Here is a 54,742-nt window from a genome sequence, read left to right as displayed (position 1 = left end):
GAACTACTGGGAGAAACACTAACATATCCTCTTAAAGCTGCATGTTAGTACAGCAGCATTTGATGTTGCATCGGTTTGTTAGACGCAGAAAGTATTTATTTGACATCCTGCACATTCCTTTGTGTCAAACTGTATTTTTATGAAAACTAGCATAATTTTCTATTCAACATCTTACAAGGAAACCCAGTGGGCCAGATCAGTTCTGCCTGACTGGTCCTACGGGCCACTCTAGGTGTTGGGCTTAATGATGAGTGCTGCCCTGTGTCATCCCTGAGGGATAGAAACAATGTGAGGCCTGCACAATAACATCTTCCTCATTGTGCTGATTTGTTATGCTAGAAGCAGATCTGTTACATCATGTGTCCACAGGCAGCCACATTGGATGTCTTCAGCTCTGGAACAGGAACCTGCTTCCTTCTCTAAATGGACATTTTTGTTGTTTTAGCAGTAGAAGTACAGAGTTTAGTGATGATTTTAGATAAATAAGCAACTTAGCATCCAACATAGTCAACTAATGACAATTATCACAATTATTTTGGATGATTTCTTGGCTAAATTAAAGGTCTGTTCATCAAATACACATGCTTTTCTACAAATTGCAAATTCAAACATGCCTAGGAACATGGAAGTCACCACTTCACACTATGACACTTTTTGATTGTTTGAGATATGAGGGTACTAACTGTTGCAGTTCTGCAAGTAGAATATTTGCCTCGGTCGTCCTGGAGATTCTCCTTTTCATGATGCTCCATAGGAGAAGATCTGGACTGAAGGCAGGTCAGTCAAGCAGTTTGTGTCTATGAAGCCAGGCTAATATAGCATTAGCAGGATGAGGCCTGGCCTTGTCCTGCTGAGATATCCACCGACTTCCTGGGAGAAAGTGTTGCTTTGATTTTGGCATATGTCTCTCTAAAATCCTAATATATAAGTTTGGGTTGATTGTACAATTACACATATGTCATTTACCCAACGGTGGTGGCCACTTTGAATTCATTCGTCTTATGGATCTTACAAATTGAAATATATATTTATTTTGTGTTACCTTTCCTTATCATTGGAGTAATACAGAAGTAAAAATCAGGAGATCATGAGATTCACACCTTGGCCAAATATGAGCAGATTGTGATCATATTGCTAAAGTATGATTGGTGCAAACATTTGATTTCTAAGTGAAACTGGGCTACTTCAAACCAGGTACAAGAACATAGACAAAACAGACAAAACAGTCATTCATGTGATGTAACTGAAATGTTGAAAGTTCTGACAAAGTATTTTTGTGTTTACATAAGAGGCCATCACTCATCATAAGAGGTTGCTTAAGAAATTAGGCAAGAAATTGGATTTTCACAGCACTGAAATACAACAATGGAGACAACAGCATTTTGTCTCTCCAGGAAAAATGTGACTCCAGAAAAGCTAGACGGACCTGAACGTGATCAGATTTCCTTGGGACTATTAAAAAAGTTCCAATTTGGCACTTGGAAACACGACTTAGAATCAGTACACGTGTGTGTGTGTATACAAAAGCACACATTCACAGGAACACATAACATGTTAAATGTGTAAAGACAGGGTTACATCTGGGCTTTGTACCGTTGGCCCTCAGTTGCTGTGAGTGTTCTACATGTCCTCCGAGTGGGAGGCAAGAGCCCAAGGCAAAGTGCCAACCATGTGTTACATGATGAGGAAAGCTTTGTATATACGTCAGTCTCGTCTGGCAGGGGCAACTTGGCACGACTGAGCATGTGGGACAATTTTAAACTGTATGGATTAGCTGTAAAACCTTACAAATTGCAGTGTACGTTTGTACAAAGAATCACTCAATAAAATGTAAGAGTAAAATGATCTGATCTTGTTAAATACAAGGTCTTTGAAACAGACAGGAAACCAGCCAACCAAAGTCTCGACTTCAGTTTCGGTTTCAGCACTACATTATATAGCAGCCCTTCCCAAGGCCTAACGTCTTAACGAAACTACTCCTACTGGGAACGAGCTGAGGTTTAGATTTAAATGTCACTGATAAGTGTATAGTACCTAAAGCTACAACATGAAATATTCTACAATATTTAATTTAATGTTAAAAGGTGCAGTGGAGTCCACGTGTGACACAGACTCATTCAACAGCACTGCAGCAGAGATATTTGGTTTTAAACATTTTGGAGTGAGACTCAGCCTTTTGACCAGTCAGAGAACAGCAATTCCTGTTGAAGTTTCTTTGAGGAAGACACTGAACCCCAACTTAGTTGCTCCCGGTGAGTGTTGCAGTTCTCCCATTGGTGAGTGTGTGTGTGTGATTGTGAGTGCAGTGTGAGAGGCAGTGTAAAGCTCTTTGAGTACCAATAGGTAGAAAAGTGCTATATAAATTATGTGCAGATCATTTACTTGGCTGTAATAATGTGATGGCAGAAGAAGCAGGATGCTTGTGAAAGTAATTTAAACCCTGTCTTCCTTCTCTGCTCTGCACTCATGGCCAAATAGTTGAGCATGTCGGACTCTCAGATATGGACTATTAGGAAAATTGTCTCACAATTCCACCATTATAACTCTAACCTTTGTGGGTAGGGAATAAGTTCAACTAGCTCTTTGTTTTATACCTTTTTAAAGCCTTTGTCACCACTGGGTCCCAGTGGCAGAGTAGCCCACATGTCCCACCGAAAACTGTTCGGAGAGCTAATTGGTTTGGAGCAAAGTGAAATTAATCTGCACAGGTCCGGCTATGATATGACACAATATGATCTGAGATGATACAACGTTTTGCATAGTTTTTTGCATTTTGCATCAGTTCTTTGTTAATTCTGATGTGCTGGCTCTTTGATAGTGTCAGTGGATTATTTTTCTTTCCTCAGAGAGGATACCAAGGCAGTTGGTGCAGAAATTAAGCATTCATGCCTGGACGCCATCTGGCCCTGACCCTGTTTCAGCTGGCAGCCAGTGTCTTTGAGTGCGTAGGGAAGAGCAATAAGGGTGCTGAAAGGTTACATCTTTTGGGGGTTTCTTGAGTTGATTTGATTGGGTAATGTGTGCCAAAAAATGATGTAGAAGTTAAAAATGCATTGCAAACAAAATTTAAACAAGTAAATCTGATCAGAAGAAACATTCTCTAAATGTCCAAATTAAAATGATCTGATTCTTTTCCTCAAATCATCTCTGGAACTAGTTGTGGTTGTGGCAGTGGAACCACCTTGTGGCATTTTCCCAGGATTTATCTTATGGGATCCAGAGCCCTGGTGAGGCCCATGGGAGTGGATGCTGTGGGCTGTCTGCAGGATTTCACTGAAAACAAAGCTAACACCATCTGCCCCAGCAGCTAATCAGTGTTCCAAAACTTCCTGCAGTCTGTAGACTTAGTGCTTTCCCGCATTTTTTTTTTTTTCATTTTTTTGGGGGGTTAGTTGAAAGAAGAGACATACAGGAAGTGTGTTGCTTTTTCCCCTTGTACAAGGTGCTATTGTCCCTACAGAAGTGCATTTGTAGCTGATGACAACCGCTTCAGCTTTAGCATGAAAGTGCAAAGGCAATCTGCAACTCTTTATCAGGGTGAAGCTTTCTAGATGTTTACCTTCTCTATTTCTTCTGTGGTAGGGGGAGTTGTAATGAGCCAGGGGAGTAATGAAGATACAATGGGAAGTCAACACACTTAAGAGAATGTGCAACAAAATGACAAAAAAGCTTAAAACATTCATTTTCAACACAAAAGTGGATATGCAGGCATCAGCATTGACTTTGATAACATTTGTTAGTCCCTGACTGTCCCTTTCTTCTCGCCATATAAGGTAGTTTTTTTTAAAGATGGCAGCAACAGCAGGGGGCATGTGCTGCTTTCATGGTTTCCCCGCAGAGACAGTTGGACAGCTGAATCAGGATCACACCAATTCTACTGTTAAGTCCTTTCTTCATTCTCATATGGGAGGGTATGCAAATGAAGATTAATGTTAATGCATAAATTCACAGAACAGCAGAGGTGGCACTTTGATTCCTTAACAATGCTACACATAGTTTTTCTTCATGAATTTGTTGATGTACAATCAGTAATGAGTGACAGACCTATTGACCTACTGATTGACAGTGGCCTCGATCAGCTTTTTCTTGCAATGTGTTCAGCTTTCAAGCTCATTATCTACTGTTTGTTGGTTCAGGTTGCAGTGGCAGCCGGTTTAGGATGGTGGTCCAGGTGCACCACTCCCCCAGATTCTTCTGGGTGATTTAGTAGCATTCCCTGGCAGGATGACTTACATAATTGTTTTTGTGCTACAGATTGGACCTTGAACGAAACAGTGTTGAGTCAGGAAAAGGTTATATTTTGGCATTTTGTATGTTCTGGAAGGTTCATCATGTCGTGTTGTCCCAGCTCAGAGGGGCATCGATCAGAAAACACTTGTTCAGTGGAGTTTTTTGTTTTATTGGAAATTGTTACATAAGGAGTTTAAAATTCTAAGTAAAAAAAAATCATATACATAAAAATACATGTTTCTCCTTATCATCATCAGTATATGTAATGTATACAGAACAGCCATAACATTATGACCACCCGTCCAATATGTAGGGCCCTTTTGTCTATCTTTTGTCTAAATCCTATGCTCTGTGTGTTCTGACACCTGTCTGTTCAAAGCAGTTTTTTAGTTATGGGTCAGACAACATATGCCGGCCTTCGATCCCCACATGAATCAGTGAGCCTTTGCCACCCATGACCCTGTGGCAATTTCTTGGTTTTCCTTTTTTAGACCAATTTCTGTAGATCCTGAACACTGCAGATTATGAACAGTTACTCTAACCGAGTTGTCTAACAACACAATTTGGCCTCTCATCAAAGTTGCTCAAATCCTTACATTTGCCCACGTTTTATGCTCTAAACACATCAACTTCAGGGACAAAATGTTAACTCGTTGCCCAACATGTCCCAGCCACTTCCACATGTTTCAGTAACGAAATACTCAATGTTATTCACTCCAACTGTCAGTGGTCATAATGTACTGATGAGGGCTTTTCTTTCTTTCTTTGTCCTTTTGGCTTGTCCTGTGGGTTCAGCGTTGCCACAGCGGATCACTTTTGTTCGGATGTTGATTTGGCAGAGTTTGTGCACCGGATGCCCTTCCTGACGTAACCCTCCGCAATTTCTACTGGGCTTGAGATCAGCGATGCAAGGCGTGGGATGTGGATGGGCTGTTGGGGCTTCAGTGTCTTGCCCAGGGACACTTCGACATGTGGTCAGGAAGGGCGGGGGCGCGAACCTCCAACCCTTATGAACTGAAAAAGGGCAAAAGGTAAAAATTGCTCTGCATGGATGTTTGAAAGAGAAGACTTGAAATACTGTCTAAAGTTGATCCTAATATTTAATCATAGCATATTAGTATACAATTAAAGGGGTCAGCATCGATCTCTGTTCCAGTTTATTATAAGTCACGATGGTGTGTAGCTTGGATTTGTCACAGTGCCATCTTGCTCAGATTTATTTTGCATTTTGTCCTGCCGAGAATTTCTAATATAGATGTAATGAATCATCAACAGCAGCAGCAGCAGCAGCAGCAGCAGCAGCAGCAGGAGTATGGATGAGATAGCAGTCGGCACCATCTGGATTTTTGGCCGATTCCTTGATGTAACATCGCTGAATAGAAAAACATGAACTGAAAGAATTACATCCAAAACATCAAACAGTATCTCACAAGGATTGCAGACAGAAGCAGTAATGGCAATTTTTTACTACATAATTCCATAATTTAATGAAGATATTTTATGCCGATATGTTGAAATGCAGAAAATTAAAGCACTTAGAATATAGGACTGATAGAAATGTCTGCCTTGTACAGTAGAGCTTTTGAACCCAATCTCTTATCACTCAGTTACTGTAAGTGTTTGAAGGTAAATGCCCATAAATCACAATAAACAGTGGAAGATTACGGTACATGGATACGAAACAAACTCAACTTTCCTCCAAAGTCTAATATAATGATAATGTCCCAACCACAGATTCTGCAATTAAATTGAGCAAAAGCTCTAGTTTTTCTCCTCAATATGTAAAATCATACATACATCTTAAATACATTTGCCTAATAAAGACATTGTAATTCCACAGCAAGCAAGTTTCTCTACACCTCCATGCAGTGTTTGGAACACACAGAGATTTCAGAAGACTTAACAAACTCTGCTTCGTTATGAAAGACCTTTTGTTCTCCCAATTCTTTGCTCTTAATTGACTGTGGCAGCTTGGATGTGGACGGCGGTTTCTCCACTTGTTCATAGTGGTTTCCACTTCCATGACAGCTTAGTCTGGGGCGGGTGAATAAAAGTCAGCAGGACCATCAAATGAGGGCTCAGACATGACTTCTTTGCCGTCTACACAGCGAGAGCAGCCAATTTCCCAGAGGAATGCTTCTAATGGGTCAGATAATCAACCTCTGAGTCTCCAGACACCCTCCCCTTTGTGTCTATTGTAAATCTCCCCTGCTAACATTCTGTTTCCCATTCACTACTTTTTGGAAGTGTTCAGATATGTCCACAAGACAAAATATCTGACGGTGATGCTTGAGGGACCAACCCCATTTTATACTTTTACCCCTGTATCACCTCAAAGCACAGATGCGTGGGATTTTTCTTTAAACCCTTATATGTTATCACCAGGTCACAAATGTGACTTCTTTTGTTTTCGTTCCGAACCAAACTGAAGTAAAATGAGATATTCTGATTGTTAACATTTTGAAAGCCAAAATAACAAAGTAAATGGAATATGGATTTCTTGTCCATGTTACCAATGGTTTGTAAGCCATGCTGGGTAATTTTTCTTGGGTCTTGGTTTCATGTCTGTCTCTAAATAGCTAAAACACACTAGAAAGCCGTAGCCCCCAGTGACACAGATATTAGTTTACTGACCAGCAGCTAAGACGTTTCACTATTCAAAATTACAATAGCAATTCCCGGTTCACAATCAGTTGAAAACTCCTGCGTTTCATTAAGTCCTGCACTGCAAAAAAGGAACCGCAAGCAAAGAGAAATTGTTTCTAATTTCTTTTAAAGACAAACATCTTGTCAGGGGTGTTGGGCATTAGAAATAAAATCTAATTTAAAGAAAACTTATCTAGGGGTGGAGCCAGAAAGGTGCCAATCTGTGGCACTGGCCACAACCAAAACCAAAATCTGATTGGCATAGCAGGTGCCCCATGTCAGAGTGACAGGGTGGTAAATACAGGCTAACCTTTAACACAAGAAGAACTGACCAAACCTGAGGCTGAAATGAATGAATTTCCTTTTGGCTTATCCTGTGAGTTCAGGGTCACCACAGCGGATCAGTGTCCGCATGTCGATTTTCCCCAATTTCTACCAGGCTTGGACCACCACTGCTGGGGAGGGGAATGGTGACTGTTGTTAGGGGTTCAGTGTCTTGCCCAGAGACACTTTGACATATAGCCAGGGCCGGGGATTGAACCACTGACCCTGTGGTCCGTGGACACCCCTTTATTATTATGTACATTATTTTGTGCCTTTACATTTTTTTATCAGTTGCAACCAGGAAGATTGGCCTTAAAGACAGGGTTCTTTACCTCCCCCCAACTATTTGTTTTGACTTTTTGGACTTAAATATAGTATAATCTATTAAATAAATGACATAATGAGAATAAATGATTTGCCATTTCTTACACTGATCATTTAATAAAGACATTGTTAACAATATACTGTTCATTATATCTAAAAATATAAATTTGAAAGCTTTAAACAGAAACTTTTTCCTCATTAATTTTACATTAAGAAACACCTTTTGCTCAATTAAGAGACTAGTCCATTGATTTTAAATGACTTGGTTCCCATTGTTGTTCCTTTTTTCTAGTTTAAAAAGCCCTCTAAGGTCTTTTAGTGGTTAGATTTTTTATGCTAGTTTTAAGATTTTTTATAGAAATGTAGACTATATTTAAGCATACTTTTCTAAGTTATAGAGCTCTTTTGCAGTGTGTCTGTGTGTGTGTGTGTGTTACTTTCAAGCCAAAAAATAAGTAAATAAGTAAATTAGTGGATGTGACTACTAATGTATTGTCTAACACTATACTGTAATATAACTAACATATTGCTTATTACTCATTACATTTTTCTTTTTTTGGCTATCAGAGGGCTACAGCTATCCGTCATGGCTGCAGAGGCCTTCTCTTTGCTGGGTTGCATCTCCCCAAGCTTCCATTGTGGTGGTGTTTCTGTTTTTATTTTGAGAAAGAATCTTACCACTACCATGTTACAGTAATGTTCTTATCATCATGTTTCATCCCGATAAAATCAAAGTAATGGGAATATGTCCAGCTGTTGAATGTACTACTGCTCACTGTAAAGTGTGCAAGCACAACGATGGTCATTATGAAATATTGGATTTTAAAGTTGTTTGGAGGGAGTAAATATAATATCATTATTGAAATTGGTAATTTTTTGAACTACTCGTTAGGCAGTACTAGTCACACGTCACAGATTAAATAGGTTGTTTTACCTCAAAACGTGGCCCAATGTCCATCCAGATTGTCACTATCCACTGTCTTTGAAGTTAGGGGTCCTTTGGAAGTCCGTCAAATGTGTGAATCTGGTCTTCTACCTAATGCAGTCTAACAGTTTCTCCCTGCTTTGCCTGGAATCTTTATTTGTGGATTTTGCATTGGGCTTCTCTTTTGCACTACTTCACAGTAAATCAGCCATTCAACAACTGTCCCCGCAGTGTTGGACCATTCCTAAGAGCAAAGTCTGAGTGGTTTCCTGAAGAGCAGCTTACTACAGCCAAAGACAGCTGGTCTCAACAGAGTCTTTACTTTTAGGGTATAAAATCATCACGTGTATCAGATTACATAAACCTTGGTATTAGAGGTCGAAACGCTTCTCTGTGCTTTTTGGAGACAATATTCATTCAACTATGCGTGAAGGAAAATAAATGTTGAATGCTGAATCATCCAAGAAAAGCGGAAGGGGATTCTGTCAGACAAAACAGATCAACAGATAACATTTTCTCAGCATAGACACAAAATCATCACTTTCTCTGGACATTGAAAGACTGCGGTGTGTCTTGGCAGGATAAGTCAGACGTTTGATTGATCGTCTTTCTGTTTGGATCCAGGCAGTGGACCATGTCTTTGTGGCTGTTGGTAGATTGAAAAATGAAAGTTTGAGTCTGGAGCTCTGTGTGGTCCTGCAGCTCCAAAGCCTCCTCTCTGGCAGCCTCCTCCTGCCTTGAGCACACCCACATTCACCTTCCCAGAGTTCTTTCTATGGGTGAGAATGCATAGTTTAACTTACCCATAATCAACCATGTGTTGCCTATTTTATGTTGGATTTATTTAATGTCCATCATCAGCAACACACACAGCAACAGGAAGATAATAAAAACATTATGCATGTGGTTCAAATCGTCTTTACCTAAACTAGGCTTCTTAATCCACAGCTAGGTGCAAAAGATTTTTTCACCAATATAATATTAATTGCTCATCTTTTCAAATTTAATGTTTTACATATCACGTAATGGGGAGCGGGCAGAACAGCGACGACAATGTGAGTACGGTTGTAGGTTTAGCATTAACCTGTGAATGATTTATGTTTTTACTCCTTCATAGCAGGTTGTACAACTCTGGGAATGTAAAACAGCAGTCTTGAGATTCTCCTCTATGTTCACTCATTTTAGATACACAGGATAATGCTAATGCTAAACCCAAGTACCACACAGACGTTCTGCCCCCCCCCCCCCCCCCGTTACGTGATTGGTCAATGCATCATGAATCCTATTGGTTGGGGAGTTTTGATAGTGTTGCCACAGTTTGTCCACAAAAAAAAATCAGAATGCGAGCGCAGAGATCGAAGAGCACGAGTTTCGTAAGCGGGCAGCAGCACCAGAGTGCCAGGAGGAGGGTTTGAGGTGGAGCACAGGTAATCTGAGAGAACACAGACGCTTTGGAGTGTGAGCAGAGTAAAATTGGACTACGAGCAGGAACATTTTGGGTGTGAGGAAATCATTAAATTATGCTATCAAATTGAAAAATATGCTCTTGAATTAAGAGTTAAATCGTTCCATAATGATTTCACTTGCTGAATGTTCATATCCGCCGCTCACACAGCCTGGTTTCATCTGGTTTCATCTGAGCTATAGAAATTTAGAAATAACAGCCACCTCACCAGACCCAGCTTCCCAACCTCACTGGACATGGCAGCATCAGCCTATACATTTTAGAAAGATGTCTCCCTCCTGTCGCGGCCTCTCGGTCTTTATTCATGTCTGTGTCTTCCTGCTGGAATATTCTCCATGTGAGTGATGCAAGAACAGGGAAAACATGCAATGATGTCCACACAGAAAAATGTCCACTGCAGACCAGCCTGGTTTCCAGCAGTAAGCCAGCAGCCAACCACATCAAGAAGAGGTTGACGTGCTCTCAAGCAATAAAGACATTTTTTGTGAATCAGTGACTTGTAAGACAACAAACTTAAACTGAAAGAGAAAGAAAAGTACGGGACATTCAAAAGAGCAGCACTAAATATTCCCTAATTTAAAGGCTTGGAAATAAGGCTACTCGCTGTGCACCAGCGCCAATAATCACTGAGGGATCAAATAATGTTTGAATATAGCTGATCACTTCATGCTATGAACTGGACTCTAATGGGAGGCTCGCTTTGTCTCCCACCACGCTGTAGTTTCATAGTACATATTTTTAAAAGAACAATGTATTGTGTTCTTTGAAACTTAACTTCTTCCTGTGCGGACAGATTCTGCTGCTGCTTGCTGTCTCCCATAGGTAAATGTGAGCAGCCACAGAGACATCATGCAGTGACGAGACTTTATTGAAACCATAGAAAGCTAAACTCCAATAAAGATAAATGAAAGTTTTACATCCACCGAGCACCCCTGCCTCCACAGACATCACTCTGTAATTATAACCAGCGATGGGAGCCAATCTTGTGGGCTGCTACAGTAGGATGTTTTGTGGCAGGAAGGTTTATACCACAATCACCACCTGACCCTGCGCTATTTCATTCTACTGTTTCATCTTTGACACACACACACACACACACACCCCTTGAAGCCTTCGCACTTCCTGTAGATTTCCCTCCTATCTACCTGCTGTCTTCAGTTCAGCAGCCAAATCAATTTCACCTGTTGCTCTATCTATATTAACCCTGCTCTTGTTTCGTCTCTCTGCCAGATTGTCTTCTTCTGTCATTCCCTTAGTTGAGTCTTAAACCCGTCTATTTGTTTGTATGAAGGTTCCTGTTAAGTTTAACCCACCTACCTATACACCAACCTGACTTGTATGTGACCCAGACCTTTGCTTTAGTTTCCCCCACTAGTTCTTTCTGCCTTCCTAAAGTTTTTTGGGTTTGGATCAACAGTGGGGGATTCCAGAAAGTGAGGACTTGCTACTTAAAAAGCATCTTCTCCAATTTTCAATTTGCATTCCATGGCTTTAGTTTAGGGTGTAAGTGTACATTAATGCTTTCAAACTTCCCTAGATTTAAATGGTTCTCCACTTGTAGCTGAGAAAAATCACCCTGAGGAGTTTTTCAAATTAGGAGTTCAGATGATGTCATCTGGGGGAGCCCTGGCAAAAGAGGTTGACCATGAAACAACCATCAACCAAGCCAACAACATCTCGCACTACAGTGGAACCTGGGTCTCGCCTTGCAAATGGGCACCGTCTTCGCAGCGTGTAACGCAGACGGCCTTGACAAAGCGTCGCTTTTTAACGCCTCGGAAACGAAAAACAGGCTGAATATTCTCAAACACTTTGTCCTACTGCTTCCCTGTTTCCTGTGATGGCCTTTCCTTTTCCGGCCAGCATCACTGATTCCCGCCTTCTCACCCACTTATTGATTTACATCAAGTACTATTCACTCCATCTTATGTGTCAGTCTTTCCTTGGGTCGAGTAAAAAAAACAATTCTTAGTTTAGTTAGTTGTGTAGTAGTTAATAATGTCCTTATACTTTGACGTGGATCAAATAATCCTTCAGCACAGCTGTAACACATCACTTACAACATTCTTGCAAGACTCAGGTGCTCACATGAGCACTGAAACAGATTTGAGGGAGCCCTTCAAGAGTAGCTTTTAATATATCCCTGGTAGAAATATCGTCTCCCCCGACGCAGCTTCAGTATCTCAGTTAGTCCTTTTAGTGGGTATGTTCCAAAGTCCCACTCTGCACAAACTTCACTCTTTTTGCTACTTTCCTGACACTGCTCCTCAAAAGCTTTGCTTGTCCACACTAAAAGGGTCTCCCCTTAAATTGGTTAACTCGGATTCATTACATACATTTTTGCACCGAACAAGGACAAATATAACAAAGAGCCCTGTGTGCCCTTGAGCAAGGAGCTTAACTCCAAACATGTTTCATGTAAACTTCATGTATCCCTCTTTTTAAAATCGTCTTCGGCTGGCACATCCATCTCTCAGACTAGCTGTTCATGTTGAGAGCGGCAGTGTCCTGTGTTTCACTTCCCGTGTGTGTTTGTGCAGAGAAACACAAACCTACTAACAACCCTTTCCAAGAATCTAAGCTTAATGATCACAGTGAACAAATGGGGGTCAACAGTTAACAGAAATGAGGAGGCTTTATTGCTGTGTAGTGGTGATGTAATCAATCATTCATACGTCCTGACTGTGCCATTGTCGCTTTCTGAGGAAAAGGAGCAGGAAACAAAGATTTATTTGTGAGCTTGTTTCACCCCAGCACTCAATTTCTACCCTCTTTGTGAGGCCACCTGCTGGTTAGAGGGGAGCATGACAGGTTAATGTGTAATGCATAACCACCTGTAGGTTGGGAACGATAGAGCAAGTCAAACAGCAGGACAGTCTGAGTCACACTGCTGCCAGCATCATGAATCAAGATGCAGTTACTGACAACAAGTGTGTGGACTCCACCACGAGGGACATATGCGCCTTTCTACACTTATTTTCACTTCCATCCATCCATTATCTGTAACCACTTATACTGGTCTGGGTTCTATCCCATCTGTCATAGGGTGATAGGTGGGGTCCATCCGTGACAGGTCTCCAGTCTGTCTTAGGGCCAACACAAAGAGACATACACAGACAGAAAACCATTCAAACTCCCAATTTAGAGTCAGTCTAATCTAAAACGGAAACCCAAGCGAGAACAGTTAGAACATGCAAACTCCTCACAGAAAGGCCACATCAGCAGGGGATTTGAACCAGAGACCTTCTAGCTATGAGCCTGCAGCACTAATCATTCCACCCTCGTGCTGCCTCTTTTTTACTTTTTCTCTGTTTCTCTTCATGGTTACCTACATATATTTGCAGTTGTTGTTTGTTGTGTTGTAAATGTAATAGCAATAATGCACAATGACAACATGAAAACAATTCAATGAAAATCATTCCCGAGTTTTTAATTTTGGGTCCTAAATAGATATAAAATGGAGAAAACATGTACAGTCGATGCTATAAAGTGATGATTAAGATCCTCTTATCTTCAACCTATTCCTTTTAGATATGAGCTTTAGATTCTACCCCTTTTACAGCACCTGGGTAAATGACAACTTTATATTCATTATGTTTCTCTTCATGACTCTGAAAATAATTAAAAGTTGTCAAAGGAGTAAACAAGCAGGAAAAGAGCATTTCACTAAACAATTTGATGTCCCCAAACACAAACACGTTACTGTGGATCTAATTCCTGCACTTTATTTTTACATCTTTAAAAACAGTAAGTGTTTTATACATTTTTAATCCATCTTCAAGTTTTTTTTTTTTCCCATATATTTACTGCTGTGACTGAAACACATCTGCTTTCCATATTTGTTCTGGCTCTAATTTTAAAGTTTCCTTTAAGATTACAATGACCCTCCCTCCTGACATCTATTTTATATATTGTCCTTAGATTCCATTATCTGCAATTTGAGAAGCATGGTTGGAAACACATGGTTTGAGGGTTCTGTATGAGAACATCTGTGGATTATTCATATTTGGTATTTCCAAACCTTTGCACCATACACAGGACAATAATGGAGCAACTGAAGGTTGAAGGTTTTGATTTCACAATATTTAGTTTATCTAAATAAGTTTATCTCAAGGTCCCTGAGAAACACTTTGTACCCTATGAATGATGTCAGCATTTTCAATTTAACTCTATATCAGAATTGAAAAGGTTATCAAACAGTGTTTACTGTACGTGCATTAAGCCTCCACTACAATTGTGGCTGTTGTGGCTTCTGAAGTCATTACTGTAGAACAGCTACTATAGGAATACCCAGCAATGATGCTGCGCTTTGGAAAGGAAACGGAGCTATGCATGGAAATACTGTGGTTACAGACTTTTTGGACGACTGCTGCAGGATATTTGGATTCTTGGTACAAAGCAAGGCATCATAAGGTGGGAGGACCAGCATCTTTAGGGGTGCACAACTAAAATGTACGTTCTTACACCACCAGCTGATGCTCCCTGTGCTCTAATTTCAAGACATTAGCCACCAAATGTCTTAAAAGGTCACTCCGATTATATTCAAAGCCATTGGGAGTGAAATTTAAAATGATACCCAGCAGTGTGTAGGCAGCCTCCCTACAAAATGAATCTGACAAGGTGAGTAAAACACCTTAATATTCCCACTGCATTCCAGGGGAAAGCTTGAATAATCTATCATACATTAGGTTGTAAACAAATTCCACTGTGAGGCATTCGCTCAAGTGAAGGGAAACAAAGAGAGAAAGTCCCCGCTGGAGCTTCGTTCACCGCAAATATCTCACTATCACTAGGCACAGACATTAAAATGACAAAACACTAACAGTGTGGAGGAGAGGGATGTAATATGGAAAACAAGATTTGTCGAGATTTGGGGACGTTTTTGCTGTCAGACACATTATGCACAGTAAGAATTATAAAAGGACGAACTAGTCTGTCACATACCTCTCACTGATCTCATGCTTGGAACAAATACTATTAACTCCGTATCCAGTTCTTCCCATTGTGGGTCTGAATCAGGCTTGTTATATGCTGGAGGAGTCGCATCTTATTGCATTTTTGTCAAGGACACCAGCACTGCCAGCTCGCGAGTGCTCATGTATAATACCTATTTGAATGCAGCTGGGTGCAAAAGTGTGTGTCCTCTTATTTTGAAATGCCAAAAAGAATAAACATACACAATATTTAATGCACAGTTAGCTACTACAAAGGTTCAGAAATAATTTGTTATTTTAAAAATTTTGTACACCACTCGGGCATAACTTTATGACCACCTGTGCAATTTACTTCCATCAAATACAGTGGCTGAATTCTTCTTTTGCAATGTTTTGCAATTTTTTTCATTTCCAAGTTGGAACTGTAAGAAAGGTGATACTGCTACTCTCTGTTTATTATTGAGGTCAGTAGTCATACTGGAAGGCTTTATAAGCAAAGGGGGTTTAAAGTTAAATATGGTGGTGGTTTTCTATATGATCGGTGTATGTCAAGGGCGACGGTACGTATGTAAAGTAATGCAAACTTAACCCCAAACTCCAAAGTACAAATTGAATGAAGATTAAATCATTCTGATCAAAAGACATTTGTACAAGCTGGTGAGACATTTTATAAAACTATGCTGATTATGTGGCTTTTTTAATTCTTTATTCTTTATTCTAAAAGTGATACAAACGTTTGTGCTTACAGTAGGGAATGCTTTTTTTATTTTTTTTTATTACCATGATCTAGAAGCCTTTCAAATTTGCCATGTATTGATATCAATAAATGTGCTTACAGTAAAATTACAGTACAGTAAAAACAAAATCCACAGTCCTTCATCTGTGCAAAAAATCATTATGAAGTATATGTGAAAATAATACACTGTAAGTTTAATCCCACAGCGTTGTTTTGTTTGTTGTACAAAGTCCCTTCTTTTTCTTACTATCCCTCCACTGAACTCAAAGAGGGTTCAGAGAATTTTAGGCTAAAAAGTCAACTTTTAAAGATGTCAACTTGATTTGATTAACTTAGACTGCGGACGCTTATACGCTTTTAAATATCTTTCCATGGTGCAGTGACTGGATGTTGTTTGGGCACCTGTCAGCTGTTTCACCACTGTCTCCGTGTGGGTTTCTTACAGTTTGAAGTACATTTGTTTCCAAACTTGAACAACAGCATCCATCCATCCATTATGGGGGGGCTGGACCCTGTCCCAGCAGTCATTGTGTGATAGGTGGGGTCCAGTCTGTCTCAGGACCAACCATTCACACCTGCAGGTCATTTAGAGTCACCAATGAACTTGAATGTAAATGAATGTAAATTGATAACTAGTAGTTCTAGTAGTGTAACTAATAGTTCTTCACCTCCTCTGGTAAAACTGTCAGCGACAAAGATCCAGCTTCCCATTATAAGTCAGGCTGCATGCTGTAGTCTCCCTCCACTGAAACAGAAGTGCCAACTATCAACACACTTCAACAGTTCTTCGTGTGGTACTGAGGCGGGTCGGTTGGTGACAGGGCCCGAGTACTTTTAAGTGACTGATGGAGACTGAGTCGCTTTGAATTTCATCAAGCTTCGCTCCGACACACTCAACTTGAACACAGAGCTAAAGTTCTATGGTCTACCAACATGTAGTTAAAGTCTGGCAACAAACCCTGAAATTCGACTGTGTTCATGCTAAATAAGCACGTAGTTATTTTGTGCCCATGCCAGAAAAAGAGCATTTTGTTTTATGAGGCCTAGGGAGTATCTCCATCATCAACTCGGTGTTTTCTTTAAATATCAGCTTTCTCTGTGAGTGGCAAGGTCAGCCAATGTGGCTTGGAAAACAATAAGACAACGGTATCGTGATTGTCCAGATGATGGATAGACATAAACAGTAGTGCTTTGAAATAGCTTACCAGTGAATAAATTTCCCATACAGCCTTGGATCCCACACAAATCCAGACCTTACATTATGCAAAATTTGCCAGTAATTGCTGACTTAGTTTAAACACCTGCACACACTATAATACGACTGTCAGATCAGATTTCCACTGTAGCTTGCTCCTTGTTTTATCCTTTTATGTCCACAGTTATGTTTCCAAAAAAAGTGTTAAAAAGTAATTTAAAAAATAAGGAACATTTAACGTTTTCTATAAAAAATTAATTGATGGAAAAATCTTCCATAAAAAATTCTTCAATGCCTTTTTTTTCTAAACAAATGATTGTTACCACCTTTAATTCTAGGTTTGATTACCTATATACCTGTGAAGAAAAATGATGATGTTGTGTTTAAAATCGTTAAAATGTTTAGCATTAAGGTTAGTGACATTTCTCTTAATAGCACTCCTGTGTTGTGTGAGGACGTGGTGTTTCCCCTACGTATATTTTGTAGACTTCTGTACAATAAAATTTCAAAGATCAATCAAATCCACATACATGATTGTTGTGTTGAGCATCTGTCAAGACTTGACACACAAAACAGTCTCAAATCCAGTGCTGCACTGCCTCAATGTACAAGTCGCTGGTTGCAGAAAAAAAAAACAGTGGACCAACAGCATCGGCAGGAAGTAAGAACCAGACGTTCTTTATTGTGGCAGAAAATGGACCATGAGACAAACATGGGTAGCAGTTGGTCTAAAGACACAGAGTTTCTGATCTTCTTCCGCAGCCACGTCTCTCTCACATTGTATCGTGCTTTTATAGACATGGTAATATGCTAATGTTCAGTGTTTATGACTTTTACTATGGATGGGCACTTTTGGTCCGTGACAAGCAGTTTTTTGTTTTTTTTTAAATTGCTGGCCTGGTCATGAGCAATAGAAAATATTATTACAATAAACATCAATGACAAAATAACAATGAATGCCCACAAACACGCACCCACATTCATGAGTTACACTAAACAGAAAGGAACAATAGATTTACTTTTTTACTTTATGTTGCAAATTAACATGGTAACTGTACTGTGGCCATGGTTATAATCCAAGTTAAGCGCATTATTAGGAAAACATTTGCTAATTGCCATTACACACAAAGACCGTCTTTAGAGACATGTGAGACAACGTTAGGATTATGGCAGAGCTGGCGTCACGTTCTAATATGTTTAGTATAGTATAGTTCATTAGTATGGCCCAAGGTTACTGGTTATTTGGTCAAACTTTAGAAAGCTCCTTCACAGTCACAGAAGATACCACGACTGTTTTTACAGACTCCTTGTTGCCGCTTTAACTCCACCAGAAACAATGCAACTCCCACTATCACAGTCTTCTGTGAAAGTGGAACCTGGAGAACAGAGCTTTCATTAACGTCTTGTTGTAAAGTTGTTTTCACTTTTGCTCCCAAGAGTCGAAGCAGCAAGACTTTACAAGCACTCGACAGTCATGGCCTCCGTTCAGCCGAACCCTTAAACAGTTCATCTGAGGTAAGACTTCTAAGAGGCAGGCAGACGGCCAGGACATCATGTTTAATGAAGCTTCCTGCACAGGTTGCTTGATCCAACAACACAGTACATCATGTGCATGAAATTAGTTTGCCATGTTGGGCCCTGTCTGTCTGTCTGTAGATAGAAAACACGTTTAAGAACACAGACACTGTATATTAATGCAAGATAACTTCGCAGTCCTTGATCCCATTCTGGAGCTACTAATTAATAACATTATTATGAGCCACATGCAATGTAAAGACAACTTTGGTTCAGTGTCATATATCATAGTTGCGTTCAAAGTTTAAATCAGGAGCCACTGACTAATGCTCACCCATAGTCACTGAGTGTCTATAGTACTGTATGTTCAGGACCTTTCAATTATAACCATTATAATGCTGAAGAGAAAAATATTACATGTACAATCAAATACTGACAGAAACATATGAGTGTTGGGAGAAGAACTAACCACAGCTGCTTGTTATGTGTGAATGTTTTTTTTTTTTTTCAATCAAAAGCTGAACTCTGATACTGCTCTGCTTTGTTCACAAAGACTAGTTTGCCCGTTGAAATCAACAGAAACATGCAGAAAAGCCAAAGTCTTTTCACCCATTTTCCACCTACACAGGTGTTTGTTCTATTGCCTGATTACTGTAGACCCCTCCTCAGGGCCTGATCTCACTGACTCTGTTATTACTGTGCCCACAGTAGTTAAGCATTGACTATAGAGAAGTAACACATTTTCCACTTTGGCTCAGCAGACTCACATTATAGTCCACAACTTTAATAAGTTTAAGTGTAAAATAACTAGTCATTAACAAACATAAAAATCTGGTGCATAAAACAAGTATGAAAACAAAATAAGATCATTTGTTTTTCACTCTGCAATGACTCCAGGCTTACTCCACTTAAACTACAATTACCATCTTGCTGTGGTTTATCCCTCTGGCAACGAGTCAGGTTATACAGACAATTCAATCATGGCATTGAATGGCGACTAATCATTCTCGGCCCCTAGTTCAGGTCACCTACTGCTTACTGATGTGTGGGCCCTTGGTAAGTATGTCAGTCTGCCAGAGTTTCATAAGGAGGGGTGGGTCACAGTTTCCAAAGTGCTGCTGGGGTGGTGGTCAGGGCTGGTGGGTGGGTGACAAAAGTCAGGCTTTGACACAAGAGACACAAGTTTGTGTTTTGTTTTGATGTGGTTACTTCAGTCAGTGTTTGTGTATGTTAAGTGACTCCCCCAATCTTTCCCCAACCATCTACCATTTTACTTTTGGCCCATAATCTAACCAGTTTGTGTCTGTTGTGTCTTAACAATATTCCATAATGTAAGTATCGCAACACACACCACAATCTTTCCTTAACCCTTACTGCTGGTCTGTGCATATGTGTAACAAAAGGATCTTACATCATTTGCAACATTATGGTGCATGATATTACATGATCCAGACCTACTGAGTCCACTAGAATGTGGAGCAGGTACCTACTGGATAAAGTGTTGATGTTGGCCATTGAACGTTGTGATAACATCCAAAGCAGGTGTGTTGTAAAGTTGCAGTTTAGTCACTAAACTGCACAAGTCCCTCAGGTCAAAAAATGTCTGTGCCAAATTAAGAGGTTAATTGTTTAAGGCGTTCCTGAGCTATCATGTTCCCAAGAATGGGGTGAATGTGAGTTTACTGTGACCTTGACACCTTTGACCTCTGAAAACCAAAGTCTAACCAGTTCATCCTGTAAATCTGACAATTTACAAGCAATTCCTTCAAGGCGTTCCTGAGACACAGCGTTCATGTTTATGGGATACACAACCAGCATAATAATACCTCAGACTTTAAACTGGACAGAGGCGTGAAAATGAATGTGTGCGTTAAGTGTCCTGATACAGGCCGCATTAAACCAGTAGCTGTAAAAATTCCTCCTCGTCCGGACTGTAGGATGCGACTGGGTTGGACAGTATTTTTTATGCTTGTCTGGACACAATGTTTTCAATCATGATATGACACCAGTGATTTTTATTCATTTAATCATCTGAGCAATTAGCCATTTCAGCGGGACTGATAGGCTCCCATACTAAGCAGTTATCACATGACACTATCTAATGGCGGGTGGTAAAAGAGTAGCGTCAGCCTCTGTCCACTCAATTAAATAATGTGACCTGTGCAATGGAAAGTGAGCTTCCCCTTTCTGAGCCCCTGGGCCCCCACCCTGTATTCTTCGTCATTTTGTGTCTTTTAACAGAGCTCTTTCAAACAAGAAACATGAGCAGAAACATTAAAGGCTCCTGCACATGGGCTTCTGCCCAGTAGGCCCACTCAGTAATCCATCCATGGTTGGAGGTCCAATCAAACCAAACTGAGCACACGTCTGCGTGTGCACAGTCAAACAAATTTCCCCTCATATAAACAACACATTGTACGAGCCACAGGTGACGAAACCACTTGAAACTGCACCAGTAGAATGCATCAGTGAAGCTGAGGACAGAAGGGGCTTTACTTAAATGTTTTCTTAGTGAGTCACGGAGTTACACGTGTGGGACTGCCATTACATCATGAGGCAGGGCTTTAGGAACAAACACATGGGGTGAGCAGTGTTCCATGGGAACTTATGGAAAGAAAATATGAACAGCATCAGCACTATTCTCTGTGGTTTTCCAAACGTACTACACATTAAGCATGAGCAGTCACAGCAATTCAAGGACGGAAAAAAAAGAACAGGCCTTCAGTGTTACTATGTATGCATAGTAATCATTTGCAGTGTCAAACCATACCATGAACAAATATACAAGCCTCGATTTAAGGACTTCAGTATTTCCATTACACACAACATGCAATCAGCTAAATGGGCTAAAATGCTGGCGAACAGAGAGGAGCTGATGAGCTGAAATCTGAGATCGCATCGGGTATTAAGGACAGGCCAGAGTACAACAAGTGATTATTAGGAGTCGTAATTAAAGATGGACTCCAGTAAACCTTTCAGACGCGTTCGATGGCCGCACACCAGATCAAAGGCACGAGCTCATTAGCACTGACACCGATATGGCCCATGGTTTCATTATGAATGTGTGCAAACAGCTTCTCAAGAAGCAGCCAAACAGGGCTTTTAATCATGTTGACAAAAAGGCCTTTTAATGCTGTAAATGATCAGAAGTCTGTAGACCAACTCCTAACTTTTACAACTTTAACAGTAAAGCAAGAGCAGTGCAAAACAATGAAGGTGGAAAATAAATTAGAAAGTCATTATAGCAGCACCTGTCAGCTGCTACTAGGTCCGGTCAGAAAAACAGAGAATCAAATCTATTGTGACAACAGAGGCATTGTTACAAGAAGAGGAAGCACTACCCACATTTGCACTGTAATTTGCTCACCAGTTTTGTCTTATGTAAATCTCTATTTATTATCACTACTAACACAGGATAGAATAATCTTTTTGTCCATGCATGTATTACTGCTCAGGAGCCATTAGTACTTCTCAGTGAACATGTGTAGCTGCTGTAGAAGCAATTCACAGGTTTAGCTTTGTAAAAAACAAAAATCATTTCAATGATAATTATGATTCATCAATTTTTTTTTTTGTTTTTTTTTTGGCAGGTTTAATGATAAATTCCATTGTACTCAAAGACAAATTTTATGAGGTGAGAGAAACAACTGTTAAGGCAATGAGACGTTAGTAAATGGATGCATATTATCTGAGCCACTTCTTTTGGAAAGTGCATTTTTGGCAGTTTGGAAAGAAATGTTTTGTTTCCATTTAACATAGTGACTGAGTGGCTGATAATTAGACTTAACTTGACTTATTTAAATGATAAAAACTACCAGTCGGAGCAGCTCAACACTCGTGTTTCTTCACCTGGATTTTAACCCAGACAACCCAGATGAAGATTAGACCCAAGTTTTAATGAACCAAAAACAATCTCTAAATAAAAATTTCCAAACGCTCCTCAGGCACTGATAAAGCTGCAGGAGCCTTTCCATGGAAAAACTACTGCTATGACTATAGCTGCAAATATTATCGAGATTATTTCGGGTCAACGCTCAGTGTAGCCAACCTTTTCTATAGACTGGAGATGGCTGGAGCAGGTTGCTTATGAACAATGGGTCAAACTACCCGTTGGCAGGTGCAAGGTCAAGACCTCCAGAAATTGCTATTTTGCAGTGATTGCCCCTGAAGGTTTTACAACATAATATAATTATTATTTTAGGTATTATTGTTATTATTGATATTATAGGTATTTTTTGTTTTTAAGATTTAAAATATTCCACTGACTTCAAAATCAAAAGCCAACTCAAAATGTTAGTTCTTTCAGAGTAAATTATGAGTTTGGTTTTCTTGGAAGACAACTAACAATTTTATCCATGTCTATAATTGCAACATCCACAGTTAACCAGAGCACATCACACCCGTGTCTCTGTCTCTTACTCTACAATAAAGATCTTAAAGGGAGTCAACAGCGTTTCGTTTAGATCCACTTACATGTCTTGTGAAGCTTTAACATCAGCGTCAAGGGTCAATATCATTATATCATATACTGTACAAGGTCTTTAGTTACTTCAGCACAGAATGTTTTAGAAGACCTTCGTACTTAAAATGGTTTAGTTATCACCACACACCCACACAACAATGAGTGTACAAAAGTAAGCATTCAGTCCATGTTTGATGAGGTTTTGATATGGTTCCAGCAGCTGTATTAATCGTATGGATCCAATGTTTTCTATAGATCTATTTTGTCGGCTTTCATACAGCGAGCGTGTAAACATCCTTTGAAGAAGCTCTAAATACCTGACTACAGCAAAACCATTTAGAAATAAAAGCCTCCAAAAAGCTCCACTGTACAGGCCCGGGACAACTTTTCAGTTGTTCCACTTTGATTTCTAGAGGATAGGATCACGGCAAAGACACATTTTTTTAGGAGTCAGGGAATGTTGCTAGATCTGCTTTTAACATACACTAGTTAAAGTGCTCAGAGTGCCATGTTTTAGGGGCTCAGTTTTGTTCACCATTTGAGACAAAACACTTACCTACACTGAAATCACATTAGGCTCTTTGTAAACATCAACTGTAGATTATCAGTGGATTTAAAGGAACAAGTGCATTAGGTACAAAAACCCATCAATGGCTGAATGATTACTATCTGATAAAAAACTAATTTAAACAAGGAATAATCAAACTTAGTGTTCGTGAAGAATCGTAGTTATTTTGTGTAGAACGAAAAATCACCGTTGGATTAGATCTTTAACTATAACCATTAACTGGGTTACATGATATTATATTTTGCATGTATCTGTAAGAACCTCTATTTCATGTACAATTAACATTTTCTTCACAGATGACATTATTACATTTCCTGAGATGAAAGAATACCTCTTTCCTGAATATATATTAAACATAAAAGCCTTTATTCTCCAATTAATTAAAATTTAAACACCTCAGGAGAGCGCTATTGTTTCAGTAAGTTTTCACTTTGAATGATTATTCCTTTTAAGCAAGTGCCAACTTATACATAAAATATAAAAAAAAAAAAGCTTGTGAACTTCCTTTGTAGTATATGTGCAAACAAGCATTGCCCTTTTCCCCTGTCATAGGTTTCAAATGAACCCAATCCTGTATGACAGCAATCACGTTAGCACGTCATCACTGCTGTCATACAAAAACTGCACAACGTAAAGTTGCCTTAGTGCCTTTAAAAGTCCCAGCTGTAGGGTCACACCCGCGAGTGTTAACCCCCAGGATTCATATCCCCTCACACAGCAGTGAATGTTGGTCCTGCAGATCCAGAGCGGAGCATCATACTGGTCACCAGAGGTGACGAGCCCTCCCCCTCCACACCCTCTGCGCCAATCAAACCCTGCTGGTGTAAGTTGAGAATGGAGTCTGCGATGATGCGGGCTGTTTTCTTCTGGTATCCTCCAGATGTTACCATGAGTATGGGGATGTCCCGTCGCCTCGCAGCCCTGAACACAATCTCATCTCTCTTTACAATGCCCTGGCAAATAAGAGTAAGGAAAAACTGTCAGTCTCTCCACAACTTTAGGTCGTAGTAGTAATTTGTGTGTGAAGCTGCAGGCTAATGTTTCTATCTGCACTCCCTGCTTCGCCCGAGGAGAAATCTGGAAGTGGTCTGATTCCCATATCTCACTGCTCCGCTATGGCGCAGTAAGCCACTCAGGGAGACACATATGTAGTAGAAGGGACTGGAAAGAAAAATCCCTGTCTAGAGATTAAGAGCATGAACAGCTTGTGTCAAAAATCGCAATTTTTATGGAGCAATTTGTAGCACGAGGGCTGATTCTAAACTTTATTTGCCATGTTACTAACATATGTTCAACCAGAAAATTAAATAGCAGTTATCAAGGCTGCATTCTTCAGGCCATTTAACAGCCTAAATCACAAAGTAACACACATCAGTACCACTAACCATTTCTGCTTATTCACCTTATTTGCTCCAATTATTTTGGGGGATTTGAAGGATCACTGGCAGAAAGTCTCTGCACACAGGAAGTAATAAATCCTCATTTGGACCAATTATAAAAATGCACAGTATGCTTTTAAATTTCCAGATAAATCAGCTTTGTGAAGCCTAATCTGATCCAGCTGTCACTTCTATATTTAGAAATGTGTTCTGCCATTAGAGCAGAGCAGATAAACATGGTCAAAATGAGGCTTTAAGAATTCTGCTTTGGAGAGAACAGCTGATGCTCTGGCTTTTTTGTCCCCAAACACGGTTCACGTAGTGCGTGGACACTAATGACAATGCCTGGTTCAGCCATCTCAAAACAAAATCCCCAGTGAACCTAGTCAAGGCCTGCTCTTGTTCAGGCGTCCAGGTGATCACACTCTGTCCACAAGGTGGCTACTGTATATAAGCTACTAAACGCTCTGAGCATTTACATAAGGAGAGTAATGAACGATCATGGTGTTTCTCCTGTTGTCCCATGCTACAGGGGCCCTACTGGCATCGATTAGATGGAAGCTCAAACGTCACACTCAAGCATGCAACCACGGGCGAAATCAAACTTGGGGTAGATCAAATTGTCCACTTTTCCATAACTCACAACAAACTGCATTGTAACTACAGATTCCTACTTTACTAACTAACGCAGTCTAATCCAGTCCTGCAATAAATTCAGTTTTTGCTGACTTAGTTCATACGTTGATTATAGGATAAGCGAGAATTATTTCATACACAGTAGGTAACAACACCTGTGGAGATATGGAGAGTCCTCCAAGAGGGTCCCCATCCAAGATGTCTGTCCCTGCATTGTAGACAATGATGTCAGGTCTGCTCTCATTCAGAGACCCTTCAGAGTGAAGTTCTACTTTCTGAAGGTACTCCGAGTCTTCAGTGCCCCAGTCCAGTTCTACTTTCCGCTTTATGGCTCCTGAAATGGATCCCAGGCATCCATTTGAGATGTACACCATACAGACATCACAAAACAGTGGCAGTTGTTTAGAGTAATATCGATTTCTATTGGCTGTTGTATTTCAAGACGGGCAGAGGAAAGTATTTCTGATGACTGAGGTTTAAGACAATAGTTGGAGAAAGTCACTGAGTTTTTCTACAGAATACCAATACATACAAAAGTGCAGTAGAGCTGTAATGAATTCTAATTTATATTTCCAATAATGTAAATGAAGGGAAAGGTTAATTAGGAGACCTTTATGTTTCAAAGTCCGGAAAGACTTAAGCTGCAAAAGCAGGAAAGAAAGATGTAAAACAATGTAAAATAAAGTTCTTGGTTATATTTCAAGTCTAGTCCTGCTAGTTTTTCATGAATCTTTAAAAGTAAAAAAAGCAGCAACAATTGGAAGCTTTGGTCTTCGAAGGTACAGGAAATGTGTCATGTGTCATTTTTATCTTAAACAAGCCAGAATGAACTATTTCACTTTCTCAAGTGGAGAGACAATTATATGTCAATTAATGTCATGAATTTAAATACTTGCACGGAGGAAGACAGCTGAAGGATCAAGAGAATTTAAAGGAAGGGCTGACATTTCCTCCAGAGTATTGTTAAAACGGGTCACATGCTCACATGGTCATTCCTGTTAGATCATCTTGGATGTACTCACAGATTTGTTTGTGTAAAAGCTACTGAGTGATAACAGAGTGAGTTGCAGCACCACATGATTAAAATGGCAATGAGGGGCTGGAAGTGGAGGAGGCAGCCTCCTCCACTCCACCCACAACCACCAACAAGGCATGAGGGAGAATGGAGAGTTTATTTTGATACTAGAAGGAATCACATGACAACAAGTACATGGTAACACATGACCTGTAAAAACATGTTTAAAGTTATTAATGATTACTAAAGAAAAATTCATGGTGAGCTCACTTACTTTTGGCATATCCATCCCCAGGATAGATGTGGCAATTATACATATCCATTATGAATACTCGCCTGTCATCCAAGAAGTCACGCTCGTGTCCATTTCCCTGCAACAGAACAGCTTCCATTTATTTTGATGCTCACTGTTTCTTTACATATTATCCAAACTTGATAAACTGAATCAAGTTATAGTTTTTTTTTTTTTTTTTTACCCTTGATAATGCCTCGTTTATGTCTAATAAGAAGCAGCTTTGTATTTTGACAGGCTACTACATCACTCAACTGTGCCATGCTCCCAAGTTCCACACAAATATTCCTCCTATCTGACACTGGGCTGACTTATAGCACCCGATAAAAGATAAATTGTCCTGTCATGTTGTGGTAGACATTAAATAAAAAAAAAATTATAATTTTCTCCATCCTTCCATTTGTCACCCAAAGTGTCTGTCTGCTTTTTTTTTTTTTTTTTTTTTTAATTTAACCTTTTATATAACCAGATAAAACCAAATGAGATCAAGATTTCATTTACTAGGGAGACCTGGCCAAGAGGTCAGCAGCACACGTCATAATACATTTATACAATTTTAAATACACATTACAAACAATTAGTTAAAATAAGGTATTGCATACAGTTTAGCATTACAAAGTGCAGTAGTTGATGACAAGGTAACAATTTAAAGACACAAGAACTGTCCAATGGACTCTCCAATGGACACAGTCGGGGCGACTGTGGCGCAGAAAGGTAGAGCGGTTGTCCACCAATCTCACAGTTGCTGGTTCAATCCCTGGCTCCTCCGGTCACATGTCGAAGTGACCTTGAGCAAGACACTGAACCCCAACTTAGTTGCTCCCGGTGAGTGTTGGCCATCGGGGTGTGTGTGTGATTGTGAGTGTGAATGGGTGAATAAGAAGCAGTGTAAAGCGCTTTGAGTGCCAATAGGTAGAAAACATTTACCATTTACTCTCGTTGTTTGGTGAAAGAACGGAAGGCTTCAAGTGAAATGAGTTTTGATATCTTTAGTTCCAGTTTGGAGATTACTCCAGGCAGAAGGGGCAGCAGAACTGAATGCTCGGTTCCCCATTTCAGTCCACAACACAATGAACAATGAGTCGATAAATGTAACTCAAACATAAAGCATAATGGCTTTTGGTTCTTTGTAGAAGAGAGCATAAATATAATGGAACCAAACCCTTATAAATCAGCATCATCCAGTGAGTATATCTTTGTATGCTCAAAGAAGGCCACTTAGCTTGTATAGTACACCTCAACAATCGAGCAAAGGTAAAAAGGTTGTCGATAAAAGACATTTACCCATTCTGAGGGAGAAGGAGGATTTGTCACGACAATAAAAGGCGAGTTTCACTCTCGATTTGTAGACCGAGTTAGCAATGTGTGGAAAGCTCCTGATCAAATATAAAGCCCAGATACTTGTAACAGAAAATGGTAAATGTTCTGCACTTATGTAGCACTTTTCTACCTATTTGCACTCAAAGCGCTGTACATTGCTTCTTATTCACCCATTCACACTCACAAGCTGCTATGCAGCTGGCCAACACTCACCGGGAGCAACTAAGTTGGGGTTCAGTGTCTTCCTCAAGGACACTTTGACATGTGACTGGAGGAGCTGGGGATTGAACCAACAACTAGTTAGGGGCGCCACAGACGCCCCCAACTATAAGCAATGAATACCAGCAAGCAATAACCACACTGTTTGAAAGATAATCTACAAACCAACAAGTGGCTTGGTCTCACATGCGAATCCGTAATGAAGACTTGATCAAAAGTGTGTGATCAACAGTATCAAATGTAAAAAATAGCAACACAATATTTTTCACAATCCGGTGCCTGAATAATATTTAAAACTTTCACATGGCAGAAACAGTGCTTTGCTGCTTTCTATCAAGAATAGCCACAGCACCAAGCCTAGTATCATTGGATGTATGGGACAAGGAGGGGTTGTTAGGTGTTGGGTGAGCATCTTGCCTGAGTGGCTGTACATTATAATGCATTGTTACATGCTTTACAAAGAAGTTGTTTCTTAATGAGTGGTTCCACCATACATTTGAGGCAAAGATTAAATGAAATATCACTGAGCCTAGCAGTTATTAAAAAAAGGGCAAGCAATGCCAGTTGGCCCGCAGGGCAAAAAAGTGGCCAAGCTGGAAACAGCCAGCAAGGCTACTTTAGATGTTGGCTTTTGTGATGATGGCACTGGAAGTATTCCCTGCAGGACCTCTACAGTTCAACCCAGCAGATGTTCCATTTTATCTATTGGTCTTGCTCACTCCCTTAATGGCCATTTCTTAATGACCGATTGGCAGTGGATATCATCAAGCTGTAAGCGATACGATGTGTTGATGTCCCACTGTTGATGTCCCACTCATTTTCGGATCTGCAGTCATTTGCTTATGCTTGTTGAGTGTCAACACAAAGGTATGAAGAGACAGAATTCAAGCTATTCCCTTCCCCACAAAAACGAATTTTACAGCATGACGTATTAATAATACTGCTGGGAAGTGGCTCATGATTAACAACTATGCACAGTGTATTTATGGTCATTCATTCTCAACATCAATTTTAATCTAGTGGTAATAACATTTCTTGTTGGATTGTAAGTGCTATTTCCATGGTGTAATAAACATCATAATTTCATGATGTACCATTATTATCTATTACCCTTAACAACCCTTAAAGGAATGATAACAGAAGGGTTTTAACACTGGTGGTGGGGACATGCAAATGTTTTGTAAAATGATGAATTATCACAAAACTGTTTCTAATGTATTTACTGTAAATGCATCTAAAATTTCAAGACTAAAACTACTTAAACGCAGACAAATGTACCCTGAGACTTCATTTACTAATATACACAACATTATACCATTCGATAATTATAACTCATGCTAGCATGTCAATGTGGGATTTTGCTTTTCTACTTGGTTAAAGTTAAGTTATTTTGCAGCGAACTGCAACAAATGATTAGTTTTATTATGGAATAATCTGATGATTATTTTCTCAAGTTATTGATTTTTTTGGGGGGTTTGTTTTGTAAAAATTGCACCTGTCACTGCTCTCAACTACTGTAAATAATTATCAAAACAGCTGGCAATTAACTGTTGGTACTTGACAGCGCAGCCAGACTAATTCTCTCTGTAACTTTAGGTTTCTCTCTCTCTTGTCAACAGGATTATTTGGAAAGTATATTTTATTAATGATGATTAAAAATGTACACATTTTCACTAGGGATTAAATTTATAATAGGATGCATGTTTTGATCTGCATGAGAGGTGGTGTTCTTCAACATGGGTAAACGTGTTTAATGTGTTTCCTCCTTGCAGCCACTGTGTCCACATGTTTGGCAAATTGAATATCTGTCCTTGAGGACAACCCCACATTTTTTTTGGAGACATTGAAAGTAATTCTGCACTCCTCATTTTAATTTCTTCTTAGACGGATGGAAATTAGTGATGTGCATGTGCATGGGACTCCCTTTTCAGAGTCTCACGGACACACAGGTGTGATTTTGCATTTGGTTTGTCAACACATGCATAAGCACATGTTTATAGGAACCATCAATTTTAATAATGGTAAACCAGTATATCCTGCATCAATTGGATCTGCGTCTTAATGTTTGTTGGGAAAAAAACTTAATTATAACCAATTCATTACTACAAGCATCCACAATTGTTTCACTAGTCACTGATAGAGATTTTCCACAACTCATCACCAGTTGGAAAGCACATCAGTCTATAATTTTCCGGAGCTAATGAATTTGGTTGAAATCTGGTCCTTGAAGGGCATCCCATATTATTCCCATAATGTTTTACAATCATTAAGTCATTAAGTATGTAACCTGTGATGTTTCTCCATATATTTATTCAAACATTTTCTTTTCTTTGTCACTACTCTATACGGAAATTAAGTGGACAGATTTTTAGAATACACCATAGAAATGAGTTAGTATACAAAAGTACAATACAGTAATAGGGGATGTTTGTATTTAGAACCTCAAATGGATGATTACTATTTGTTGTTGACTGGGGGAATGAACAGCACAGCTGACTAGGCCAAAATGTCAATTTGTCTCAGAAGATTGACGTCAGTGTTATTTTTTAGGGTTGTAATTACTACTAATTATTACTTTTAATAATTACATTAATTTTATTTATTACATATACCTCCGTGCTTTCAAAAACTTTTTTTTCCCCTTTTGTTCTGCTTCATGAAATATTTACTCAGTATCTGTATTGATCTGCTGGTTTTGTCAATAGCCACAACGTAAAAAAATAAAAGGTCTATTTTTTGTTCCCAAGGTTCCTACGCCATGGGCCTTGGGAACCTTGAGACATCATTAAGGTTTCCTTAGTCCTCATGGCTAATTGGTGTAGGATAGACATCATGATGTCAAAACTACAAAGTCAAACTATAATTTGATAATCAGAACTCCAAAAAATGAGCGAGTGAGCTTGGTGCACTAATGACCTAATTTCCAAAATATGTAAAAGCAGGATGACATAAAGTACATTAAAATATATATATATATTACATACTGTATTTTTTTGTTGTTGTTGTTCTTTGAAGGATAAAAACACTACAGGAAGCTGTTTGTATCAAGTTATGATGAGCCAAATTGCACACTGAATGTGTCCCACTTTAATGGACACAACAATGCCATCTCTGGAAATGACTGGGTACTTACTGAAAGAGCACAGAGAGCATTTGAGTTCAACTTTGAACAATCTTTCACCATAGGCCTGGCATTCAGACAAAGACTAATGCTGCTTATTTTTGTTTTAAAGTTGCTCTGTTAAACGCCATATTTGTTTTGCTAGAAGAACACGCAAGAATTTTCCTTCTCACAGGATTTGCTGCAATAGACTGATGAGAATAATACTCCCCAACAACTTGTTCTAGAAGCAAAACAGTTTAGCACTTCTAAAATGTAAGTACTTGTACTCAGCCTGGGGAAAAGTGTGTATCGGGACGTCCCAACTGTTAATTCTCATCTATAGGACAGTTTTAAAACTGTATCCGTTTCAGGGTTCTACCAAGAACCTTCCTTTAAACTTAGTTCCTCTACCTGCATTTCCACTGCAGGAAACCTACTGAAGCCACGGTGGAAATGGAAACCACAATGCACATATACCTTTACCTTAGGGGAGGTTCCTAGACTTTGGTACGAGGAACCTTATGATAAGCATTTCTTTGACTGGCTGAGTGTTGATCACATGATTGAAAGTGTTACGGGTGTGTCAGGAACTTTTCAGATAAGCAGTGGGATAGGACATGCATTTATGTAACTCCCACTTTATGCATTTCTGAATTTGCTATTATTATTGTTTTAGTGCAAGACATAATGTTTCAACTTCGGTCATCACTTTCATCACAGTTAAATTAATTTAGATATTTAAAAAAAATAGACCATAGACCATAAGTGGCACAGATGCATATAGTTGAGACCATAGGCACAAGAAAGAAAATGATTATTTTAAGTGATAATTAAATTAAATTAAATCTTTTAGTTAAGTTTGGGTTTTATAATTAATGTGCATACTCTCATCCATAATCCTAATTAAGAAAGTGAGAAGTTTGTATCTAAAACCAGTTACTTTCTTGGTCGTGAACCTGCTAACTGTGAAAAAGCTGCACTTTTTAGGTTTGGGTTGGAATTTGGTTTGACAGCAACTGCAGATCCATTTTCATTCAGCTCCAAAAAACCAAAAATATCAACATTTGAATCAAATCATCACTATTTTAATATAGATAATGCACATTTGAAAAACAGGGCAAAGAGATAGCTGACATCACTAGAGCTATCCCAGTGATAGTCTAATTATATTCAACGCCTGTGTGCAATTATCTGTTTTCCAGTTCAGATGATTTTAGCTACATTGCACTGAATAAGACAGTTGGGGCCAATCTGTCCCACAGGGAGCCTCAATGATTGGTGTCATGGTGAAAGGGCTGTTATCTTTTCATCAATGCCAGCTCCTAAGCAGCACTGCACATTGACACAGAGAAAGGTGATGTGTTGGCTCACCTGATGAGCATCCAGATCAATGATAGTAGCCCTGGAGATGCCTTCCACTCTCTCAAACAGAAACTGAAAGATAAATGAGAAAATATAGGTCATAGTTTGTCTCTGAAGTTAACACACTGACAGATTTTCACTAAGGGATTCCAAAGTGAAACTTTTCTTTTTATTATTATATTTTTCCCCCTTTTAAAATTTCTACTTAGAGCACCATTGAAACAGAAACATTTTCAATACATTGGGCAGTTTTCAATAGTTAAAACTTGTTTTCTTTAAATTTGCTTGTTTGTTTTTATCATTATTATTATTGGTTTTGTTTATTAAGAAGAATAATGAGCAGAATTTATCATTTTTCAGTCAACAGGCTGAAGAGTTGCCAGATTCCTCTGTTAAATTGTAAGGAAATGTGTGAAGAGACTATTTGTACAGCAGCTGAAATTCCAGGGGCAGGAAACACGTTAGGTCCAGTTAGATCGTGTACTTACATTGACTTGTTACTAAGTGGCATTTGCACGTATACTTACGTGCCGTTTAATGTGCCACAGCTGAACTGAGCAGTGCACTTTTCCAGGGTGGATGACAATTGCTTAATCAACAAGCTCAGGGGCAGGACAACACATAACATCATGCTTGTAAGTTAGATAAAAAGTCAACTTTAACTCGCGTTGTGTAAAAGGCTGCTGTCTGTGTCCGTGTAAAAGTCTTTTCTACCTGCGGTAAAACACTGACATTTCTACTTTCTACAAGGGTTAATTGGCTGTATTGAAGTAATGTCTCCGACAACATAAATAAATACAGGAAAGGCTTTTCTTCCAATAATGGAAAAGTATGTCATAAAAAAAATTATTTCTCCCACATAGTTTCAGATTTTTGTCACAGATGCCAACAAAGACCGGATTTTTATGTTTTAGGAGACAACAGAAAACTAAAAATATGTGTAATTGTGAGCCGAAGTATGTTGGCAATTACATCTTGAACAATCCTATCTGAAATTCAGAGATCATTAAAATTGTTAATAATAAATGAAGTTACTGTGCACAACAGCTCCCACTTAGGAGAGTATCCTGCTGCCGGAGGAAAACATTCATTCAGTGATCTGGTATGCAGATAAATCATTGGCAGACTTTACTAATCCAAATGTTAAAGACTCTGTCTTATTGGCATAGGAGTTTTTTTTTTTTTTTTTTTGTCTCTTTACCTTGTTATAAGCATGAAATTACTATGAGGTCACAGAAATTGAACTTATGAATCCTTTGCTAAAATTATCAGCCACATGTCATAAGGCTGTAAAAGCAAAACTCCAGTGAGTATTGTAAAAATGTGTTTTTCGTTTATAATGCAAACAGTTATATAGTATTATTCTAAACAAATCGAACTTCTAACTGTGTCTGACTGTTCCTACCACTTAAATACTTCCAATGAGATTCAACTATAAGGATCAATCTTACCTTGATGGCTAAAGTGATGTCGGCATAGGCACAAAAGCCTCCTCCCCTGTCGCTAGAGCAGTGGTGAAAGCCTCCTCCTGGGAAACAGAAAAGTCTGTGGCTCACTGTGAGGGCCATTACACAAGCTGAGCAGTTCACTGGACATTTAAGGAGTCTATTATTCAAAACGAACATAATTGGCAAATTAGAATAGGCTGCGTATTGCCGGTTATAAGAAAAAGAAAAAAAGGGCTGCTGATCCCTGTGGTACAACAATGGTTGTATTGACACCAGAATGGGACCATTCAATTGCTACTAAAATACCTGAAGAGCAGCTATAGACCTGGATGAAGAGAATGACTCTGAAGATACCTTTTTCAAATTAGAGTGATAACCATTCATTCAGATGAAGAGTCCCCTCTGCCCTGCAATGCTCATTTACATTTAACCATAGTGAAGAGAAGAATATTAATAAAGGCCAGTAAGGCAATGGGTAAAATATAATTATCATTTATTGTCAGTCTTTTATAAAACCTCTGCCTACTCAGTGTTAAGCCACACAGTATGCAGATGTCAGGCATAGCTGAATAGCCTATATATCTTTATTAGAATCATGTTTATTAATGCCGAACAATCCTACCTCCTGATTCACCAACACAAAGTGTAAAGTAGCTGAGTAAGCAATAGGTACAAAGTAAAATTCGGAATCGGCTGTTTTTGTTCCTTGCGTGGCACAAACCAGAAGGGAGGAATAGAGAATGACCCTGGCTTTTCAGCCGAACAACTGATGGCAGCAAGTCGGAAAAGTTACACCACCACCCCCAGCAAAGACATCGACTTTAATTTAAAGAACATTTTACTATAATAGGGTACAACCTTTTACGGGAAGACTAATCACTACAATTCAGTTGTACAGATAGAATGAGACGCTTTTATCTACTGTATGTCAAGTGTGATAATCACACATGCAAATGGATAGTGATGATGTTGGTGGCAATTTTCTCAAGATTACCATATGTTCTCTGATTGAGAAGATCTAAAAGCATTTGAGGTGTAAAGTTGACCTGCAGGTTGTGTCGGCATAATCGCAACCAATGGAGCTGAAAATCTTTACACTGTTGCTTCGAGGACTCAAAAATGTCCTGGAACAGAAATGTGAAATTGCATTTTGTCTAAATTGCATTAGACTTTAAATGTTCGGTATGTAAGATTTAAGTAGCTATAATAGGTAAATTGAATATAGCATTTACAGTTAAGCTTTCATTAGTGTGTAATTCCTTGAAAAAAATCTATATAATATCTACATAGAGAGTAAAAAGTGTCCAACTGCATGCTTTGAAGTTTTAACCTTTTATTTTATTTTTTAATAGTTAATCATTGACAATTTAATTTGGCTTTAAAAAAAAAAAAAAAAAAAAGTGTAACATTGAACAAATAGTGTTAGTGGTGGTGTTGGTGGTTCAAGACCTTTGGGCAGTTGAATGCCCAGGTGTGTTATATTTCCTTTTATGTTATTTACAAGTAGACAGATGATGTCCAAAGAGGTTATCATTAGGCTGCAAAACCAAAAGTAATCCATCACAGAAGAAGGCAGACCTGTGAGAACTTGAGTAAATTCGAGTTTAATTCAAGATTAACCCCGAGCATGAAGCTGAGAGTAAGTTTGACAGGGAACAAAACTACCCCCTTCAGAAACAACAAAAGCAGAAGAACATAGTTCAGGCAGAAAGCCATAAAGAAACACATGCAGCAAATGATGGAAGAGATCCAAAACTTCCAAGAAAAACGCCTCAAAGAGGGAAAAGTTATTTAGCATAAAAAACGAAGGATTTCAGATTATATACCAGACAGACAGCAAACATCAAAGCTGAGGACAGGGATACTCAGGACTTTGGGCTACCGAGCTGAAAGTTGATGTGTTAGAGTAGGAAAAAGAGTCTGTACCTAACTTACAGATCCACAAGCTCTAGGAAGAGGCCTGTGGCCAACAACGAGGCCACGAATGGGAAAGATTGGGCCTGTTTTTGGGGACTGACAAAGATGAAGCACAATCAGGAGTCCAACCAAGCAGCTACGAGACGTCGCTAAAATATTAACAAAATGTTTTAAAAAAATAGAAGTTCTGCATATCCAGTTTTATTTATCGGAAACATTTTTTTATATGGATAGTTCTGGTTGTTTCACATGAAGAAAGTTTTCATTTCTGTGTTACAAGCTGGCTTGACGTGGATGGAGGTCGATGGGGAAACATGACGTCTGATTCGTCCATACTGTACGTCAACCAGGATTTAGCAACATGTGAATCAAAATACGATTGCAGGTGGTGAGTTTCCTAGTTACTGGGAGTCAAATCTGACGCAACCACAGCATACTGCCACAGAATCAAGTGGTTCTGAATGTTGAATAAATTGGTGACTTTTGTAAAGTTACTGTACAGAAATGTTTAGACACAGAGTCTGTCCACAAATGGACTTCTTAACAAACTAAAGCCCTGCTCAGATCCTTTCACCATAAATCAGAAAATGTTTGACTTTTGTTAAAAGGACATTTTAAAAAGACCAAAGGTTTTCATTTGCATAAACTCTCTGCACAGTTCCGAGCTGTGGCAGAACAGAGATGCTGTGGATTCTTAATATAGCAGTGCCAAAGTACTACTGCTAACAAATCAGAGGGGACCAAGATATGTCCCATGGACAAATTAAAATGACAGATGATATCTTCTTTGGTGGTCAGCAGGTGTCACAGAGTGTTACCATGGAAACATAGGTCTTAGTTCAGAGGCAGCCTAGGGGTAAAATTGACTTTTTAAGCTTTTGTGAAAATGTTAAACCCTACAGACCAGAGCAATGTGAAATGTGGATATTGCTCTGCAGTGTTGAAAAAAAAAAAAATATATGGACAGATCGAATGCATAGCTCTGATTTTTTTCTCTTCTGTGATGACTTACATTCTACTGGAACCAAGTTAAACACTGACACTAACAAGTAACTCACTTCACCCTAATGCAAAAAAACACCAGTATATCGCAAGCTGAGTGCAGATTTATTAGTTGTGCATTTATGTGTGTGTCAAGATCACTGTAAACTCACTTACCTACATTTATGGCCCATCCTCTTTCAACAGCCAGTTTTCCTGCCTGTGGAAGACAAAATATTTCAGTTTGTCAGTTTAATATGAATAAATGAACATGTAAGTATATGAAGCTTTCTAAGTGATTTTTTACTTTGTCAAATTGTCACCTTTTACAAATAAACAAAAAGATATTTTGGAGATGATTATTTTCGATGCAATATCATCATCGGCTGTGCTAACTGGTTTGCTGACCATGATATTTCTGTGTCTGATTGACCAGCCAACATGTTCTTAGGAAATGTGATATTTTGTGATGTTGGATTAGAGATTTTCATGTGTCTTCGTGTTCTGTTATGTTCAGCAGCTATAAGGTAAAATAAATTGCAATTGACAGATTTACAGACAGACACAAAACCTTGATGATTTATGTATTGAGCTGTGGTCATTATGTGTTTCAGCTTTAGCATAAGCACTGGAAGCAGGAGAACACATCTGTCCAACACAGAAAATAACACATTTCTCTTTTTTTTTTTCCAGCCATGTACTTTGTAAAATTAGAAATCATGCCCCTTTTGACAGAAAATGTTGATACAAAAAAATTGTTTATCCCCAAAGTAATAAAATGATTCCTATAAAAACAAACTGCATTGTCCCTGAACTGCCTGAACTCCTCCTACAAAACCATTTTCTGACCAAACACAGATGACCTACACTCTGTAGGGTCCCTATAAACCTTGCAGCTTCACAGATAAAGAATCTATGCAGTGTTACTTTCATAAAACATACACACAATGGTAAAAGATAAAACATCAAACATCCCCCCAAATATCGTCCAAAGTTCAGCAGTTACAACACAGAACCAATTTGCCTGCCTCTGACACAGATGTATTGTCTCTGCCTCTGACGGCGAGGCAGCAGTAGCACAACTGGCTACAATGATGATGACTTTACTTTTATGCAAACAACACAAAATTGAAGTCAGCAAAAATGATCAAATTGTGTTCATATATGGTATGATATATCATAGTCAATAGTATAATTGGGCCAGATATAAGATTTCATTTCATAAAAGAAAAGAAAATAAGCATATTAAGCAAAATGCTAAACTCCCCCTTTAAATTGAATTTGACAATGCTGGCACATACATTTACCTGTAGAATAACTGCGTAGGGTAAAAATCCATCTTTCTTTCCCCTTGGGGAATTCTCACACAGCCCCACTAAATGTTTGCTCTTAAAAGCAATTTTCGTGATCGAGAGAGAAACACATGCTGATCATTCTAATCCTGAGCTGAATGGCTCTGCATGAGGAAGAGCTGCTCGCTCCACTTGCTCATCCTCTTAACAAACCCACTGCGAGGTTATTTGATATACCTCACAAATAAAGGCCATTGTTGGGAATGTCGTTATACAACCTTCAAACCACTGCACTGTTTTCAATGAATGATGGAAAAGACGTAATCATATCAATTATTTGTTCACTGAGACATGTTAGCAAGGTGAAAGGAAGCCCCTCACAATTTTCTAGTGTCTTTTTTTTTGTAAGTCAAATGAATGCTGTTGCTTGCGCAGTAGCAACTGCTCCTTTTAAAAAGGCTGGTCAAGTTTTTTCTCTCTCAAAATGAAAAGAGGGCTTCTCTGCAGAGTATTCCCGAACCTCAGCATGTAGTATGCTCGAAGGGAGGAGATATGAGCTTGGGAGATTGTGTGTAATCTCTATGGCTCTCTGATGGATGAGTAATGAGACACATTAGCATGTATGCACACACTCGGGCACTCAGTCTGGGGAAAAGATACATTTTACTATAGCCCTTTAATTTAATCTCCGTGACTCCATCAACCATCACTCCCAGAATGCATCTCTTAGAATGAAAAGACCTTTGGCATGATGCTACGTCTGGTAATTATATCAAGTGTCTGTATTGGAAGTGATACAATGAGCCCTGTTTGCATACTACTAATCAGCTTGTGCACATTCGAGTCTGCAGCCATACATATATGGCATTAGCTCCCAGTTTGTTTCTTATTTCTTATTCATCCTTCGTTGCATAACAAGACAGAGACAGATGCCAGTTTCTTCTCTTGCTGCTCCAAAAAGAAAGAAAAAAAAAAAAGAGCTGATGTTACAGATCAACCTGCTATGCAGCTGGACTTCAGGGCTTAGTCCTTTGCCTTCTCCTCTGCTTGTTTTACACCAAATGTCTTTTTTCAACCCCAGCAAAAAAATACTTTCCCTTACTCTTCTCTGACAATGACAAACATAGAATCCGTGACTTTCCTTATATTTGTCACTGTATACCAATGCCATACAAAAATTAAAACCAACGGTGACTTTTTATTCAATATAATGTCTATCAATGCAGAACCTGCTTTTAGCAAAATTGTTTGTGAGCTCAAACAGCTCCATAGTTGTTAAAATATTAAAAACACATTAGGGAAGATGGATTTCTCTTCCCCAGCTAGGCTGTGAAAATATTACATTATTAACCAATTTAAGTAAACAATTAAGCTGCGCTCCATTTAGCTACAGTACATAAAATATTGGATAAAATATTAAATGCTATAATTTCTGTATTCTATCAACAAAACCCAGTTGGGAAAGTTTTAACATATTTAAAGGTTGAACTAACAGTGTAACACTTTCACCAGTCTCCACGTTTGAATTTAGTATTAAATGTCATCTTGAGACAGAAGCGACATAATAAATTGCACTTGGGTTTTGCATGAGATAAAGCAGCGTATCATGGCCAACAGCCCTGCAAATATAAACTCTATAGAGCTCAACACTTGACTGCCATCAAAGTGATTCATGAGGTGGGGACTGATGCAGATTTACAATCGTGCAGCCCACCTGTTCGTTCTGCGAGGCACCAGTCAAGGGTAATGGAATCAGACCACAACAATATGTTTTTCCTGGTACAGTGACAACAGTGATGTGTTGATCTTAAGGTACTTTATTTATATAACATGTAATAATCAATATATGCGTTCAGATTATCTAAAGAAAAAAAAAATCAAATTATAAAAATGGGACTTTTATTATGTTATAACACATACATACAAAACAAATATTTCTAGCGCATAGAAATAAAGACAAGGCTTTACTGTTATTAGTCTTGGTATTTTATACCCTTTTTTAGAAAAGTTAAACATTCAAATGTAAATTAAAAAAGAAATGATTTTGAAATTATTTGATTGATTTATGACTGTTTTACGTAAAAAAAAAAAAAAAAAAAAAAAAAGGTGGGACAAGAGCATGTTTACCACTGAATTGCATCACCTCTTCTTTTAACAACGCTGTGTACGTGTTTGGGGAATGAGGTGACTAATTGTTTTAATTGTCATTCTTGCTGGATATGGGATTTCAGCTGTTCAGTAATTTAGGGCCCTCCCTTTGTTGTATGTTTCACTTTATAATGCTCCAGTTGTTTTCAGTGGGTGACAGGTCTGGACTGCAGACAGACCTCTTTAGCACCTGGACTCTTTTCCTGCTGGTGTAATATGTGCAGAATGTGATTTGACATTGTGACCTTCACTAAATATTTTGCTCCAAGCCCTGTAGATGTCGCTCATTATAAATTTAAAATGTATCCATGATGTGTGCATTAATGCAACCCTGCGCACCATCAGTCTGACTTTCGATCTGTATTGATAATAAGTAAGATGGTTCCTTTCCTCTTTAGCATGGAGGACTGAACATCCATGGTTTCCTAAAACATTTTTACATTTCTCATCAGACCAAAGGAACGATTTCCACCTCACGTCAGTCCCCGAGCTCAGGCCCAATCTGAATATTGTTTAGAAATTGTGGTTTCCTTGCATGGTAGAGTTTTTAACTTACATTTGAGGATACAGAGGCAAACTGTGCTCACTGACAATGGCTTTCAAAGGTGTTCCTGAGCTTATGCTGTGACTTCAACTGCAGAATCATGAGCCTTGAGATCATAGCCATTTAAAAATTATTGAACATTGAAAACTGAAAATTATTATCTAATATATATTTTTTAAAAAGATGCTAACAACTAATTTCATAATAGAAGAAATTAAAATAAATTTCACACTCACTCTCACTTGACAAATAATTATCAATAAATGTGTTACTAAAAATGTTAAACTGCTTCTTATTCACCCATTCACACTCACAATCACACACACACACACACACACACTCACACACCGATTGGGGATATACAGCTGGTCAACACTCACCGGGAGCAACTAAGTTGGGGTTCAGTGTCTTGGCCAAGGACACTTTGACATGTGAGCGGAGGAGCCGGGGATCAAACCACCAGCTGAGGGATTGGTGGATGACCGCTGTCCCTTCCTGCGTCACAGGTGTACTGGAGTGCATTATATTAATTAAGACATGGTTCTAATGTTTTGGCCATGTTATTTAAAATGAAAGAAACCAAATTAAGGCCTGAGAAAAAACATGTAAACTATGTGAAAACCTTTTTTTCCACAGCCTACTCAGTTAGCAATAAGTTGGCTGCTTGTACCAGCAAACTTTCAGTTGCAGAAAGTTACTAACGTTACCGTTACCGTTAAGTCACGTTGGCTACGTTCAATGAATATTTCATAAATTAGCAGCTCATAATTGACATGCAATACTAGCATTGCCACACTAGGTTTGTGACATGTCACGTGTGGCGTCACACCAATACTAGCATAGTATTACAATACTAGCATTGCCAGAATTAGTGTGGCAATGCTAGTATTGCAATTCGCCCGTCATGTTGGCGCAGTCATGTCCGAGTCAGTGCGTTGAGGGCGGGACAGGGTCACGCGCAGATCCAGGTGTAACATTTTAGACTAGTTTATTTCTCCACCTACTGTACTAAGCAAACTAACTACTCAGACCCACTTTTATTTATTGTAAAAGTTACTGATTAAAGCATTTTCAAGCGCTTTATGCAAAATGTAAGCAAATTTCAGGCCTTAAAAACACAACAAATATTTCAAGCACCCGGACAAACCCTGTACTTACGATCAAAAACAGGTTTCACATTATTTGCAAATCATTGCAGTCTCATTTTATTTACCCATTCATTTATTTTACAGAATGTCAAAACTTTTGTGGCAATGGGGTTTGTAAAAGACTTATGGGAAACTTTAATTAAAATTACTCTGTTGTTTGAACAGACTAATGACTAGGATTCCCACATTTACAAACAACAAAACATTATTTGTCTAACAGTGAAAGTGGATTGTAGGAATGTGGGAAAAATATTTGAGTATTATCAGCTACAAACATGAAGACACATGAAGAGGAAATGAGGCTCTTGAGTACTTACCATTATTGTGCCTCCCGTTTGTGTCCGCAAAGGCTTCAACACCTTCCGCTGTACCAGGAAATTAGGCAGAAACAGAAGTGGTGGGATTTCTGTTATTGTTGCCACCACCACAGACCACTACAGTAAAAAAAAAAAAAAAAAAAAAAAAAGACAATTAGAAACAGTATTCATTTCCTGTGCTGTGACTAAATAACTGATTGAGCAAACAAATCCACAAATTGACCTCAGATAAATCAGAAGCACAAAAAAGCAGAACGTAGGAGGCAGAAAACCTTTTTTTTTTTTAGCAAATTGTGGCCTCCAAGGGTTTGAGTATAAAGGTGTAGAAATGCTGACAAAAAAAAAAAAAGACATAATAACACTGTCAGTGTGTTTATGCTTGAGCGTTGACGCTTACATGAAAACAGGACGGCGCAGAATAATGCAAATTCACAGCAGAGTACTGAGGTGATGTCTCATGCCAGCCAACAATTGGCTCTGCATGCAGTAGAGTGGGGGAGAAAATATTTGAACAGGATAGAACTACTTTTATTAGCTTTACTTTTCCATATCTCCATATTTACATCACTAACGTCCTGTCAAAGAGTTAAACTTCAGCTTCCTAGATCTACAATGAAAGGAAAGGAAAAAAAAAAAAACTAAGGTTCTTAATGAAATCCTGGGGGGATTAATTAAAAGGTGCAAACATTTCTATTGACTCAAAGGAGTCTGAGAGGTGCTAGCTTCTAAATATGCTCTAAATGATTGATTTGAATGAGGACTGATTCCCAAATGGGATTATTGATCTGCATTTTGATGACAAGTCCCTGCTCTCTCATGCCACCTCCCGCATTATAATATTAGGAGGAAAAGGCAAAAGTGAAGCAGGGGAAGAAAACTACACTGTAATCGAAGTGCTATTAAACATACTGTGGAGGCAGGCTTATTTCTGTCCGGTGGTCCAAAACTTATCCCATCCGTAGATCGTTGTATGACACTGAACATTTATTTAGCTCCGCGTTCCAATTGAGCCGATAAAGTAATTCCACAGGAAAGTTTCTCAAAATAATTCACAGAACAAGTTTCACAAATCCATTCCGTAAGAAACGGTGAGAAACTGTGCTTCTCCGTAGCTACAAGCTCTACTTTCCACTACTACCTTGTTGTGCTCCCCCACCACCTTGTAGTCCACTTCCGTCCCTTAGCTCCAATAGCTGGGAACAAACATCATTTCCTTAACAACTAGTTAGGCAGACTTCAAAGACAAACATCAAAGGGGCTGCCTTCGAAGTTTGTGATGTCATCAATGATGTCAAAGGTACACTTATACATACGCATCTTAATTTCCCGAACCTTTCAAGACACAGAAATAAACTAAACAAAATCTAACACGGAGAAAACTCCTGTTGGCTCATACAAAAACTATAACTTCCTAATGTAATTAAGAGTTCGATTTATATCCTGCTTGAAACATCAGCTCCCCAGTGCCTCTAGGTTATTTATGTGACACTGAAGAAGAGTTTACAAAAGAAAATGTGAAGAGATTAAGTGCTGGGGTGAACATGTCGAGATGCCACACTGAGGCGAGCGCTCAGGTTTGGCAGTGCTGAGGGCAAACACAGCTACCTTTAATCTGTTGAGGTAGCGTTTGGTGTGAACCACCAAGAGATCCTCTTCAGTAGCTTCAAGGGCTTCCACAATGTTTCCATCCGTGATGAACTGCTCCTCTAAGACAAAGGCATTGTCTGATTAGAGTCAGGTCATACAGACATAAGATTGGAAATGTATTTCTGATGTTAAGCAACATTTTTGCAGCTCAATTTTCGAGATGCCTATGTTGTATTTTTAAAAAGAGTATTGGTACTGGTAACTAAAACGAATGCAGTCTAATTCAAAACGCCAGCAATAAATCATCCACTTAGCCATTAGTTTCAGTTGAACTTAAAACTGCTTTTGAAAGCTGTTGACCCACCTTTGATCATCCATCCAACATGAGTTTGACACTGGGTAGCAAGATAATTAATGCAATTACCTGTAACTACCTTTATATACTAAATATTCTGGTTTAAATGTGACGTCTGAATCAATAACAACGAGTTGTTAGTCCTTAGTAGTTAAATCTCTAAAAACATCAGTAAAATGCTTATCAATTTAGAACAATGTGTTGGAAGTTAAATTTGAGATTTCATCATGCTTTAACAGGCTTCACTAAATATTACAGTATATTTATATAACGTCCTATTTTTATCATGACGTGTCAACTTACAGGTCAATACACTAGCTCCCTTTAGAAAATATAATTAAAGCAGTAAGAAGCCAAAAACCGCACATGCTGAGGCATTTCTATCGTGACTCTAATGCAAGAATAGGTATGATTTTGAATTTTTGCATCACATAACAGCACGTGCCCCTCGAGTGGTTAGCACTGCCACCTCGCAGCTAGAAGTGGGTAATCACCTAGACAGGTCACCAGCCTAGGGATTAACTGGCGACCTGTCCAAGGTGTACGCCACCTCTAGCCCTTGACGGGTGGAAAAAGCCCCAGCCCCCCTTCCCCCAACTCTAAACAGGATGGATAATAGTGCAATGTTATGATTTCTTCCGTGTTCCTTCTCCTTTTTTCTCTATTTCACTGGAAAGCAAAAGGTTCCTACACCTCCTGTTTAAAAATGCTATCTTGTAACAGGGCTCTTTAAAATCTGTTACAACACAAGGTTCTTTGTGTGATTTTCTACATCTGTGGGTTAAAACTGCAGTATCATCCACTTTTTCTACAATGGGAGCAAGGGAAATTTTAGAACATCAGGTGCATTTAGACAACCTAAGCAGTAAGCTCAGTTCTATATTTGCAGTCTTAATTACTGACGGTTCTGTGAATTCATTAGGCTGCGTATGGCACTTTCTAAAGCAAACACAATAGATTGTGCAATTTGACAAGAACTTTGTGTGAAGTTGTGTTAGTTATCCAGTGACTATTTTCCTGTGGCCTTGAAACACGTGCTGTGCCTCATCTGCTGTACCTGCACAGACTCCCACAGGCCATTTTCTCTAATTATGTGTGCTGTCCTGCTCTGCCTTTCTCCTCTCCAGCAACTACACCTCACCTCTGCCTCATTTTCTACCTCACTTTGCCTTTGATTGCACTCTGAGATTCCATTCATATCAGCTCGAGGACACGTCCTGCCCATCTGCCACTTGCGTTCTCATTCTCTTACCTTTCAAGAAATGAATGACTTTCCCCCACTTCCCTGCATCAAATGGATGCAGCTTTTCAAGGCCCATGAAGGTGATGTTGTAGTCTGAGTGGTACACAATCGGTAGACATGTCCGAGGGATGCTGGCGTACAATTCAGTGCGGTGAGAGCTGAAAGAAAAATAAGAAAGGTGCTCAATGCAACACTGCTGCCTGCCTTTCACAATAAGTGATTTCCCCTGGGGATTAATATGAATAACTGAAACTGTCATGCTCTTTGTTTGTGTTGCTCACCTCCTTTTTCCTTCATTATCTTCTTTTTGAGACATGTTCTTTAGGCATTACCACATTCATCTGGGGGTAAAAAAAAAAAAACAGTAAAATTCACACACACGATTATACATCCTGATGAAATAATAAAATTAAAAAGTTGTAATGTAGCAACTTGGAGTGCAGAAATCGCACCCTGTCGATTTTACTGTGCAAAATTTTCAACAGTACGGAAAAACTACATAAAACAAGTCGCGTTTCATTTCTCGCGCATGCGCAGGGGCGTGTGTACATTTCCAAAGACGCAACAGCATAAGGAAATGTTTGCGCGGACACCCACAGCCTCCGAGGAGGTTAGAGCAGCCTCTGTGGGATAAAACGGGCTCACTTCGCCGCAGAAAACAAAAACGTTGCCAGAGCTGCTGCACGAACCAGCCTGGAACAGTGAGAGAGGACAGAAACCACCATAAGCTGATGTAACTCACCTGCTACTGTATGCGGACTAACGCATGTCACTGAGCAGCTGCAGGAATAAAAAGAATCAGTCCAGGCTGTGTGTCCGTCCTGACAGGCCTTAGCTTGGACTGTTGCTCAATAGGCAGCAAAAAGAAAACGTCTTTACTGGACACAGTTTCTTTGATTGTATCCTCATTACATCATGTTTCCTAGCTACGCAGAATACGCGCGAGGGTGATTCTGGCGTGTCGCGTCACTTACGCTCTGAGCGTAACCCGAGATTTAAAGCAGAAGACACGTGTTTGCAGCTGCGCAGGAAGCTCTTACTTTCCGTTTGACTCTGCTCTGCGTGAGGTCAGACTCGCTTTAAGATGATTCCAATTGGCCTTTAATATTAATAATAAATATGAACAATCCAGCATTAAAGAACTGAAGCTCTAAGCTGTTTCACTGCAACAAGTTTAAATAAAAGACCCCAAGAGAGGAATCTAGCGGGGTAAACAAAAGCTACTTAGAAAAAGTACTTTTTAAAAAAGTAGTAGTAGCACTTGTACAAAAGTGCAAGTACTCCACCAAAACATCGTATTAAAATAGTATGGAAATCGGTGATGTTGAGAACATATATGTTCTAGTCCAGATTGTTTAACGTTATCAAATTTTAAAAACATGGCAAAAAGAAGTATATTATAAAAAATAAGATGCAGCACAGTCGTGGAATGGTTAGCACTCTGGGCTCACGGCTAGAAGGTCCCTGGTTCAAATCCACCTGCCAGCTGTGGCCTTTCTGCATTTACTGTCTTTGCTTTCTTGGGTTTCCTCCACATACTCCGATTTCCTCGTACAGTCCAAAGACTTGCATGTTACATTAATTAGTGACTAAATTGCCTATAGGTGTGAATGTGAGTCTGTGTATGTGTCTCTGTGTTGGCACTGAGATGGACTGCAGACCTGTCCAGGGCGTACCCTGCCTGATATAGGCCACCTGCTACTCTGAACATGAAAAGATGTTAAACATAACGGATAGATGGATAATAAATAAGGACCATGATCTGTATTTCTATAGTGACTTAAAGGTGCCAATGTCAGTACTTTATGTGTTAAAAGCTGCTTCATACGTATGTACATCTAGTATCTAAAGCTGTAAAATACTGTGTATGTACTAAAGTAGCCATTACAATATTTCCATTTGAACTCTGGTGGACTAAAAGTCAACATAAAATAAAATGCCTCAAAACTGTATGTATGTACTTACTGTTATTACCTCTGATGTTTTGCATACACACACTGAAATAGGGTTCCATAAGTTGTAGTTGTCATTATTCATTAGAAAAATGTTTTAAGTTAACTCAGTTTATGTAACAAATTAATAAAACCTAACCCTGTGTATAATTTTAATACAGTGTATATAATGAATATATTTTCCATTATGACTTGATTATTCCATGCAAGCTTTGAGTGTTTTCTGTTTGTAATGCAGCACACATTTACATAGGCTTCTAAGATAGTAAGAAAGCAATAATCATAACAATTATCTTATCAATTTTATTTGCTACTCATTCATATTTCTGCCCATGTTGTTTTTTTGCTTTCCCCAGCTCAAGTGCCTGTGCGAGCTACTGTACTGTAAGTCCATTTTCCCAACTAGAGCAACAGAGTTTTAACCTCTGCCAGAATGTGCCGCAGGGTTTTAGCAAGGTAAAGAGAATCATTTTGTTCAGCAACAGACCAAATGTTCCCACAGGGATCAATAAGTTTCATCTTATTTCATCTCAGTATGTGCAATAATGTGCAGTTCCCCATAACTCCCCTGAACACAGTTGATCTATCTGTGTTATATCAGAGCAATATGAATTAACCCTAGACCTGCCACCATAGCCTTCGCCACTGCAATGCAGGCACTGACAGTAAAAATGTTACCTGTAATACCTGTGAATAGTGTGACTATAATCCTGTCTTCTGGCAGATGAAGAAGCTGACATCTATAAATAGCACGATTTGTTAATGCCTGTGTATGATAATATTGATGGTCTGCCTCTGAAGCCAGACTGGGAGAAGGAAAAGTTACAAATACCAAGGATCAGTTGATTAAGAATGAGTTTAAATACACTGTAATTATTCAAGTTATTTATTTATTTATTTTTTTTGTACGGACAAAAATTTATTTTCTAGATCATGTAATGGGTCCATTTTAACAGTTATATACATAATACTGCCTCTTAAAATATATATATAAAGTAATTACTTATGCTGTTACATATTGTTGTTATTGTATGGAGAGTATATTTTATTACATTTGAATTTTATTTGATTTTGGATGTGTTTTAATGTCTCTTTGCTACATTGACAGGGATGATTTAACTTAGATTGAAGGGTGTGAGCGAGCAGTCAGTGGTTATACTTGGCTTTTTTTTTAGTAAGTGTCATGTAAACAAGAAACCTGCTTTCCACAATCAGGGTAGGGGATTAGGAAGAACTGATTCCACCAGGTAGATTTCTCCTCAAGGACACAGATATTTCTGCTTTAATGCCAGTGCTGGACATCCACTAAACACGATAACGTACAAAGCACATTTCCAGGGAAGTTGTGACACAAAAATGTAAATAAAAAGCGAAATTACTTGCAAATCATTTGAAACCCATTGTTATTATAAATAAGAGAAAGTTTATATATTAAATGCTGAAACTTCCAATTTCATTGCTTTTGTTAATATTAATCAATATTTAATACCACATACATGTCTCAAAAAACTTTAGACAGGGGCAACAAAATGTAAAATGTGTGTACCAGTGAAAAATGACTCAACTAATGAGGTTAATGGCAACAGGTCAACATGATCTGATTGGTATTAAAGAAGTCTTTCGATAGTAAGGACAGGGTGTGTTCATCACCCTTTGAAGGACTACATGCATCTAAACTTGCAACAATTTAGGAATAATGTAAAGTGTAAAACCCAACTACAGTACATCATTTAATTCAAGGCTTCAAAGAATCAAAAGAAATCTCTATACACCACAGACAATGTCAAAAATATCCAGACTAAATGGTTCTGATCTTCAGGCTTCAGGCAGAAGTGCATTAAAACAGACTATATATTCTAATTCACTTTAATATATTCCGAAGAGCTTGAACTACTGCAACTAGGTGATCATAAACTTCAAAGACACACACACGTCTTTAACTGGTGCTTTAATGGTGCATTTTGTAACAATTATACAACCTAAAACGGACACTACAAATAAAATCCAATAGTAATCCTAACTTATGTTAACTTATTAAGTTAATTTTAACTCAACATATATCAACATTATCCACTTCTTACTAGTTTTCACCAAGTTAGAGGTAACTGCAGTTGAACAAGCCCTTTTATTCAAAGCTGTAGGAAATGTCATGTTATGTGGCCCAGCAATAAGTTTGTTTAAAAGACAGCACTAAATATGATTAACTTTGAAGGAAAAGTGATTGCTCCATACTGTTATGAGTAAAAATTAAAAAAAAATGGTGCAAACTAAATTGTAAGTGTACTACACGTAATAGACATTTGTAATTACAAATCCAATTCCAGTTTTTTTTTCAAGGCAATCGGTTTGCGTGCCTTTTTTTTTTTCTTTAGAAAAGGTCAAGTAATCTGAATTTACAGTGTATTCAATATCAGCTTTTTACATTATTTATTTCCTGTTTTAAGGCACATCGATATTTCTTTGGGATCTGCCAGTTGCAATTTAGTTTTTCTACTTCACTGGTAGTGATTGACACTGTGAGGCACAGATCTGACATGAATTAGATGGTCGCTTGGGGCAATAAACACCTCCCCAACAATACTGAGCATTTGTTACCATAGCAACTGTCAGAGTAGATATGACAGCCCACCATTCACACTGATATGAGTGAGACAAATAAAATAAAGATCCTACAGCTGAAGCAGAAAGTCTGAGTGTGGACTATCATTTAATCCCTTTGAGAAATGCTTACATCTGTAACCTAATTCAGAAATCTGTATTTACTGCATCATATTCACTGTGGTGAGGTTGTGATAGCTCCATATGGAAAAGCCAGTGTCTCCTGGCTCTTTTGTAGATGAATGAGAAAACAGCTTCTCACAAGTCTTTGGGGATTTGGAGATCCAAACACACTCCTTTCCATCTGCACAACCAAAACCAGAAGGCGCAATTATCTCTTGCAGGCAGTGAATGTTTTTTCAACACTGATCCATGGGATAATTTCTCAGACCAAGTTGATTGTTAAAATATATCATGTGCACTGGAAAGACACTTCAGGCTTTACATAACACATTGTATTTTATGTTATTAGAGGAAATGGGTAGGACTGCAATAAGATGTTGATATTTAAAGGAGCAGTAAGCCTACGTAGACTCAGCTCACGTTTACACATTCGGTGTTTTCGGTTAAGTTACCTTAAGCCTAAAACTGACAAGATGTGGTCTGACTGATTGAATAAAAGATCCAGTATACTGCATAATCATTTTGTTAGAGATCAATCATATACAAACTGACTGTAAAATATCTTTAATAATATATTAGTTGTGCAGCATCAACAAATCAATAACACATTCTTTTTTCTGGGAGGCATCACATCTCTTGTTCTGTTTATGGGGCTGGTTCATTCATTAAAGCGACTGCAGAGAGAAAGATGGTTGACAGTAGTTATATTTGAATCTGGGTAGCATTTTATTTGGCTTTGAGCTCATCCATGCACATGGTAAATGATATTCAGAATAAAGACATCCCGGTAAATTTTAATGCGTAGCACATCCGAGGGAAAAGGCTGTAGATAAACTAACAGCGACGCCAATTACCAATGCTACGTCCTAGTAATTTCCAGTCCCTCCTGCTTTTTGCAACAAACTCTCTTAATCTAAGTATTTAACTAATAAATTGCCTGCTCATATAGTTGTGCGAAAGTTTACATCCATTATCTGTAGCCACTTATTCTTTTCAGGGTCGCGGACAGCTGAAGCCGATCCCAGCTGTCAGTGGGCAGGCTTCACCCCTGGACAGGTCACCAGTCTATCTCAGAGCCAACAGGAAGGCATATACACACAGACAACCATTCGCACTCACCTAGAGATAATTTAGAGTCACGACTTAAGCTAGCATACATGTCTTTGGACTGTCAGAGGAAACCCAGTGGAAACCTACACAAGCACAGGGAGAAGATGGGCCTGTGACCTTCTATCTGTGAGTAAAACCACTGCACCACTGTGCTGCCCCATAAATATTATACTACAAATATTAAAAGTGTACTAATAAATATTTCTAAAATATTCTAAGGGACTTATCATCATAACACAAAGAAAATGAACTTTCCTCTGCACCCTAAACAACATATCAGCTGTTGAAACTGAGACATTTTAACAGTTCATGGAAAATATTAGCCCAACATTTTTGGAATTGGGGATTTATTTCAATTTGTAAAGCACACAAAGAGGTTGCTATGCTTGCAATATTTTTACTGACAATGGAGCAGTACTCTATGTATATCCCCGTAGAGATTCAGATTTTCAAACTGCTGACTGAAAGACAGACGGGATGGACAGAACAGAATTTAGTTCTCCTCCAACAATGCCTCTCTTTTCCCATCTGCTGTGGCTGATGTAAACATCATCTGATTTCTAGAGCCAGGCAGTGATCTCATGAAATGCTGCCTTTATGGTTTGTTTGCTTTGCCATCCTGCCAGTGCTGTGTTACAGTTCCTTTAGGTGCCAAGTTAAACCACACGCAGTATTCAGATCATCAGTGGATAAGGCTGTAGATGGCAAATGGAATCCGATGAAGAAGAAGAATAAAAGCATAGGACAATTAGAAATCAAGCTCAGGGTGGCATTGTTGAACATTGGTAACACTGAGGACATGAGCCAGTCCTCAGCAACGAGCAAGAGAGCGAGCTGGATGTTTGTCTCGACAAAATAAGCGAAACAGCCTCAGCATTCATAAATTGCAAGTGAAAACCTAAATGTCAAAAAAGTTTTATAATAATCCTTTCACTATTAATATTAATTTTATTAATCCAATTATTAATTCACGTTAAGCGTCACATGATACTCAGATAGGTTTTAAACATTAATAGTATCTGCTCACATTTACAGTATACAGTTAGTTTGGTAATGTTAACATAGATAGGATGCAACCCTATAAATAGACTTTTATGTTGACGAGCAATATAATATTTTTGTTCCACTGTGATGCATTGTAAATGTGAATAAAATGTGGGGTTCATGTTTAACCTTTTTTTCTTTTTCACAAGTCTGCAGCCCTAAATACTATGGAATAATTAAAATGCCTTGTTTCTTTTTAGAAACTCATAACAATTTAAAACTGTGTGTAATACTTTCCCACAAAACAGTTCTACAGTTATTGATGGCTTTATGATGAACAATATACAGTGTCCCTTCATTTTCTTAGGTTTCGATGTTCCACTGCTTGAGCTCTCTGGGCCACCATAATAATACTGTACATCACTGAGTCACCTGATGTCTAACTGCCTCCACTTAGAAACTAAACAAAGCACAGACTCTGCCTCCTGATTTGCTACTTTGTCACTTCAATACAGTTACAAGTACTTTCCTATTTTCTTCATAATGCAAGGTTCATTAGCTTAGCTACTACTAACACCTCATCAAAACACAACAAAGTTCTGTTTTTCTGCAGCTTCTACAAACAATATTTTACTAACTGCTGCTGTCTAACTGGCTAAATAGCAAATGAGCAATTCAGCCATTACCATTAATTCCAGCTTTTCCAGACAGAAACAGCTTGCTTATTTCTATACATATAGAGTTTGACCCTAATAATTGGACTTATTATTCCCAAAAAAAGTTTTTGACCATGTGTAAGACCAGGAACAAATACAAACAGGGTGGGTGTGGGCAAGGGTGTAACAAACAGCCCGAGTTTGTGATTTTGGCTCATAAAACTGCTGTATTCTATTAATCTGCTCCTGGCCACTTCATCTAGTAAATATTTAAATGCTGTGATTCAACCTGGTTCTGTTATGATTGAATAATCTAAGATGTAAGTAAATCCAAAATGCAATAAAGAATAACAAGCCTTACAGTTTATCAACTGAATTTCTGACATGGCACGTATTTGCTCAGTGCAGCTGTGAAAACAACGGAATATTTCAATATAATTCCAAAAAGCATTCTTTATACGTTTTACATTTGTTCCGCACATTGTCAAAATCCAGGACTTTAAATTGTGTGTCCAACATGCTACTGTGACTCCTGTGGGAGCCTTAACCACTGCCAATCACAGAACAATGGTCCTGACAAAGAATCTGTTATGGAGACATGGGAGGGAGTGGTAGACCCACAGCACGGACATCCATGGACTCTCACAGCATGCATCCAACTCCTTATCCATCCACACATCTGACAGCTGCTCCCACTTCACCCCAACACACACACACACACACACACACAGACACTTGACAGGACTGTGTGAAAATAGAGTACAATAAAAGCCATTCTGTGCCCTTTTCTTTGAAGAGGGGGTCAGGAATTGGGGTGCTATTGAAGACATGAAATGCATTTTGACCCAGAGAAGAAGCAGATAGTAGTGCTTCTATGTTCCAGCATTTAAATGCACAGAGTGTAAACATTAGAACAAGTGAGTTTAAGGAAGAGGAATGTGTAGAATTGGGCTTTTTATTAAAGCTGCCGACTACACAAAGCAATTATAATATCATTGGTTTAATGAAGCAAGGGACATTTGTGGTGTCCTGTACCCTATAAAAGTTTACTAAGTTACTGGAAACAGTAGGTTTAATACAAGAGACAAGGAATGTAGGGTGGGTGACCTGGGGAGTGACTGCCATGTGGTTGATGATTTTGGCGACCGGAAATGTTCCTACAAACCAGTGGGCCAGCTTTCTGCTCTCGACGTGGAGGGGGATATCCGCTGCAGAGAGCCATAGTCGCTAGCCCACTTGATACCAAGGCGCACAGCTACATAGTCTGTCAGCGGTACTGTTTTTAGGTTCGCTTTTTAGGGTCTGACTGTACCAGACTGAAGCCTGTGCGGAAGGCACAGAAGATCCTTTATCACCAGATAAAGTGATATCCATAAACTACCTGGAAGTTAGCCTCGAGGCAGATGATGGTAAGGAGTTATTCACAGACTCTACCCAGATCACGTTCTAGGACCAGGAGGAGGGTTCCTGGGAGCAGAGGATATGGAGTCCAGTCTTTAGGCCCTGGCTTCATCTCCCGGCCTGGCCCTTAGACTGTGACAAAATCTAAGGAAATGTCAGACCATGGACGCTTGGGGATGGAAAGAGAAGGAGACCAGAGGGAAGGTGACTGGGTTAGAATAAACTCAAACATCTTTGAAAACGGTAGACCACCAAAATCTTTGGCGTACAACAAACGGGGTGCAGGTA

General features: G+C 38.8%; 1 protein-coding gene across 3 annotated transcripts; it reads right to left on the bottom strand.

The window, feature by feature from the left end:
* Positions 1-4,383: 4,383 nt before the first annotated feature.
* Positions 4,384-47,576, bottom strand: hdac11 (histone deacetylase 11). Of its 3 annotated transcripts, none has more exons than XM_067504173.1 (11): positions 46,373-47,576; positions 45,912-45,971; positions 45,640-45,788; positions 44,051-44,151; positions 42,446-42,562; positions 37,174-37,216; positions 34,102-34,178; positions 32,660-32,722; positions 26,629-26,725; positions 5,354-5,621; positions 4,384-5,244 (listed from the first exon to the last, which is right to left on the bottom strand). In XM_067504173.1, the coding sequence occupies exons 2-10, from the start codon at positions 45,944-45,946 to the stop codon at positions 5,398-5,400; spliced, it is 906 nt and encodes a 301-aa protein (XP_067360274.1). In that variant the 5' UTR covers positions 45,947-45,971; positions 46,373-47,576; the 3' UTR covers positions 4,384-5,244; positions 5,354-5,397. The 3 variants fall into 3 exon arrangements, with proteins under 3 accessions (XP_067360274.1, XP_067360273.1, XP_067360272.1); XM_067504171.1 differs by lacking the exons at positions 4,384-5,244; positions 5,354-5,621 and adding exons at positions 13,324-24,277; positions 25,495-25,673 and having other exon boundaries at positions 46,373-47,564; XM_067504172.1 differs by having other exon boundaries at positions 4,384-5,621.
* Between the last annotated feature and the right edge of the window lie 7,166 nt (positions 47,577-54,742).

Source organism: Channa argus, chromosome 5 (genome assembly GCF_033026475.1).
Source record: "Channa argus isolate prfri chromosome 5, Channa argus male v1.0, whole genome shotgun sequence".
NCBI classification, from domain to species: Eukaryota; Metazoa; Chordata; class Actinopteri; order Anabantiformes; family Channidae; genus Channa; species Channa argus.
Note: the sequence above shows the minus strand (reverse complement) of the source record. Positions and strands in the feature narration are given on the sequence as shown.

What these genes read in the sequence shown, in the direction of transcription:
- hdac11 (XM_067504171.1), bottom strand. Translation starts at nt 45,946, where the DNA reads ATGTCTCAAAAAGAAGATAATGAAGGAAAAAGGAG. An exon ending in GATAATGAAGGAAAAAGGAG is followed by an intron (nt 45,789 to 45,911) that starts GTGAGCAACACA and finishes TTTTTCTTTCAG; the next exon opens with CTCTCACCGCACTGAATTGT. An exon ending in AGGATGGGCCATAAATGTAG is followed by an intron (nt 34,179 to 37,173) that starts GTAAGTGAGTTT and finishes TCTGTTTCCCAG; the next exon opens with GAGGAGGCTTTCACCACTGC.